Raw genomic sequence first — 72089 nt, forward strand, 5'->3', positions numbered from 1 at the left:
CTTTTTAACCATTCAATCATTCTCCCGCAAGCAAGTGGAGTGAGACCAAGCACAAGTAAGATCAAGATCAATTGAATCCAGACCTACATTGAAGGTATTTTCCAGAAATTTTGAACTCTTCGATTCTCTCAAATTCTTGCTCAATTCCATTGATTCTTTGGTTGTCTGAAGTCCTACCAATGTAGGCAAGAAGTTTGAGTTGCTTTGAGGTCAAATCGAAGTAACTCAGTTCATGTACCTCAAATTTCAACTCCATATATCTCTCAATATACTTGGAGTTGGAGTGAATGGAGGTCAGATTCGAGCTCAGTGCCATTTTTTCTTTAAGATCATGTCCTTGTTTTTCATTTTGATGATGGTTCATGGTGGACCAGTCCGGTGAGGTCCACCAGAGAAGATGACCGGAGCTCTGGCTCCGGCGAGGAGTTGGCAAAGCTCTGAACCACATGATCCGTTCCTTTTGTTTTAATCTTGATCGTTGGTTTTAATTACAACCTATGCAGCGCTGTTGACTAATGACATGTGGAACGCGCTAGGGACCATCTGATCTGCCACCTCAATTAATGAGGGAGATCAGATGGTCCACGTTATTTTGATTTTTTGAATTTTTATTTTAATTGCATTATTTTCAATAATTCATATTAAATTCAATATTGATCCAAAAATATGGGACTTTCACCAAAAAAAATCAAATACTTTTCTCTTTCATATTCTGAATTAAAAGTATTTTTTGGATCATTATTAATATTTTTCATGAATTAATTGATTTTGAATTTGTTTTTAATTGTTTAAAAATATTTTTAAATGTCCAAAAATTATGAAATTTTTTCTCCAAGGTCCTTTGACCTTGTTTGACCTATGATAAATCTCATGGCCATTTCTTTGGTGTTTTGATGAGATTTTAGGAATTGGACAAAACATATTTGATTTAAATGCACTTTTTATTATTTTTTTAATTAAATAAATGTCAATTATTTGTGTTGACCATTTGTGTTGACTTGTTTGAGTTTGCTTATTGTTGTTGGGCCTTGGTCAATGTTGATTTGACTTTGTCAAGTTAATATCATTGGATTTAGGGGATTGATGGAATGTATATTCTATCTCCCAAAATGAATGAATGATATTAATTTGGTAAAAGTCCTCCTTTAATCAATTTGTGATTTCATTCATCCCCTTCCCACTTCATCTTATTCCTCTTCTTAATTCATTCATTCCATTTGGCCTATGACATCTCAAAGTCCTAATGCTAGTTGATTGAAAAATTGACATGAGTATGGATGAGATTAGGCCACACCTTTTGCATATTATTTTTTGTGTGTGGTATGTTTCATGAGCATAGTCCATTATACTATGTCTCTAACATGCATTAACACCAAAATTATATTGCCCGACCTCAAATAGTTGTGACTTCTACATAAGTCCAATTACGATTGCTTAACATAGTGCTAAATTTGTGACATAAAAGGCATAAGCATTCTAGTTAGTGAGATTGTAAGTCTCCCCTCTTTCATGATATTTTATGGAAACTTGGCCTTCTTTCCTTCCTTTGGAAGATGTTTTAGTTCAAGGATTCATGCTTGTGATAAATGGGTTGAGTGTTCTCCAAAGAATGTCTTGAAAAGCAAGAGCAAAACAAAACTAACTTTTAACCTACTAACTACTAACTTTTAACTTCAAGCATTTACTTTAATGCAATTTAATTTTAGCCCTCTATTTCATTTGCCATTGTTCATATCATTCTAATTGTTTATGTTAATGCAATTTTCACTTTGTCCATTTGGACCATATTGTGTGATATATTTTGTTTGTGTATACTTTGCTTGTTTGTGTGGTCTTTGACCATTAATGTACATAATAATAACAAAAACCCTAAAAAAATTGAGTGGACTGTTGGCTTGATCTTGGACAAATGGACTTAAAATCTAGGCAACCTTCTTGTGCTAATGGACTTGGCCAATGCCAACTTGTTGAAGAACCAAGTGCTTGCAATTTGAAATTCATATGATACATCTTTGAAGACCTCTCTAAGATTCATCTGCCACATAATCATGGTGTAGTTGTTATTTTAAACCTGTGACTTGTGGAATTCATCTGTTGCATAGGCTATTTTGAAGAAGATCATGGAATGGATAAGCTTGGATAAGGCCATCTTTATTTGATGTCTTGCTCTTCAAGATAATATAATTGTGCATTTTTGTGTTGCTTGATTCTAAAAGTCCAAGGGAATTCTGGGTTTCTATTGACATTTTTGTCTATTGGATTGCTACCCATTTGGTAAGATATTTTCAACTTTAAACTTTTAATTTTGTACATAGGGTAGTCTCTTCATCTTCTCCTCATTTCTTTAATTTCAAAATCTCTCCCTTCATTTTCAAAATCTTCTTTGTGTGAACTATTTTTGTTCTAAACTTAGACCACTTTTGCAAAAAGATAGAAACTTTGGCCTTATGCCATTGCATTTTCAAACTTATTTTCTTAAATCAAACTTGTAAATAAACTTAATTATACTTGACTTAAACTTTCAAAAAGCCAAAAAGAACTAACTCATTCAAATCATTTTAGGCCTTTGTGCCTTTCAAACTTAAATTTTATTAAAATCAATGCATCCACTTTGAAATTTGTATCACGAACTACGAGGTTTTGATCCCTCATTTTTATGTTGGTACGTAGGCACAAGTCTGAAGGTCTTGTCAAACCCAAAAATATAATTAATGAATTCTTTTCTCATCCCCCCATTCTATTTGTTTGTAAACATCACTTTGTACAAAGTACATATGCATACAAAAAGGGCTCCCTAGGAGTACCTATGACACTTTTGGTGATAACACCTTCCCTCTGTGTAACCAACCCCCTTACCTGTGATCTCTGACTTTTATTAGTTTTTATTTGAAAACTTCTTACTTTCTGGGTTTTGTTCGTGTTTTTCCCCTTTTCCCTTGGAAACAATAAAAGCGCGGTGGCGACTCTTGTTAATTGATCTCTAGCTTGTCAATAGCTTGATGATCATGAATTTCCCGCTACATGTACGATTATTGATTCGTTAATGTTATTTGTATTGTTGTCTGCTTCTCCATTTACAACATCATTAATTTATTACTTTTTTTGTATTACACGATACAGGGCATACGCGATACTTGTGATGGTGCAGCATGGTGAGGTACAACATGGTGACGCAGTGGAATGCATCATATTGGAAATGCCCCTTCCTTTTGCTCTTTGTATTTTAAATGAAATTGTGAATTGTGACATGGTGCTAATGTAATTTGATCAAACATGTAACAAATTTTAAGTAAACTCTATAATGCTGAACTTCAATTTTTAGTTCCCCTTTTTTGAATGTGAGTATACTGATGCTAGTAGAAACAAATGACATGGTTAATGCAAATGATCTTAAAACTTGGTTTTTAAAAATTCAACTTGGCTTTCATTATTTTCTTTAAGACCTTATACTTTGACTTGAATTATCTTAACAGATCAAATATTTTTAAATCTAAAACATCAACTCTTCTTAAAAAGGCTTACAAGTTGAATTGAAGCTCAAAACGAAAACAAATTACCTACAGAATTTCAAAACAAAACAACCAAATAACCAAGGTTTTTGACCATGAATTTTAAAGTAAGGTTGACTCGGGCTACCCTTTTTGGATTTTGAAATGTAAGTAAAAGCATGAAATGATGCATTAGAGATGATAAAAAATGAGGACCAAAACGATGTAACAGTTGATTTTCTTCTAAACGATGTATGTCGACCTAAAGTGTAGGATATGGACATGAGTGTTGGTAACAAGATAAACAAACTTGATCCTAAAGACTGTGCCTTTTATTATTTGATATATGCATATGAAAATTGAGAGGATATATAAATGAACTTAATGTAAAGGATATGAAAATGAATGATGATGATCTTTTTTTATAAAAAAAAACTAAGGAAGGAAAAACATGACCAAAGGGAATGGTCATGTTAATGCAGGTGAGAATGAAATGAAATAGATAAAGAAATACACATTAAAGGCAGGATGATAAGCGATGGACGTGTTTGTCGGATTATAACTGCAAGCGCACAGCCTATCGTGTAGTTTTAAAAGATTATCGAATCCACTGGAACTAACGGTAAAACTAATGATATTTATTATTCCAGCGCAAAGCTAAGGCTAAAGATTATAAGGGTAGGAACGAAAACAAATATACTAATTTCTAACGGTTTAAAAGTTATAATAACAAACAAATCAAGAATATGGATTCCGCGTACCTAAGGGATTAGGTAAAATTGGGCACTAAATACGATTCTATTGCATTATGTAGAAAATACCGACTCAAAGATCCTGTCTCACACTCTCGCGCTATTGACAAAGACCACACCTCCTAACCACATGATTTTGCTCTCGCTCACCAGTTCTAATTAGAAAGCGCATTTTGAAAGTAAATGAGATCCTAAACGATGCCTAAAGCGTTCTCGCTGTTTTTAGGATCGATGCCTAGTTTCCACTATCTGGTTCCTTCCTCACACTCTCTCGCTATCGGATTGAACCTTAACTTGTCTCACAATCTCGTGCAAAAACAGTAAAACATACAATTGGAAAGTAAAGCCATAACATAGTTAAATCATAAATCCGCACCTATTATTTCTACTGAGTCTCGTCGGTAACGACGGTCCTCATACGCCAAACTCATAATAAATTAGCAAGACGTGATATTATTTGGGAACAGCATAATTAAAACATTCAAAATTAATAGCAACATAGCATACAAGTAATTGAAGCAATAAAACATGCAATTATCAAAAGCAGTAAAAAGAACCTGAAATTGCTTAAAATAAACTGGAATTAACTTGAACTTGAACTTTAATTAACTTGAAAATAAAATAACGACAGGCTGGTTCTTTGATCCAAGAGTCCAATGAGAAATAAAATATAACAGGTGTGACAATTCCTCGATGTGAGTTATTGTCACTTTTATAGGTAATTTATGCTTAATTCTAAAATGCGATTTCGGCAGCGCTCCCGCACTACTTGGATACCTTTAAAAGTCTCCCACAATCCTATTTATAGAGGTTTTGTGACCTGGTAACTTCCTTGGATCGTGCATGGAGAGTGGAGGGAAAATAGAGGATAAAAATGGTCCAGAACTGCCCACTAGCGTAGTTCTATTACTGCGTGATAATGGCGAACGCCATTAGGGGAATGGCGAAGGACATTCCTTCCATGTTTTAAATGACGTGGCAGCGAAGTAAATGGCGAACGACATTCCTTCCATTTTCTTAATGATGGAAAAAGAAATAGGAATAGAATGCTATGGTATTTGGAGAAGAGAAGAGTGAATGGAAAGGATTGTGAGGTGGTTGTGAATTTATAATGATTGGGAAGAAGTGGAGTGGTTGAGAGATGAAAAGTTTGAGTTAATAGTGTGTAGAGTAGGAAGTTCAAGGGTTTAAGGGTTTGAAAAACACGCAGGAGGGAGAAGAAAAGGGAGGAAAATTCTCTGTTTTTCTGATATGGTGATCGCCATTAGGCTTATGGCAAACGCCATCTGCCTAAAATGCTGGGACTTTTAAATTCGAAGCGAATGGCGAACGCCATTAACCTAAAATTCGCAATTTTGGCAATTTTAAAGATTAAAGCAGGTAAATCATATTAAGGTTACAAAACAGTTAATTAAAATCATTAGCTATAATTAAGAAGCAATGAAATATGTAAGAATAAACATAATAAGCGATAAAATAAGATAAGTGACTGAAATGAAAAGTGCATTAAACAAAGGTAGAAGTAACACATGTTCGAGTCGACATATCGACTGTAAATTCAACACAAACTGAACATTGTCAACAAAGGAAAAAAAACAGCGATGATAATTAAAATACTAAACTAGAGAATACTAAAACTCTATAACAATCAGTTAATACTAGTTATCACTTCGGCCCACGGGAATTCTCCATAGAATGAATTTGCTGGAATACATGATTGAACTGTTCGTTAACGACATCCATAAATCCTAGGAGATCCACTCGGAGAGAAGTCACTTCTCCTCTGATGAAAAAAATAAAAATGAAAACAACTAAAAAGAAAATAAAAAGATTAAAGGTCATGGATTGCCTTCCACTCAGCGCTTCGTTTAACGTCGGGAGCTCGACTACCGAATTTGTAAATTGGTTAAATCATTAGTTTTCCAATGCCATTTGTCGAACCATCTTTCATATCCCTCACTTTTCCTTTTCTTTCCATTATAGAGAGGTTTGTACCTTAGGTAAAGTGGGGGTGATTTCGGCTCTTTTTTAGGCATTGGTTGTTCTAACTTATCGTTGGTTTTTTTCTTCGACCCGGGATCCTCAAACACAGGTGCATTGGTGTGGGTATTTTCCAATAGCTCCTCATACCCTTCGGATTTGGAGTCTACCTTAACTTCCACAGACCTTCGCGAGAGGAATCAGTGATTCATAGGGAGGAGGAACAACACAGAGTGCTTCCTTCTCTACCTCTTTGACAACCTCCCTTTTGGGTGGTGTCGGTGGATCTTTCTCAATCTATACTCTTTTCTCACCTGAACCCTTCTCATTATCACTCTCCTTAGGATTTTTGATAGATTTTTTGCTGGTGGTTATTACAACATCTGCATGTTTCTTAGGGAAGGGTCCTAGAGGTGTATGTGCAAGCAGGGAGATTTGAGTCTCCAATGTCTCGTTGTGAGTGGCGAGGGACTCGGCCACAATGTTCAACTGACTAAGGGTTTCATTGATATAGAGACTTTATTTTCTAAACTCTTCATTCTGAAGAGTTTGTGTAGCCACAAAGTGTTCCATCATAGATTCTATCCTAGAGCAAGTTTCCGTCGCAATGAAATCCTCCATTAATATTTCGAGGTCGGATTTATGGAAATATTATGGTTCCTCAAAATACTGGGAGTGGTAATCATAGAGAAAATTTGGATGATACATAGTAATAGAGAAGAGAGTGCCTTAGTCTATACGGTGCAACAATGGAGTCACAATATTGACTAAATTAGTCCTCGACAACAGTGCCAAAAACTTGATGAGCGACGGGCGTGTCTGTCGGATTATGACTGCAAGCACACAGCCTATCTTGTAGTTTTAAAAGATTATCTAACCCACAGGGACTAATGGTCAAACTAATGTTATCTATTGTTGTAGTTTAAAGCTAAGGCTAAAGATTATAAGGGTAGGAACGACAATGAATATACTAATCTCTAACGGTTTAAAAGTTAAAATAACAAACGAGTCCGGAATATGGATTTCGTGTACCTAAGGGATTAGGTAGAATTGGGCACTAAATACGATTCTATTGCGTTATGTAGAAAATACCGACTTAAAGATCTCGTCTCACACTCTCGCGCTATTGACAAAGATCACACCTCATAACCACATGATTTTGCTCTCGCTCGCCCATTGTAATTAGAAAGCGCATTTTGAAAGTAAATGAGATCCTAAACGATGCCTAAAGCGCTCTGGCTATTTTTAGGATCGATGTCTAGTTTCCACTATCTGGTTCCTTCCTCACACTCTCGCGCTATCGGATTGAACCTTAACTTGTCTCACACTCTCATGCCAAAACAGTAAAATATACAATTGGAAACTAAAGTCATAACGTAGTTAAATCATAAATTCGCACCTACTATTTCTACCGAGTCCCGTCGGTAACGACGGTCCTCATACGCCAGACTCATAATAAATTAGCAAGACATGATATTATTTGGGAACAGCATAATTAAAACATTCAAAATTAAGAGCAACATGGCATACAAGTAATTTAAGCAGTAAAACATGCAAATATCAAAAGCAGTAAAAAGAACCTGAAATTGCTTAAATAAACTGGAATTGACTTGAACTTGAACTTGAATTAACTTGAAAATAAAATAACGGCAGGCTTGTTCTTTGATCCAAGAGTACAGTGAGAAATAAAATAGAACAGGTGTGGCAATCCCTCGATGTAAGTTATTGTCACCTTTACAGGTAATTTATGCTTAATTCTAAAAGGCGATTTCGGCAGCGCTCCCACACTACTTGGATACCTTCAAAAGTCTCTCACAATCCTATTTATAGAGGTTTTGAGACCTGATAACTTCCTTGGATCGTGCATGGAGAGTGGAGGGAAAATAGAGGATAAAAATGGTCCAAAACTGCCCACTAGTGCAGTTCTGTTACTGTGTGATAATGGCGAACGCCATTAGGGGAATGGCGAACTTCATTCCTTCCATGTTTTAAATGACGTGGCAGCGAAGTAAATGGCAAACGCTGTCTGGACAAAATGCATAAAAGTGGCTCTTTTTCTCCTTTTTAGCTCCTATTTCGCTCTTTTTCCGTGAGGCTTCCAAAACTTCAATGATATCGGATAATAACTGCAAAAAAAAACGGAAGTAAAAGACGATAAAATACATAAAAACATAAACGAATATCATGTGAAATGAGCCTAAAAACACGATATGATTTCTCGTTATCATAAGACAATTTTGGGGTATGACAATAAGTAACAAAATAATTGATACCTGAAATAGATTCATATAACCGGAAAGCTTCCCAGTCTCAAAGACAATCGCCTCTCCAAATGCAGCATATAAATCAGTCAGTGCAACACACCCTCATGCCTATTTGACATTGGGAAGGTTACTAAACAGGCATATGTACTTCACATCAATATATACATGACACTTATATATCTACTAAGATAGTATATCCTACAAGATGTAACGTGTGTACCATATTGGTTGCCTCATACATAGACTGTTGCACCAGCTCTGCATACATATCTCATAGCCAAGATAGGCAAAAGTGAGCACCCATGTTAAACCCAAACTTCTCTAACACATCCTCCTCGGTAACCCCCAATTCTTGTATAGCAGTAATACATGCTAGTTGTTGGCTAATGAGAGGAGCAGTGAAGAAATTACCTGCTAGGGGAAGATGGAACATAGATAGGACATCATCGAAGGTAATCGGCATCTTACCAAATTTAAGATGGAAGGAAGATGTCTCATTATGCCATCACTCAAAAAAGGTTGCCAATAGTTGATCATCGAGCATCATTAGCGAATAGTTCACCAGTGAAAGGAGACAACACTCTTCGACAATCTCCCCAGCCTTTTGCAGCATCGGGGCATCTAAAGCTTTTTCAGCTTCCCCCCATGGGTGGGCACCTTCAGCGGTTATTGATCTTGTAACAAACCGAGTAAAGAGAATTAGTTATTTGCAGTGTATCAATTATAAATAAGTTCATGCTCAACATAACATATACATACCTCTCCCTGCCATAATTTGAATGCCACGTGATTGATATATTCAACTAGCACATAATAGTCACTAGGCTCTCCAAGAAACCGTGCATTTGTGTGTACAGACGGCTTTGTCGAAGTCGAAGTAGTAACCTTAGTTTCAACCGGAGGAGTAACCTCCATATCACCCGTAACAGGCGTCTCAGTAGTGGTTTGTGGAGTAACTTATGTAATAGTCAGAGCCTTCATCTCAGAATGATGGGGAACCTCTGTCTCGACCAATATCTTCATGTCATCATCGGTTGTTGCCTGACCATCCTCAACAACTGGCTCATCATCAAGATCTTTGGTCCATCTAACGGTAGGTCTAGATCCTTTATGCCGGATACCGTGGGGTGTACGAAATTGCCCGTCCGCCATCCGCCTCTGGTGAGAACCGATCGGGGCTACTCTTCCCGCTCAAATATACGATTCTTCAACGCCATCTCCCCTCGCACGAGCCCCCGCTGCAGCAGTTGCAACTCTGTTATGCTACCTAGAGGCAATCATGTTGTTTGATTCTCTTATCCTCACTGAAAAAAACTATGCAATTTAAACTACCTGATTTTTTAAATATCCGCAAAAATTCATGCTTTTTTCGAATTTTGTGAAAATTCTGATTAACCAAAAAATAATTTTTAACTACCAGTTTTTTCAAACTCACTGGTATAAATGCATGCATTTTTATCAATTTTTTCAAAAAAATTCAGTAAAACTCATGCACTTTTACCGATTATTTCAAAATATCCAATAGAAATCATGCATTTCTACCGGGTTTTTCAAAATATCCGAAAGAAATCATGCATTTTTATCGGATTTTTCAAAAAAAAACAGAAGAATATACACATTTTTATTGGTTTTTTTCAAAATATCCGGTAAAAATGCATGAAAAACATTAGGTTTTACCAAGCATTTCTAAAAAAACCAGTAAAATGCATGTAATTTTTTAAATAAAGAAACAACAAATTCATAAAAATTTAGAAAAATTAGATACTAACTCATTATAAAAGCGATAGTTTGAATGAAAAATCTGGTATTCACAGGAGCTTTTGAAAATTCTCGAAATGTTATAATTGAATAATGAAATGATTTTTTTTTATTTCACAAGGTTAATATGGTCATTGCATGACAGCTGGGGTGTCAGGTCAAATATGGGGTGACGGGATGAATTCTCTCCATTTTTCTTGTGTGGCACTAGCAAATAAAAAATTAAAGGTTTGTATTAAAAATTAACATTCTTTTTTTATTCCTTTTTTTTCCAGCCAAATCATTCATTCTTCAAATCTCTTTACTTTGTTTATATGCATATGAATATTAATGAAGAGTACAAGGATACTCAATCCATCATACAAAAGAATAACAAATCATTCATAATAAGGGATTACAAATACAACTCAAAATCTAATGGCTCCTACTACCAAATCAAAAAAAAATCACTACTTTGAGATGCACTCTATTGAACTAGCATATCATTTCAACCAACCATACTATTTAAGCTCTCTAAATCTTGTAGCAAACCACTCATATGATGTTATTTTTGTTAACCATACCATTTCTTCCACGCTTTTGCATCTCCCCTTAAATAATTTATCATTCCTACGAGTCCAAATAGACCAACATATTTCCAATCATATCAGAGGTCACAACTTCTTCTTGTCTCTTCCCTTGAGATTAAATTTAAATCACTTTGTATTGTCTATTAATTTTTTTACTCTGATATCAAAGAAAAGGCAGTCTATCTATACACCTTCTTCGATATTTGAGTTGCAACAGGACATTTCAGAAAAAGATGTGGAGTTGTTTCTTCATGACCAAAGCACATATGACATACAATGTTATGACTTCCACTTATGACCTCTCTGATAGCTAAAGTTTCTCTGGTTAGCAGCCTATTCAGGATTACTCTTCAACCATCATATGGACTTTACCTAGGACATTGGCATTCCATAATATGTCCAACTCTTTAAGAGTACTTTCCTCCAATTGTGTTCCTTCATTACATATTCCATCCAGTATCTTGTAGCTACCTTTTGCAGAGAAACCATTACTATTTCACCACAAAACAAGACAACCCTCAATTTCCCTTCTATATTAGACCACCTGCAGAATATTAAACACCTGTTATAGTTCCCTATTTTCTTCTTCGGATAGTTGAATACCATCCAATATCAAGTCCCATACCCAATCTTCACCCTCGATCTTTACATCGATATTTTCAAGATCAAGAATCAACTTATTGAACATATCCAACTGCAGCCAGAACTTTGTCTTCACTCATCTTGAATGGATACAGAGCTTGCTTCAGGTAGAGGCGATTGACCAATGATTTGGTCATGTACAAACTTTCGAGTTTCTCCCAAAGACCCGACGTCGACGTCTCCTTTAAAACCTGTCGAAGAACCTTATCACCAAGGCTCAATAAGATGGCGTTGTGGGCTTTCTCTACCATAGTCTTTTTGTTTATCTTTTAACGCATCGTCCATGGTTGTGGCTCCCTTCAATGCTTCTAAGTAACCCTGCTGAACCAGTAGGACTTTCATCTTCAAGCACCACATACCAAAATCGTTCACTCCAGTGAACTTTTCAATCTCATACCTTGTTGACGACATCTTCTATATGCTCACCGCACCAATTTGTTGTGAAAACGATGCTGGAATTGTAAAGTATAATTGGTTTCTTGATCGGTAAGAAATCCACAAGGATGGAAAAGAAGAAAACAATAAGAACATAATGAAATTGGTTATAAATTGTTATTATTTACTTTCTCTTTGAAAAAAGATTACAAGTGTTATATAATAGCAAATAACCTCTCTCACCCTAATTAGGATTTGCATTATTCAATGATGAGAGACAAGTATGTTATTTATAAGAAAACTAACACACTAAACAAATGTAATTTTACACACAGGTTCATTACACGGGTTAACTTAGAGGACAGACTAACTTAAACAATTGGGCATAATAAGCAGGCCCAATTCGACATGCTAGCAAGCATACTTCGACTACAGCATGTGAATAGAATTTGAAGGCATGCTAAGGTCATATTGAATTGTCGAATCAAGAAGCTACCTTTTGACCATACTAGAGTTTGATCCAATATCTCACAAATATTATGGACCATATCGGTAATATACCAAGTAAGAGTTCTCAAGTAAGTGGTTTGTGAATGTGATAGTCGTCCCAAACCCTCTAGGTAGGTATTTATAGTCTTTTAGACCTAACAAAAACCATAACTGCCTTCAGGATTCAATCAACCTAACTCCTTTGCTTTCGGCATTGTGGCAAGTGGCCATTTTTCAAAGACCTCTCTTGATATCCCTACTTTACCCATGTGCTAAGCACGTGATCAACTTGCCTCTTCTTATTTTAAAATCTCTCGCAAACCAGAGGTCATTATGTTTTATGGGGCTTGGGATTAAATACTTATGAGAGTCCACACTCTCCCAAGCACGAGGCCAGTAGTTTCCACCGATCAAATGATGCGATTACAATTTTTTTGACCGAGAGTTGCCAAAATGCTTCTCGATATTTCTAAACTTTTACTAATTTCTACTTTACTAGTTCTAATATGTTACTTTCTTTCCACATATTTAAACAACTTTAGAAAATTTGCACTCACATTTCTAAACGTACAGCGTAGTCATAATATTATTCCGAAGATTCAACTACAACTTTCCATGTGCTCATAATAGTCTCAAATGCTTTGTTCAATTTTACATCTTTTGATTTCACATTCTTAGGCTTTCACATTCTTGGGCATGAGATCTTTCACTTAAATATTTAATTAACATCTAACTTTGACATTTTTTAATATAAGATACCGACACAGTAAAGAAGTAGAAGTTGTGAAAAATTTCACAACAATAATCTTCATTGTGGTATCATCAACATATTATTTAGATCATTCAACAAACTGCAACATATCTCTAAAGTCAAATAACATTTCTCTCCTTTTCACACTCCATATAAACAAATACAGTTAAATACGTCATATCACTAGAAGTAACACCAACAAACGTCAATATAGATGAATTTTTGATGTACTCCAAAACTCTATAGAACTGTTTTAGATCATATGGGGGAGGATTTTGTATTTAAAAAAAAACTATGGGATGGACCTTTTCTTAATTGTTTTTCCATGGGGAGGCTTTTTCTGATATTCTAAAAACTTGTCACCACATACTTGTCAACTTAACACATGAAACTGATGTCACTTTAGTGTAAGCAGCTCAAGTTTCATAAATATGTGGTCAGAAAATTGAGCTTTGGCTCATATGTATTAAAATTTTCTCAATTATAAAAAAATAATGCCCCAACTACAATGCACCATTGCTCTAGTGGAACTGCTAATCAAAAATCTAAACCACATTTTGTGACCAAAACATTATATGCTATAGAGTTGGTAAGAGATTTGCCTCTGCATGTCAACATCTTCCTAAACCTTTTGCAGATTGTATTTTCAAAAACCATCATGATTCATGTTCCTTTAGAGTACTAAACCACACTCAATTCTTAACCACATAATAATGTTAACAAGATTTGATATGATTTCTTGCTAATCAAACAACCTTGATAACATCCCTTTGATTAGGTAGTCCATGTGAACATGACATTGTTTGTACCTTTTATGGTATGACTTCATAACATGGTTCCCACGAGGTGGGGTTTTAATGCAGCCTATTGGTGCCACCATAACAAACAAACATTACTTTGCTATAACCCCACTTTCATGTTTTGCACACAATTTATTCATCAAAGATAATTCCTTTGCTAAATGCTTATTTGCACAATGTGTTGTTCTTTCTGGTCCCTTTGCTTCAAATGCAAATTATGCTCATTGGTATCTACAAACTTTCTATCAAAAAAGATTTATGATTAGTAGAAAAACAAACTCGCACCCTCACATCAAATGTATGTTTGATGTCAGACGTGTATCAGGATCAGTGTGAGACAGTGATGTTCGTATCTGTATCAATGTTTCATAGTTTATAAATATGAAGTCAAATGTTTTGTCTCTAGTATCCGTGTCTACTGTTGAGTAGAAAATCGGTTGGAAGAGGTCAATAATTTAAACGACTCTGCATTTTGAGGGGTTAGCCTCGATTTCGGACAACGGATACTTGGATTCATTCAAAACAGCTTTTGAGGATTTACCCTATCCTAGAGTAAAAGTTCTGTTTGGCTGCAGAGTTTCTGTATTGTACCTCAAGCAAGTGGGTTTAGCTCTCCCATCAATTATCTTTTGGAAAGATTCTGGTGAGATATTCATAAGGGACCAGTACTTAGATAATGGCCATCTTTCACATGCTAAATGAACTAATGAGAAAGATCTAAAGGAATTCTCATTCAAAATTTGTATTTTTATACTAACTTTATTAATACTTCATGACTTGGAATTTCTCCAATCAAAAGTCAGAATTTTTTTCTTGTGCTTTATTCCTTTCAATCAAATTCTTCAAACATGGGACAAGCTATTTATAATTCCTTTCTATCAACATGTGGCTTCAAGGCAAAAGAGAGTGACTTGATAGAATAGAAAGAAAATTCCTGATTACACACTGTTATCTTAATCATATGCAGGCCACCAGGCCGGCGGCCGGCCCTGTTAAGAGCCTCACATCGAATCTGATTCGAACATATGTTTATAAATAAGAGCAATCTTCACCATGGCTGATGAGACAAAAACATGAATGATTTCAGAGATTAAGATAATCAGAAGTTTAATAATTGTGATTTTTTTGTTAGTGGCTTTTAGACAAGTGATAGTGTGTTACAACTCTTGAAAAAAATTCTCATTGGTCCACATGTGATACTTGCCAATAACCCATACTAATTCTGCTATGGTTGTCTGGTCTATCTTTAGATAGATTTCAAATGTAAATACAAACCAATATGTCTCAAATTGAATCTGTTCCTTCAAAACTAGGGTCCATATTTCAATTTTATATATATATATATAATCTTCATCTCCATTTCATTGATGTAATGGAACAACCACCATTAGACCAACCTATATAGAAGAAGAAACACCATTTACATCTTCATTGTAGCCTCTCTTAGACATACAAAATTGTCTGCAACTTCATATATCAGAAAATCTTGTGTCTGCCACTAGCAGGACTTTACCATATACCTTGTTTTCTTCAAAGGCTTTATTTTGTTGAGACAAAGTGGAGGATTTTCCCTACACGTTTTTACCAATCTTGTATAAACTTTATTTGTCATTAGATTAGATGCATAAGCTTCATGATTATTGCTTTATTTCAGCAACAGTGGAAAAAGCATGACAGTGGTTAAAAGCATGGCTATAAATATGGCCTAGTCCATAGGATTCAACCTCATGAATTGAAAAACCGAAATACTATATATACCTCTTTTGTAGCCTTGAGGATTCAAATTCAAAACTCATAACATGCCATTTTCGAGAGTGAAAGCCTTCTTCCAGAGGTTCTGGTTGGACGAAATGGAAATGGGAAGTTATACACATAGCAGCTTTTTGTCTAGTGATCTTTTACCGTCTCTCGGCGCACAAATAAACCAGGAAACTATACTCCGAAAATACATAATCTATCCGTTCAATCCTAAGTATAGGTGATGATGAACTTTTACATTGTCACAATATAACATAACTCATGAATATTGTGCTCGCATCTTCTCAAGTTTTCATGAATATTTTATGACAGGGTTTGGGAGTTGTTGCTGGTTGTTTTAGTCATATACTCAGCTTGGATATGCCCCTTTGAGTTCGCCTTTCTGACTTATAAGCGAGATCGACTATTCATCATAGACAACATTGTCAATGGCTTCTTCGCCATCGACATTGTGCTTACATTCTTCGTTGCATACCACGATAGCCATTCGTATCTTCTCATTGATGATCCAAAGAAAATTGCAATCAGGTGATATATACATATATAGATATAAAACTTTTCTTCCTTAAAAACTAAAATGAATGTCGAAAAACCTTACTTATTTCATACTTCTACATGAAACATGCAGTTACTTATCCACCTGGTTTGCTTTGGATATCTGCTCCACGGCGCCACTCGAGACCATTAGCCTCCTCTTCACTAATTATAACAGTGAGCTTGGTTTCAAACTTCTTAACATGTTGCGATTATGGCGCCTGAGACGAGTCAGTTCTCTGTTTGCAAGGTTTGCCAGCATAACATATTTAACTTCATTGTTCTGGTTTCATCGATTCTTTATTTGCTAGAATATGCCGGTGCTTGTTCACTTACACGTTTGCTTTCATTTCAGACTCGAAAAGGACATTCGCTTCAACTACTTCTGGGTTAGGTGCACAAAGCTCACTGCTGTAAGCTACTAAACCTCGTAAATTCCTTTCTTCCTTTAGAACTTCAAGGAACATCCAAGAACTGAATTTACGACTTTCGAAAAATTTCAGGTAACCTTGTTTGCAGTGCACTGTGCAGGATGCGTTAACTATCTCATTGCAGATAGGTACCCTGATTCCAAGAGAACTTGGATAGGTGCTATGTTCCCGAATTTTAAACAAGAGAGTCTTTGGGACCGATATGTAACTTCGATATACTGGTCCATTGTCACACTTACTACGACTGGCTATGGAGACTTACACGCAGAGAACACCATAGAGATGCTGTTTGATATCACTTATATGTTGTTCAACCTGGGTTTAACATCATACATAATTGGAAACATGACTAACCTTGTAGTTCACTGGACCAGTCGCACCCGAAATTTTGTAAGTACTTTCAATCTTAAGCTTCTTCTACTGCTGCTCAGTTTTCCTGCGCCAACCACCTGTTACGACGGTTTTAATTTATATTATACATATTTTGGAGTAAACTGTTATTATCATTCAACAATGCCCTTCAAAGTCATTATCCAAACCAATGTTCAAAAAGCTAATTGTGTCTTTTCAAAAACAAAAATCGTTCAGATAAGAGGAAATTTATTTCTTCTGTAAAAATAAGAGAGGATTCATTTTGGTCACAGAGAGATACCGTCAAAGCAGCTTCGGAGTTTGCTTCGAGAAACCATTTGCCACATCGCGTACACAATCAAATGTTGGCACACATATGTTTGCGGTTTAAAACAGAAGGACTGAAGCAGCAAGAAGCGTTAAATGATCTTCCAAAGGCAATTCGTTCAAGCATAGCACACCATCTGTATTTTCCTGCCATGCAGAAGGTTTACCTCTTCCAAGGAGTCTCTCATGATTTCCTTTTCCAACTGGTAAAAATATCCCGCATCTCTTGATTTTTCTTTCACTTTTCGCTTTTTCTAACTTTTCCTTCTGTGCTCTCCTCTCCTTCCTGCAATAACACAGGTTTCAGAAATGGAAGCGGAATATTTTCCACCGACCGAAGATGTGATACTGCAAAACGAGTCTCCAACGGACCTTTATATACTGGTTACAGGAGCAGTGGTGAGTTTACTAAAGCATCGATAGTCTAGTAACGATACATTTATCTTAAAGAATGTCTACTAATTCTGAAAAAACCTTTTCAATGATTACTTTTTGCAGAATTTCGTTCACTACAATGATGGGAATGATCAAGTATGTCATCATAATAATAAAACAGAATGTGTTTTTTTTCCTCTTCAAATTAAACAATCGAACAACTGATTATAACTTCTTATCTCAATATTAACAATTCAGGTGGTTCTTGGCAAGGCAAGTGCAGTAGATACATTCGGAGAGTTCGGAGTTTTGTATCATGTACTCCAGCCTTTCACCGTTCGTACCACGGAACTTTCTCAGATTTTAAGAGTCAACAAAACATCCTTAATGAATGTTTTACAAGCAAATCCAGGAGATGCACAGATTATAATGGATAACCTTTTAACGGTAATTAGGATACTCAAAGCGTTAACTCGAAACACGGAGAATAAGCTGTATAAATTATATTTATCACTCATATACCCCTCTGATCATTTCTGATATACATTTGACAGAGATTAAAGGGGCATGAAGGATTCGGCTTTGAATATCCACATACAGATCATGGACTGGTTCTACATGAACTGCTTCATGGAGGTAACACAGTAGAATGCGCTTCTCACGGGTGTACAAATAATTCATATGGCTGTTCATTAATGCACGAAGGAGAGCACATAAATATCAGAGACTCACAGAATAATAACATGATACCTGAGGATGGCAAAAGTGATCTCCATGCTGCTGTGCTGCCTCTGCATAAGGGGAAACTAGACATTGTTGAAATTCTGCTTGAAAGAGATGCAAAAGCAAAGAACCCGAATAACATAGGGTGGACACAGAAAGCTCTAGTACAACAGTTAAAAAACAAGAGCGTTTCTGATCATACGATGAATTGTGAAAGTGGGAAGAAATTGGATGAACATAGAATAGAGATTATTGAGCCACAAATTCTTAAACTGGGCGGGAATGGCTCAACCAGAAACAGTAAACAGGATGGTATTAGAACTATTAACTCCCCATTGGAGAAAGTATACACAAACTCCAATTCAAGAAATTCCAATTGTCAGGGAGAAATAGAAATGGCAAGGTTCACCAAGAAGAGGGTAACAATCCATTCACCAAGTGGATGGAGAAGTAGCTCGCATGAACAACACGGAAAACTGATAATCTTACCTGATTCATTAGAAGAGTTGCTCAAAATTGCTGGTAAGCTTCGATCGCAAGTCCCAAAAAAGATTAATTGATCATGATTTATGAACCAGACACTGAGGAGCAGTAATTATACAAACACACACACACACACACGCAAACAGGAGAGAATGGAGAGACTGATATCTGTTTTTTTCCTTTGTTTCAAATGCAATATTCTGAACACAGAAAGTAGAACTTTGTACTGCTCTTACTTTTTACTTCTAACTATTAACTTGCAAACTTGCAGGTGAAAAATTTGGCGGCTTCAAAGCCATAAAAGTAATTAATAAAGAGAATGCAGAGATAGACGACATTGATGTCATTCGAGATGGTGACCATCTCTTTCTTCTAGGCGGCGATAGTGACAATTTGAGTACATGACGACGTTAACAATGTATATAGCAAGATAAGTAGTACCTTTAGGAACAAACATAATGACAATGGTATAATCAACTTTTGAAAATGCCAAGTATTCCGGCAAGATATTGGAAAATCATACAAATCAATTACAAAAGGTGCTCTTGGTTTATGATTGTTGAAACAAAATTTACATTCTCATCAAGAAGTCTAGTTGTAAACCCAAGAAGAAGAAGAAGAAAAGAGTCATATAATTGAGTGACAGCCTCTGCAGCATGTTTGCTGATGTAATGTATGTTTTAAACAATATTGGATAGTTTCTATTTTCCTTGCGATCCAAGCTATTTAACTCCTTTACAACCAGAAGCACTCTTGCTCAGAGTCAAAGAGATGCCATAGTAACTTCAAAGAAGCATTTCACATTGTGCCAACGCGATCTGGATTTCTAAAAAACTGTCTATTGAAAGCATTTGATGAATAAAACTCATTTCTTCAAATTGATTGGTATAGGATGTGCTTCTGTGTTAAAAACAAACTTGTCCAATGGAATATGGGAGCTTTCCCCAAAAAGCAAGTATAAATACTTAAGTGTTTCTCCTAGAAAGAAAGTCTCCATTTTATCTCTTTTAGGAGGAGGAATAATAGTTACGTCGTCCAAAGAACTATATCCACCGGTATCGATCTTCGTGTACTTTTCAAAGGCTTCAAAGATTTGCCAACCCCATTCACGATATCTGTAAAACAATATATACACATATGATTATTTCAGAAAAATATCAAAATGAAAATTTAAGCCCATATTTGCTGTTTCTTGTGTAACAAGAAATAAAAACATTGAAGTAATCTTATACATAAGAGAAGGAAAGCTTACTTTAGATCCTCTGTAATACGGTACAAAACAAATAATGACTCCACAGTCTCGGGTCTCAAGAGATTATGACGGTCGGCAGGTCTTATTATGATGTCATTAGTATATTCTGAGCTCGTATTTCCTCCTTCATGACCTTGTTCAGAAAATTCCTGGGTTTCAAAAGCATACACCAGAGGCTACATGTTAGGTCTCCATTTTCACTATATATAATGCAGCACTAGAAAATAAAATCACCGGCAGCATCATTGAGAAGAGGACATGAGTAGATAATGAAATTCGATGCTGATTTTGAGTGTGATCTATTATAATTTAACGAGTCCAAAATGTCATAGAAGTCCTACTAACCTTGGTACGAAAGTAAGCAATTTCGGGAGCTAGACCGGTTGAAGTCACTGAGTACATCTCAAAGCATGTTTTAGCTAAATCTTCCGCAAGCTTCAAGTTTTCTAGGTCTTCAAAGTTAAGCATATTATTTTCCATTGCTTGTTTCTTTGTAAGGCCTTTAGTGGCACCAAGTGCAAGAGTTCCAGATAAGAAACACACCTGAGTAGACAGCATCAAAGGAGAAGAGAAAGATAAAGACTTATGTGACAAAACGCCATGCGAGTTGGTGCTTAATTTGTAAATAACCAAAACGCTTTCCCATAACTATAAAATCCAGTTCTTCACATGTAAAATATATTATTGACACATTTCAAGTGTTTAAGGAATGAAGTTTAAACCATGGACGTAATGGAGCACGAGAGAGCATTATGTGGGCATATGATAAACTACAGTACAGTGACAGAAGTAAGTCTCTGCTATGTCCGTGGCTTAAAAGTCATCCCGTAGGTTGAAAATATCATGATATTAGACGCAAAAACAAAACTGAAACTGATACTTCATGAACATAAATACAAATCGATAACTTCTAAAGAAAAAAAAGAACATCACAGTTCAGGATAACCAGATAAATACATAAGTGTGTTATACTACATACAGAGCAATAACTCTGTCAGTTCTTTGCACTATTTCTACTCAATTATATGTTCAATCAACTAAAGCACTAAATAAATTTCATGCAATAACAAACTTCAAAATTGGTAAATACCTACCAGGTGATCCATTTTCGGGCTGAACCCACCATTTGGTCCAGAAGGCAATTCTCCAACAAAAACTAGTTCATTTGGAACAGATTTCTGAACAAGACGATGCCTAACACCGTTCATTGCTTCCTTATACATGTCGTATAAATATGATGTACTGTTATTATCTCTACTAGTTCCACTCTGAAGCCATACTTTAAGTAAATACTCATAGTAACTGTCACCACGCGATCCCAGTCTAATATTCTCTCCACTAAACTCGCCAGAATGAGGGCTGCATTTAGTGAATCGAAGTATCTAAATGTTAGTAGAAATATAATGAGAAAGAAAAGGAAGATCCACACCTGAAAGCGACAAAATAAACTAGAGCAATAAAAGAAGCTATTGAACACAAACAAAATGAAAAATTTATCGAGAATTATTTCAAGTGAGAACTAATTCAGAGATACATTAATTAAAATATATGTAATTACATACCTAATGTAGATAGGAACTAGTCCTTCAACCTTTGGAAGAGTCTTTATGTGTTCCATGACTTTCATTGCCTCCAAACCATATTTCTGATCACCAGATACATAACTGAGATAATTGAACTCGAGCTGCAACGTGGACACTTCAGACGTGCTACTCAGTCCACCAGGAGCTGGATGTGCGGAAGAATCATGCAGAATAACGTCACTAAATGGAATGGGAGTCGGACTTGATGTGAAGGCAGTTAGCAGACGGTCACCCAAACTCTTAGCCGTTTCTAGATAAACAGCCGGTTTAGGTCCGGCATGAGTTACGTTTATTCCTTTTTCCCCTCCACTTAGATGATATGCGCTTAAAAGCCCGCCCAAAACCCTTATTGTAGTCTCAAATAAATTTACTTGACCTTTATTGCTAATTCTCTCAGAAAGGTTTTCTTCAACCCAGGATCCCGCTTCAGCAACGACTTCATCAATACCCATTATCATAGCTGTATCAAGAGCATCCACTACTGTTGCCCCTAATCCCCCCAACCCATCGATCCCCTTTTGGCTAACTGGCATAAGCTCATCATAACCCATTGCATATTTTTTGTAGCCCGACCACGCATGAGTAAAAGCTTCTTTGACTGTCTGTTGCCTAGTAATCCATAATGCTTTGACATCTAGAGGTGAAGCTACATGATCAATACCATTATTACTCCTTTTAGTATCGGGTGGTAACTGAGGAGGAAGCCTCGGCGCCCGTCTCCAGAACTTCTTTAATCTTTCGACACCATTAGTACTGCCGTTATTTTCTTCATTCTTTCCAATTCCAAATACTTGATCTCGAGAAACCACACGACTTGGAATTGGGTTATGTGTCAGGCCAACGTATACTACACCAAAGATCAATATCAAGAACAGAAACTTCCCAGTACTACAGCTAATACAATCACGCTTTCGGTTACTGGTGAGGAAGGTCTGAGTAATAACCTGTAAAAATAAAGAAGTTTTAAAACCGGTGGATTTCGATAAGCTGAAAGAGACTCGTCTCATCTTATATCACAAGAACCCTAATGAGTTATACAAGAGAAATCAAAACGGTGTTGAATGAATTGAAGAGTGAAGATTGAAGCAAACCTTGAAGAAAGAACGGTGACGAAACTTGGCGTTATCGTAGTCAACATCTTTTCTGGAGTAGGGAAGAGACTTGGACATGCTGGATCCGCCAATCCGATCCGATCCGATCCAAATCCGAATCGACACACAACAACAACAACAACAATTTAGGTGAATATGAAAATTCGATTGCGGAGGAGCATGAAGACGATGTAACTCTATAGCATAATCGAATGTAACGTGACAACGAGAATCAGTGTCTGAGATCACCGTTTGCGAGGTGCTTTCAGATTATATCTTCTCGGTTTTTATTTTTCTTTAACATTGCATTGACTAACGTTATAATTTTCCTTTTCTTTTTTTTCTTTCTATCTGTTATTACGTGTATCTCGTCTTTGTACTTTGGCAATCTGGATAAAATTATGGCAGTAAAAAATGTAAGAAAGTGGTTTCAGATATTAAAATTAGTAGACTTTTATTTATAAAATTTACCTATAAATAAATTAATGCAATAAAGTTGTTAAAAAATATCACTCATTTATTAAAATAAATTTATTAACTATTTTGATAATTTAGGCATATAATATTCAAGATAGGTAATGAATTTTCAAATATTTAAAGAGTTTCTTTTTTAAGTCTTTTTTGAGTGTTATATATATAAACTTTCATTAGGATTTATATATCCTAACCCAAATGAAATGAAATTGAAACTAAGTATCTTGAATTTGAATTACATTTAACCTTGTCCATTAATTCATATTCAAGATTTAAAAATCAACAACATCAATTTCATCCCTTAAATTGATAAAGTGTTCAGTTTTAATTGTCTTTGTTAGCACATCTGCAAGTTACTTTTGAGTGTTGGCATAAATAACCTCAAACACTCCATTTTAAACTCGATTGCGCAGAAAATGATACTTAGTATAAATGTGTTAGCTTCTTCCATGCAGTACTGAATTCTTAAAAAGACTTATGATTGATTTGTTGTCTATCGTCAACCTGACTGGTTTTCTCACCTTGAACTTCAGCTCATGCAACAAATTTAACAACCAAACAGCCTGACATGCTGACAAAGCACCAACTACGTATTCTACTTCACAATTTGACAACGCAATCACTGGTTTCTTCTTGGAGTTCCATGAAATGTGAGCTCCTAGATACATAAACATGTACTCTATATTGCTTATTATGTCTACTCTATCCCCACACCATTATGAGTCTAAATAACATATCAGCTCAACATCAATTGACACTCCAGATGGAAACAAAATTCCATACCTCAAAGTCCCTTTTACGTACCTTAATATCCTGACTGCAGCTTGGTAACTTGACCACTTTGGCTTACTCATAAACATGCTTACAATTCCAACTGCATAACATATGTCAGGTCTGGTGTTACACATATATCTCAGAGAGCGAACCATCTGTTTGAAGGTTATAGCATCTACATCCTCACCATCAACATCAAAATTCATTTTATGTGTTTGTTACTTGTGTAGAGATGACTTCCGATGAGTTCTGGCACAATAGTACCGGAACAACAAGTTGACCCCAACTTTGAGAAGAGTGTGGGACAAAATAAAGGATGAAATAGAGGTTACAAATAGTGTACATTCATAGTTGTAGGACTTACGTAACACCAACTGCATAATGGAGTGCATTTGAATCAAATGGCAAAGAGATAAGATCGAGGTGCTAGAGGATAAAAATATGCACAATAATACTTCAACTACTGCGTCTAGCTTGTCTTCCTGCTGCAAAGGACTGTCGGAAGACAATGGCGCCTAAATAAATGTGTCACTAGTCTGCCACGAGACACTTTATCTCCTACATGTTATTTGTACTTGGCTCTACAATAGTACGAAAAGGAAGAATTGGAGGGAAACTTATTGATTCCTTTGGGCCATAATTCAAGAATACCCAAAAGCTCGTGATCCAAGGCAACAAAAAACCCTAGAAGGAAGTGATTATAAAAGGACCTCTTAGAGGAAATGCAAGGAGGTTCAGCAACTCGTAGAAAGAAACACTTAGTGAAAATCAGTGAGTATAGCGAGTTGAACAAAATGGAGAGGTTCCTCGTCTCATCACCTCAAGTGTATGCTACCAGTATCTGGTATGAGATAGGTTTTCTCTTGCTGATTGAAGATTGCAAGAAGACGAAGAAGTTACTCTTAGATTTTCATTTCTTTTTCATTATGTGTTAAGAATGTTTAGATTAGGTTCAAATAGTGATGTATGTACTAATTTCACCATAAGTTAAACCTTTTATTGTTGATCAATATGAAGTTAATAAGAAATTTTTGTTTGTGTTAGATGATGTTTTGTTAGTGCTTTATTTTACCATGTGCTAAATTGTCATAAATCTGCTCCTTTGAATGATTAACTCGGAAAAAGATATAAGCTTGTTATTGTGAGAGATCCAACCACAAGCCGACTTCATGATAAAAGTGATTAGAAATAGTATGATAAAGATATTCACTAGATTGGCTACTTTAGACATAGAGATCTAAAATTATTGAGGATATTTAGAATAAAACCAGACATGCATTAATGTTACAAGCGAGACTTATATATTTGTCCCCTTGCTTTACTATATATATTTCTGATTATGTAGAGATACACCACGAGATCACTTTCTGACCTCTTCTGGCACGACATAGCACATCATGCACACACAATAGACAATTTTATATTAACAGATCATTACCCAACATAATCTCCATTATTGACTTCATTCTACTCTTATTAACTGTTTTTTTGTCATTATTTACTCCAAAACTGAACATGTGACAACCATTAATTATTTTTATTCTTGCTCATGGTCATTTACAAAAGAAAGTTTTACAAATCAATCTAAGTTATTTTCCACTCTCTGTGAGTTCAACATCCTTACGAATCTATCACTTGATACTTTAAACATACATGTATAATTGCATGTGCCATCACACAATTTTAAACAACACTTGATCACCACCATTTTGAGGATGAGGCGGTGGATCTCTTGCGGCTTGAGCAACTACGGCAGTCTCACCTAGCGGAAAGATCTGGAAATCAGATATCTGAGAACCTGCGAATCGAAGTTGATCTACAATTGGAATATATCAAGAATATATATCTAATATTCAAATTAAGGAGTTTTGAACGTCTGGGTTGAAGAAGCTCTTTGGATGAGTAAATCATGAATTGAATGTTTAAACATGGAAGACACGAGAATCAAATGTTGTTTCTCACATACGATGACATTGTTTCGTGGGAAACAATTAATCGAAGATCGAAGATTATGGATTGCAACTGTGGACTTGAGCTTCCGGTACGGTGGAAAAGGGGTTGACTTGTAAGGTTAACACTCAAAAACTCAAGTCAGTATGAGAATACGATAAGTGAATGAAGTTTGAATTTGAAATGTGCCTGAAAAATGACACACTTGCTCTTTATATAGTAGAATTGTTATAACATCTTGCTGATCTTCAAGCGTAGAATACGGGGATCCGTTGGATGAATCTTGGATTTAGTTCTTCTGCACTCTAATCCAGGATAACACTCTTGTTCCACAAGTGACTTGGTGGATTGGCGCATTCTCTGGGTTGCGGCTATTGGACTTTATGACTGACACAAAACATTTGAGATTCGAAGTGTGTCTCTGAAAGATTTTTGTTATTATTATTGGATAAATAAATTGCGAGATGAATATCATTCCCCAACCATCATTTTTTTAGGTGAAATTCACCCAATAAAATTATCCAATTAATATTATTTTTTCTTATAGGGCATGTCCCTGAAAGATTTTTTCCATTGGTTGTCAGCCCAATCGATAAAATAAATGATTTATTTTTTTATTTAAATTTTTTTGTCAATTTAAATAAATTAGACATGGCCTGATGTTCAAAGATGAAAAATCGTTAAAAAAAATCTATATTTTAGAAAACGTATTAAAATAAATTTATATTAGTACGGTATATTAACACTTTAATATCATTTGCAAAATATATAACGAACTAGAGTACAAGAATACTCTACTCTTATCTTCATTTGAATTCAAATCTAAAACCTCGAATTTTAACTAGTTTAACACTTAGTGATACCGATATAAAAAATACAAAGTGTTAATGTTAATCTTCTTAAGTGTACTCTCGAGCAATCAGCATTAACCTTCTTAAGTCCAATTAACCAATTCCATTGAATAGAAACCACCAATAAAAATATTCAACTTTTGATATTGATCAAGATCGCACAAGTTGACCATTTCTTTCAACAATCTTAAACGTGTTTCCTTTTACTTTTTTTCATCTAAAAAGCCACACCAACCCATTGGAATTCCCATAAATCCTCAATCTTAGTGCAACCTCACTTCCATAACTCTTCTTTCCTTTACCACACAATTGCACCACAAAACACACTTTCCTATACCCTCTTCTTTCCCACATGGCAAATCTCACTCTACCCTTCAAATGCTTCATCTTCTTCTTCTTCCTCCTCATGATCTCTCACACGCCATCATCATCATCATCCTCTTCACATTCCTCTAACAACAACCAACAGATTCAACCTCAAGACCCTTCTTCAACCATCTCTCAAATATCTCACTACCATCAAGTGTTCTACCTCAAGAACGCCAACCCTAACGCCGACCCTCCGACGTTTTTGAGCAGACAAGAAAGAATCAAGAAGAGGAGGATGAACAGAAACAAGAACAAGAACAAGATGCATAGGAAACACAGGAAGAAGATAGTCAAGAACATGATGAAGTCACCACCAAGACCTTTCTCTGTGATGCTTCCAAAGGGTTTTGTCCCTCCTTCCGGTTCCTCACCGTGTCACAACGATCAACCTAATTCTATGTCATTCCACTGCCATCTATCTTCATCAGAACCTTGAGGAACTATATACCTAAAAGGTGTCATCTTCACTATATTTATTATATACAGATATATATTAATTATACACATTCAACGCAAGCAAGTTACACTGAAAGAATGTTGTGGAAAGAAAGTTCCACGTTGATATTGTATCACTTCTGTATTAATATGTATTAATCTTCTACGTTGATGCATGCACCTTCAGAAAAGTGTGTATTTTTCATTGTTAACTTAATTGATAAGGATGAACTCATATTCCATAATGAATGATGACTTAATATATTAACTTGTTAATGTATTTAACATGAGGCAGATCAGAGAAGAGATGTCTGTTAGGGAAGGTATAGTTTGACAGAATAGTTGGCGGAAAGGTGGGTGAAAGTGTTGGCAATATATGCGGAAGGTGTATGAGTTTGCATTGTAGGAATGTTTAAAGTCTTTTTATTTTAAGTTTCGTGGCGTTTACTTTTTGTTTCTAAGGACGGCGCTCTAGACGATGTGCCACACAAGTCGGATCCCTGTCACCATATTATTTCATATCTTCTATAAATAAAATTATATTTTTGTTAAAAAGTTTATTACTATGCATTAGGGTTGAAAATAAATCGAGTTGTTTAGCTAAGCACAATTCGATAAGATTTGATTCGGTTTGGTACTTGACTCGAGTTCGTCGTAAATTATTTTTAGTTCGAATTTGATTGAGTAAAAATTCGTGAATAACTCGGATAAACTTGATAACTCAAACTTATTCTGGATTGATGATTTAAAACTAGACCGAAAAATAAATAAATTGAAATTAAAATTTTGATTAAGAGTCAAATAATTTACGTTAAGCTCAAAGAACTGGCTCATCAAGTCCTTGTATTGGTCATGAGATCAACTGAACTCACTTTTCACTAGTTTCTTAGTTATCTCGTTCTTTTCGATGTCATCCATATTTGGCCTATGTTTATATATCTCAAAGCTCGACCATCTGATAGCCAAGAAATTCCACACTACTACAAAATAGACCTTTGATAACACCAATTTTACAATGGTCATCGTGTTAACCGTGGTAATAGTTTATTTTTTGGCGTTTTTTTTTTGTATTTGCTAAAGGACATGTCACAGCGGTCATATAGAATAACCTTAGTGAAATGTATATGGAGTGAAATGGTTTGAACCTCAATACCAACAATTTGGTCATTTATCATGATAATAATGTGATTGACCTTATATATCACCACAATTTTTATTTTCAACCGTGGCGAAAAGTGCTACTTATTTATATATAAGCGAAATTATCTCTTGTTTCAGTACATAGTCGTTTCTCTCAAAACAAAACCCTAACAACTATTTCACTCATCTCTCTCAAAATAAAACCCTAACAACTATGTTAGTCGTCTCTCTCATATGGAAACCCCAAAACGAAACCATAACATCAAATCTTAGCCAATGAGTATTTACAGGTTCGTTTCCACTATAGTTTTTTTCAAAATATGTTTCAATAGCTTATAATTTCATAATGTTTGGACTTTCTTCTTATTTTGACTTATAGGTAGGGATGCTTGTTTCAATAAAGAATATGAAGTTAAAGTTAGCGTAACAAACTTGTGTGGAAGATCCAGAATGACAATCATTCAAGATAAACACAAGTTTGTGACTCTAACTTTAACTTCATCCTTATTTCATTGTGGACACGCCATTATGGGACATGTATGGTACATTTCTGAAGCGTTCTATGACTTGATATGTTTGTTGTATCGTGTTAGTTGTTTATGGTTTATTGTTGATGAATGTTGTTGTGTTAATGTTTGTTTAAAATATGAGTTTATTATATATTATGTGGTTTGAGTATTTTTCTAATCCCTTACCGAATATATAACTTTTTAAGCCGGTTTAGAAAATTATAATATGATATATAAAGTTGTATTAGAAAATAAGTACACGTTCAATTCTTGACAAGAATTCTTCACATTGTTATCTACATGTTGTTCTTTGACAATTAGAACTTGGTTTAGTGATTGTAGTTCTTCAACCATCCATCTCTCCACCTCTAATTTTATTTGCAAAATATCATTTGCTTTGCAAACAAAATTAGAGGTGGAAAGATGGGTGGTTGAAGAACTACAATCATTAAACCAAGTTCTACTTGTTAAAGATCAAAATATGGATAAGGAGTTGAAGAACTCTTGTCAAGCATTGAACATAAACTTGTCCATCTAATATAACTTAATTTGTCATATTATAATGTTCTAGTGCAGATTGAAAGGTTATATCTTTAGTGAACATTGGTGAAATAAGGATTCCATATAATTTATAATAAACTCAGATGTATATATCACAACGGTTGTTTAGTACAAACGTTGTTAAATATTATGCATTAAAGAATATAACAACAGGTTTTTAAAGTAACAACTATGGTAGGTAACACGCTAAATAGATACAATCACCGTGGTGGAAAACATCATACATACAATTACACCTTACCTCACAACGCTTGGTTCAACATGGTAGTATCCAATCGTTGTGATAGGTGTTTTCCATAGTAATGCCAAAAGGGAAATTCGACAAAGGAATTAGCTGTAATTTATGCAAAGACTTTGGAAGAAGAGACAACAAAATTCAACATTGAAGGATCTGGTCTTGTACTTAGTGGTATTTTCAATAGAGTTGGTCATTAAATTTGACAAATTGAAGGAGTTCAACTAGAAGCAGATTCAAATTTCAAACTAAAATAATTGTTTGATCTTATCCAAAAACACCAAGGACACATGGAGGTCAATCGAATGATAGTTAAGCATGCAGAGATGACGTGTCGGACGGAAGGGTATTTGAACATTGGAAAATCATTAGTTTTATAACATTATAAATATGAATTCTAGTGTTAGGATTCAGGGTGACAAAAATAATTGTAAACTTCAATATACACTCAAAGTACCCATACACAAGCGAGAAACGAGTTTTCTGAAGAAATGTACTTGCCTACCACTTTCTCACTTATGCAAATAAAGTTTTGTTTCATTTAATTTACTTCACTTTTACTTGATTTTATTTACCATTCATGTAACTAATTTCAACCCAATCGAAATCAACAATTTCACTTACTTTCAAAACTTAACTACTTTTATGAAATAATCAACATTAAATGCACACTTTCTTTCCCCAGCAATTTAGCACAAACTTGCCCCAGGATTTTCTAGTTTGGTCCTTCCTGCAATAAATTTAAAACTAAGTGATTGTTTACTAAAAACACTGGTGAACAAATTGGCACGCCTAGTGGGACCTGTTTGTGCAATTTTTTGAGTTATTTATTTAAAAGTGTTTGCATTGTTTTTGTTATGTTGTGATTTTTTCCTGCATTGAATGGCGTTTTCTACATCTGAATTTATATGCGCTTGAGGAGCGGTAAAACTTTAGTCGAAATGGTGTGTCCTAAGAATATGCCACTTCCCCAAAATAACACTTCAGATACTTAATAACCTATCTCACTGACAGTTGAGAAGACAAAGAATGCAAATCCCATAGGGACTAGTGAACATATCCTCAACCCAATGGCGAGTGCAACGTCGATGCCAGAATTAGTGGTTTCTTTTCATGTGGCAACAAGTATTCCAATGACTCTCTGGCCAACACACGCTCATTTAGTATACCCTAAGCCTTTTTATATGCCAAGTTTCACAATGCTACTAGTGTCGAGGGATTTCCCTTATGGTATGCCAATTGCAATGATGGAAGAATTACAGAGCAACGCTTCAACATATGTAGATAATAATGCAATAATAGCGTCTCCTTGAAATCCATATGTGGTGTTGGGGTTTTCCATTAGCAACCCTGATCGAGTGACACAACATGGAGGGACTGCATTTGCTCCCCTAAACGCGTCTGCTCTAACGATAAATTCCATGTTGTTCATAAGACAATAAATGGATGAAAGTAACCACGAGATAGTTAATATGATTACTCAGCAAATCAATATAGTGTTTAACCCCCTAATTCAGAAGACTAACTAGAGTTACCAATTACTGTCTAATCAAATGGGCTGAATAACCTATTTTTTTGGTGCCCTTTAAGCCTTGGCACAACCAATTCCTCAAATTGTATCAGCCAGGCCAACAGGGATACCTGACAATAGGGTTGCCCTTTTTTTACCAAGGCAACAACAACAAGAGGGACCTCGACCTGTCAGACCCCCTATAATTGTGAGAGGAGAAGAACGAGTAGGCCAAGTTAACCCATGGGTATTTATGGCGGGTAGGAACCAAGATGCTGAAGAAGTAGTCATGAATGTTCGATGAGATAACCTAAGGGGGAATAATAATATGGCCTACATAGTCAAAAATATCCCTGCCCAGAATGGCCTTAATGTAGGTTTACATAGGACAAATTTTGTGTCTCCTTTGACTGAATATGTTCTGCAAACAGAACTTACTAGGGGGTGGAAAGTCTCTAAGTTCACCAAGTTTGCTGGAGACACAAGTGAGTCGATTGTCGAACACATCACTTAATACCAAACGAAAGCAGGCGATATAACAAATAATAAGAATTTGAAAATGAGATTTTCCCCAAATTCTCTAACAAAAAAATGTTTTTACATGGTTCACGACACTCCATCATCCTTCCATAATGTTGACCTGGGATTTTCTACCTAGTAGGGAAAGTCAAGCCAATGCTGCATTTTGTGAAGTGTTAAGTGTTGGCATTGATGGACAAAAGCCGACAGTGATGACACATCGACTGAAACTTCCCGACTAACATCGTGAGATGTAGTTTGGAGGAATCTCAAGAGGATATCTTGAGAATTAGTTAAAGGAGTATTAGGAACACACCTGAGTAACTACTTGACACCATGTCGATAAAGGATCTTCCGACAGACTCTGAATACTTAGAAGATTGAGGAAACCAAGGATGAAGGAGACTTTATTGCATTCAATAACTACTTTCGACGAGCAAGCAATTACTAGTCTCTAAGCAATTAGAGAACATGGGATAATGGTTTCAGCAGTTCCAAATCCTTGACGGTGTGGCACGATGTTGAAACAGGAGTTGTATTTATTCAAATGACGTATCAATTTATGTATATGTAAACTGTCAAAGGCAGTTATTCTTAGTTTAATATATATATATATATATATATATATATATATATATATATATATATATATATATATATATATATATATATATATATATATATATATATATATATATATATCAGACTCATGTGTTGTAATAATGGTTCACAAATTTTCACATACATTCTCTATAGACTTGGAGTATCCGAGTCAAAGAGAAAAATAGTTTGTGAGCAATTATGTGAGTCTGCATGCCTTTTTCTTTGTACTTTTATATGTTTCATTAATCGAAACACCTTTTTATTTTTGTCATTTACTTCATCTCATTTAATGTTTTTTATTTCAAGTTCTTTTTACTATAATTTAAATTTTATTATCTTTAAAGTCTACTTTCATACTGTCTGCAACCAGACATTTTTAGTTACATCTAACATTTACGCCATAGTAAAAGTTTTCGCATAAAACCGATCCCAAAATTTTGGAGTTAATCTCAAAGACTTTTAAACTCGTAATTGTTCGCTAAAAACACCTACGAAAAAGTAGCGCTCCCAATGGAACACGCATGTTTTTGTGTGAAAAATCATTTTTCTCTTGAAGAAACCATCACAGTATTTACTCCGTTATCATTTCCAATGTCTGTTAACATATGCATTTGAGAAGTGGTAAGATTTTTAATGTCCTGGGTCACACTCGTTTAAAGAGTGGTAGAATTTTGATAGTAATGGCAAACCCAAAGAACACTTTTCGAGCCCGAAATGATACTTCAGACTTTGAACCACCAGTTACTACAATCGTTAGTATGATAAGGACAATTAACACTAACGGAGTCACATGCCCTATTTTAACTCAGGTCTCGACTTCAGTATCGATGCCAGGGGTGGTAGTTACTTTCCCATAGGTAACAAGCATACCAACCTCCCCCATGTCCGTTGCAACAGTTATTAGGGACAATAACCCCCAATATGTCCCAAGTTTTACTATGCCTTTAGTTATGAGGGACTACCCTTATGGCATGCCAAGTGTCATGATGGTGGGCTTATACAACCACACTTTGACGTTTGTAGAAAATGTTGCTGCAATAACATCACCCCTAAATCTACATTTGGCGTCAGGATCTACCATAAGCAACCCTAGTCACATATGGAAACCATAGGGGAGACTCTGATATGCCCATCCCATAATGCCAACTTTTACTCCCGCTTCTTTAGCAACCATAAGGCAATAAATGGACGAAAGTAACCATAAAATGGTAAATATTTGACACAACAAATAAGTATAGTGTTTAACCCTTTGATCCAGAACACCATCCAAAGTTACCAGTAGTTAGCCCATCAGATATGCAAGATTGTTGACTTTTGGGGGCACCCCCGACGCCAGTTGTGCCACCACTTATTAACCAAGTTCTAGTCAAGCAACCTCCATCGAAGATAGTCGAAAGGAATCAAGCCCTTAATGGTCTTAAGATATTTATGGTGCCCAGAAACCATGATGCCAACCAAGTACTTAGAAATGTCCAACAGAATAACTTGGGGGGGGGGGGGGGGGGGCAGAACAATATAACAAACGTGGTCGAATAGATTCTGGCCCAAAATGGCCTGAATATTGGCCTTCATAAACCTAATTACATATTCCCTTGTCGGAATATGTTCGACAAACCGAACTCCCCAGAGGTTGGAAAGTCCCCGAATTCACTAAGTTTTTTGGTGAGACTAACAAATAAATAGTCGAGCATGTTGCGAGATGCCAGACTGAGGCAGAGGATATAGCTAATAATGAGAATTTAAAGATGAACTATTTTCCAAATTCTCTAACAAAAACTGCTTTTATGTGGTTCACAACACTCCCTCCTAATTCCACACATACTTGGAATTAATTAGAGAGAGTGTTTCATGAACTATTTTGCATGGGTCAGTCGAAAATTAACCTTAAGGAATTGGTCAGCGTTAAGCGTAAAATGCCTAAATCAATCAATGATTATTTGAACACGTTTAGACTTCTTAATGCAAGATGATTTACGCAAGTCAATGAACATGAGTTGGTTGAAATGGCTACTGGAGGTCTAGACTATTCCATTAGGAAGAAACTAGATATTCAACACCTAAGGGATATAGCCAACTAGTTGATAGGGTATGACAGGTTGATTGCTTGAAGGCTGAAAATGCTAGATCAAGTAAGTACCATAAAAAAGAAAAAGCAGCTTATATTGAGATAGATGAAATAAATATTTATCTGACACAAACAACGATTGTTTTAAAGAGAATAGGGTTAATGTGGAAGAATTAAAGCCAATACCTCTTTATATATATATATATATATATATATATATATATATATATATATATATATATATATATATATATATATATATATATATATATATATATATATATATATATATATATATATAATCCAAAGAAGAGTACTAACTAGCTCTCATGAAAGCTATTCCCTTTATACTTCTCTTTGCTTTAGTTAATGAACTTTTTTACTTCTGTTGTTTCTTTTAGATTTAAATTTGCTACCTTGTCAATGTCGTCTTGAAAAATAAAATAAATGTCACCAGAAAAAGAATGAATGAAAGAGATCAATAGTGAAGTTCTTTTGAAGATTGAAAGTTGATGAAGAAAAAAATTGACTACTTGTACTCAAGCTTCAAATACCTCAGCTTGTAAGGTTTGAGTTAACAAATTTCCACTTATTAATTTTCCTTCTTATGAGAGTATCCATGCATTAGTCCTTTTCTGGAATTTACACTTTTTCTGATTTTGAGTCTATTGGTCTGATAAATACACACTGAGGCGGTTGTTTATGAAAACTCTGAGCCTTTTAAGATACCTTGCTTCAATGTGATAATATCCTTTGTTTAACCTTTTAGCCTAATCCTATCTTTCAATTACATAGCCTTATTATATAGCCATTTAGTTGAAGGATAAATTCTTTCCATCCTCTTTGGAGTTAGATAGAAATAATTGTTTTACTTGTCAAATGCAAAAGAATAAGTTTGGGGCTGCTGTTAGAAGTTAGCAACGAATAAGTTTGGGGTTAGGGTGCTATATAAATTGGTCAAAAAAAGAAAAAGAAAAAGAAAGAAAAAAATAAGAAGTTAAAATAGCTTATTCAATCCTTTTTTGTGTGAAAAATAGGACCAACTAAAAGAGTTCTCTAGTGCCAAGTGAATTACAAAAGAGTGATATGGAAGGAATTAGATAACACCAAGAAAATTAGGTACCTAAACCCAAATATTTAAGCCTATTATCCTAAATTATCCCACCCTGACATAAGCCACATTTCAACCTTAAAAGTACCTAAAAAGTGTGTGTTTAAATATGACTTTGATTGATTCAATTATAAATTTTCCAAATTCATTGTTAAATACTTTTTGTATGTTGATTGAGTGATTACCCTGTCAAATTTAGGGCATAACTGTGTGATGAGACATAACTTGAGTACTTGTATGTCGGAAGAACTTTTCCGAGTTTATGGGATATAAGCAGGGAACCTAAGTGTTGATTAGAAAAATGTGACATTTATTGGTAAGGGTAAGCATTTTAATTTTGACGAAATGTTTAGTGTGTATATAGGTTACCTGAGGAAAAACAACATGTTAAGTTTGGGGTTATGATGACAGTCGTCATTACGCATTTTTTATGAGAAAACTTAGACAAATTCGGAAGAATAATGACTTAAAGTAAAGCCAAAGTGTGAAAAAATAAGCAAAAATCCAAGACAAGGAAGATATAAATAGTTAGTGAAATATTGAAGACATGAAGAAGAAAACAAGCATTCAGCCACTGGATTTCTTGCGCCCGCGAAACATTCCATTGGCACGACGAGGCTTGCATTGCGGCGCGATGCTGATATATCGCGGCACAGTGACAAGCATTTGGCTTACACAAAATTTTCTATTTAAGGGGGACTTTGGCTACTTTTTTAGGGTTATGAAATTGGGAGATAAAGTGACAACTATGAATACTCCATATTGAAATTTTGAAAGCATTGGGATTATTGGAGAGTCATTCTTCCATAGATTTTGGTGATGAATACTTATCAACTCATGGTATTTGTTAATTTATCAATGAGTATCTAAGTTTCTTTAGTTTAGGCCTTTTTGAGATGAACCTTATTTTTACTTTGTTGGAACATATGTCTATTTGAGATTTATTGAGACTTTTATTGTTATTATTTTTATTTAAGTTGTTCTTGAGTTTAATGTTTTTTTTTATTACGGGTGTATAAATAAATTTAGATTCATATGGATTTCTAACTGCTAGTCTACTTATCTAATATAAAGCAATTTATTCGACTTTGTAATTAGCTAGGGATAGTTAATTAGAAGTCATTGCTTTTGTATTAACGCACTTAGAGCATCTATAATTTGACTTTGAATTGGCCTAAGGAATTAGGGAATTATCGTATAAATTAGTGAGCTTCACACCAATGAATTGAGTGCAGTGGTCTTGTTAATTCACAATGTGATAATAATATAATTGAAACTCAAGAAATACATAATTTTATCAACATGTAAAAATCAGGGGATTTGATAAAACACATGATCGTTTTTCTCGGCTTTAAGTTAATTCTTTTTATTTTTGTCGTTCGTGTTTCCGAAGCAATTTTTTAATGAAAATTCCCCATTTAATTACTTGAATTCACACATAATTATCTTGTTAAATTACAATCCTTGTGGAGACGATCTTTTTATTATTACTTCGACACTATTAGTATATTTGCGAGAAGTCATCAAGTAGTAGTTGCCATGATTGGACATGAATGTCGTCTTGGGCGCATCTACAAGATTCATCTTGATCTAATTGTAGCTAGATTAGGCATCCATAAAACTAAAAGTTTTGTATCATGAGGACCAAACAATCAGGTGGTCTATATTGGCTAGAAGTAATGGATCTTTAGGGCACACGATGTTAAGGTGAGTGAAGTCGATGCACATTCAACATTTTTTTGATTACTTCCATACCAAGACTACGTTAGCCAATCATTTCCTTTTCGAGTCAATTTTTTCCTATAGAAAGGCGGCTTCTCCTCATTTCGTTTTACACCTAATTTATGATTAGAAAATCTTATATTATTCTTCTACTCTTTTTTTTCATATTTTATTTTCACAAAGATTGCCTTAGTGCCAAAAGATTGAAAAGCCCTTGTGGGAATTTCATTCTAATTAGTGTTTTTCTTTTCATGAAGTGTGATTCTCTTGTAGATTATATTTGTAAAAGACTTAAAGAATACAAGATAAACTTGAAAAAAACTTGGGTGAAGGTTCTTAAGCTCAGTCTGTGTTAAAATCTCTGTTTGATTGTTGAAGATCTGTTGGCTGATTCTTTGAAAGATCAAATATGATATTAATGGAACTCTCAAGAGGAAATTTTTGGAGATAGAAGTAGGCCAAATGGTTATGAAAAGCCTATATAAATCTATGGTGCATTATTTCTAAACTCTTATCTCTTTAATTTGTGTTAATTATTTTATTTCGGTTGCATTTCTCTTTTCATCTCATTCGTTCTTATTAACCTCTAACATAAATGTTTTAAAAAGTAAAAAGGTTTTATAAATTAACCACGAGTTTTAAATATTATAATTCACCTCCATCTTGTGTTTGGAGTCACTTGGTCAATATATCTCTAAATTAATCTTAAAAGATATTTATAATATTCTAACATTAATGAACGGATCCACGAACCGAAACGACCAAACCTGATCCCCGCATACCGCTATAGTCACCCATATGACAATTGAATCGTTGACCAGTCAATCCATTGACCATTGACCGAGTCAAACATTGACCAATTCAATAGTTGACCGAGCCAAATAGTGACCGTTGATCGTGCATTGACTTTTTAAAACTAAAAGTCAACAATATCAGAATATGTATTTTCTTTCTCTTCCTCACTTGAGTTTTAAGGTATACTTTAACAATCTCCGCCTTGATTTGAAACTGCAGCGATGATATTTTATCCATTAACTACCTTCTTGTTATCTACCATGTTGAATCATTATTCAACAATTTTGATCAAGTTCAAAGCACACTTGAACCTTGATTTTGCCACTTGTATCCACTTGCTTTTAAATCACCTTATCTTGCTTAGGTAATATAACAAGCCCGCAAATACTATTCTTATACCATATTTGAATCTCCTTGCTTTCAAATGCCTCCGTAAATCATGTTTTTGAATTTTGTAACCTTTTAGCCACATTTAAAGATAACACCCAAGACCAACATGAATGACCCTTTGAGATGGTACAATCTCCCTTCTTACTGTATCATGAGTCCAATGATAATCAAATTCCTCTGTAATCATTCCCTCACTACTACTAGTATCTATAGTAGGAACCTCTACCTCAAACCGATTCTTCTCCACCATAGTTTCCAAAAGCTCCACCCTAGGTTTTTACTCTTCTTTCCTTGGCGAGACTCCCTAAAAGTAATACATATGTGATTGATGAACTTCAATTTTTCAGGATCCATTCTCAGAAGCTCATAAATCTACCTTGACCTCAAATCACATAGCTTGTTCTTGTCACGAAAGTATTCACTAGCTGATGATGAATGAACAACAAAATTGGAACCTTCTAAAATATATAAGCCATATATTTTAGACCATTTAGCTATGCTCACTTCACCATGTGAAATCTTCAACATCACATGTTCAACTCTTATGTAATAGCCTAAATCATTGAACATGCTTATGGATTATAAATTCGCTTGAGCCCTGAAGTATATCTCATGTTGTGGAGAAGAAACTCATAATCATCAAACATTTTAAGCATGATCGTACCAATACCATAAACCTTGCAAGCCTTATTGTCATAAAGGAAAACTACTCCACATTGCTCTAGCTTTAAATTTTTAAAGTATTCTTTTCTTGGATTCATATGATAAGAGAAACTTAAGTACATGATCGAACTCTTTCCAGTCTACAAACTCGACACCAGTAGTACATTATCACTCTCATAAATATCCTTATTTGAGGTGACTGCACTTTGAAGAATCATCATTGCCTATCAACTCGGGATAATCCCTCATGATTTTCTAAAACTTTACTTTGTCTTGTTAAATTAGTTTAATTGATAATTATATAGAGGCATTCGATTGCAGAGTTCTAGATTCAAACACACAAGATTCCACTTATCTATGTTTAAGGGGTGGAAATCTAGCCTTTTTTTTCTTTTTCTTTTCTCTCATTGTAGTTCTCAAAACCAAACAAAGTATAAGTGCATTTTTTATCCCTCCATCACAAACCCAATAAACCCCTACAAAACAATTCCCCCGCTAGCACAGTGTTAAGTATTTCTCCACCTCCCAAACCCAAACAACCAGAAAATGTAAAAAACAAAACATGTCATTGAGGAAATTCATCAAACACCTTCAGCCCCTCCACATCTCCCCCAACAAACTCTCACCATTTCACCCTCTCTTCACCCGTTCCCTTCAAACCTCAACCCAAACCCTCCATCAAGACCAACACCAAGATCCACAATCTCTTCTCAAACAAGACCCAATCGAAATATGCACTTCTCTATGGCTCAAAACCTTTTCTTCCCCCAAAACCACTTCATTCCCAAACCTCACCGGTTACCTCTCCAATTTCGATCTCTGGGTCTTCGCTTATCAACGCTCATGTGCTCACGTCACCGGGACTTTCCCTCCCCGTAACGCCATTCACCCAAATCTCCTCCGTGAAATTCTTTCCCTTCGTAATGTCGTTATTCGCGGTCGTTTTTCATGGAATGATAAAACCAACCAATTGCTTAAAACCCCATACGACAAAACCTTTTCAAAGCCACTATCAAAACGGAAACTTCAAGCTTTTCTGGATTCCAATGAGCCTTGTTTTCAAGACAGGGTTGTTCAGGAGGTTCTTTTGACTATTCTGGAACCGGTTTTTGAGCCGAAGTTTTCTTTGAAATCACACGCTTTTCGACCAGGCAGAAATGCACACACTGTTATTCGAACAATTCGGAGTAATTTCGCGGGTTATTTGTGGTTTTTGAAGGGTGATTTGAGTGAGATTTTTGATAGAGTTGATACTGATGTTGTGATGGGTTGTGTTGAAAAGGGTACTAGAGATAAGAAAGTTTTGAGTTTGATAAAGTCTGCGCTAATGGGACGAGTGACGCGGAGAGTAGAAGAAGGTGAAGTGTTGAGGAAAGATAAGAAGAGGAAAGCGACAAAGAAGAGGATTCTTAAAGAGAATGAACCAAAACCGGATCCTTATTGGTTAAGAACATTCTTCAGTTTTGCTCCTGAGGAGGCTGCTAAGGTACCTTCTTATGGTCATTGTGGGATATTAAGTCCATTGCTTGCTAATGTTTGTCTTAATGAATTGGATCATATGATAGAAGAAATGATTGTTGAGTTTTTTAGGCCTTGTAAGTTTGATTCAATATGGAAACATTCAATTGATGATGGATGTCATAACCCGGCTTGGCCCGAGTTTGTTCCGTCGAGTGGTAATGAGAAAACTAGGAAGATGGATTACATAAGATATGGTGGTCATTTTTTGATAGGGATTAGGGGTCCTAGAGAAGATGCTGTTGAAATTAGGAAGAAAGTTGTTGAATTTTGTGAGAGTACTTTTGGGTTAAGGTTAGATAATTCCAAGTTGGAGATTGAACATATTGCAAGAGGTATTCAATTCTTGGATCATATAATATGCAGAAGAGTGATACATCCAACTTTGAGGTATACAGGCTCTGGAGGTAACATAGTGAGTGAGAAGGGTGTTGGAACTTTACTTTCGGTTACTGCTAGCTTACAACAATGCATTCGGCAGTTTAGGCAGCTAGAGCTTGTTAAGGGTGATAAGGACCCCGAGCCGCTTCCGTGTAACCCTATGTTGTATTCAGGTCAAGCTCATACAAACTCACAAATGAATAAGTTTCTTGAGACCATGGCTGATTGGTATAAATACGCTGATAATCGCAAAAAAGTTGTTGGCTTTTGTGCCTATGTAGTTCGCAGCTCTTTGGCTAAATTGTATGCTGCTAGGTATAGGCTGAAGTCTCGAGCCAAAGTATACGGAATAGCTTCACGAAACCTCAGCCGGCCACTGAGGGAGAGTACCAACAATTCTGCACCTGAGTATTCAGATCTTTTGAGGATGGGACTGGTTGATGCAATTGAAGGTGTTCAGTTTTCGCATATGTCCTTGATTCCATCTTGTGATTATACTCCGTTCCCGAGAAACTGGATACCTGACCACGAGAGGGTGTTGCATGAGTACATAAAACTTGATAATCCTAAATTTTTCTGTGATCTGCTCAGATATATTAAGCAAAAAGGCTTAAATATTCCCCAAGATGAAATTTCTCAAATGGTATGGGACTACAAAACTCTTGGGGTTGGTTATTTTCGATCTGACAGGGATAAAGAAGTAAAAGCTGATTTAAAGGCGATACCTGAGTAAGTTCGGCATTGATAGAAAATTAGCGGAATCTTCTCAATATGAATGTCCTGCTCAAATTGACGATCTCAAAGAAAAATGATTTCCTGCATTTTTGAACAATTTTTGATGTTAAGTGTAGAAGTCCTTTAAATTGTATTCTCACAAGAAGTGTTAGTTCATGCTGACATTATCTATATGAAAGGTAGAATATTTTCTTTGGAAGGGTGAAACTCAGGTGACAATGTTGTATGTAACTTGTAATTAACTACTGACAATATAAACATGACAACATGTACAAACAAAGTTTTCTTCATTGTCCAATTGTGCTTACAAACAAAGTTTTCTAGATTGATATTCATTCCTTTCTATATTGTTTTCTTTTTTCGGCTATTGAATATTTTACATTGTTCATATAATTTCTATACTCAATTTCTTATGATGGATTTCAGAGTTCCACCAGTTTAGAATTTAGTTAGGCTTTAACACAGGGTTAGCCCCTCTCACTTTGTTTTTTAGTCCTAGTAAATTTTTGGTATTGTCTCTTCAAAACCATAAGAACTGCACTCTGCCTCTCAAATATTATTTTGGAAAAAGGTGATAGAGAGAATTTGTGTGTATGAGTTGGTATAATTGGTGAAAAGTTGTATGAGTGAGGTGAGATTTAATATCATCCTTCAAAGTTAAGGAATTATCATTGTGGGAAAATGTGATGGAGGGAATTAAGACCCTCCATCTTAAAGTACGCAACCAAACTGTGCCTAACACAACATCAACACCCTCAATTGTTAGCAAGTAAAAAGGAAGGGTGAAATGTTGGTCTTGTAAAATAATTTGAACATTATTACAAATTCCTTCTCATTGTAAATGAGAGTCATTACCAATCATAATTGAAAATTGGGTAAATGATGTGCAATTTGTGATTGTAAGATGTTCTGAATGCCTCATGTATTAAAAAAGAACTATCACAAGAAGTCCACCAACTTGTCCCTAAAATTTTAGTGTTTCAGGAGAAAATTGACCGGTCAACGTTTGAGGTGATAGTTGAAAATAAATATTATTAGGATTAACTTTTAAATCTTCTTATGAATTATGTAGGTTTGCTAGTGAAAATTGCAGTCATTGTCGGTATCGTTTTAGTTTTGATTGTTTATCAATTTACGTGTATAATGCATTATATGATTTATCACGTGTGTGTATTTTATCCAACATAGGAATTTATTTGAATTGTTGTTGTAACATTGTCATTGCAATTCATTTCGAATAATAATTTGTATTTGTATTCGTCCGCTTCAGCTATATTTAATCTTTGTTCCATTGAGAAACCACTTGATTCATTGGATTAATTGCTGTGTCCATGTTGTTGTCTCCTTTTCGAGCCTAGTAATTGATTTTGTATCAATACATTGAGTATTGTTTGAATCACAAGCTATAACACTTGAAGCAAGGATGTAAGTGTGTAAGATTTGAATCATACAAAGTGCGATTCAAATCATGAAGTCTCTTGAAAGTTGAGTTTTGGCTCTGCTTCATTTGATTTGAATCAAAGAACAGTGTGATTCGAATCACAACTCCTCTTAACACAAATCATGAGGTACACATGACTCGAATCATGTTCTCCTACTGTTCTTTCGAATCATTGATTCAAGTTGATTGTTTCTTTGATTCAAATCATTACTTTATGATTTGATAAAAACCCATTGTCTTAGTAGTTTTGAAAAATAGCATCTTGCGAGTGTGTGTCATCTATTGCACCAATTATTCACTTTTCTCCTTTTTGTCAATGAAGAATTATGTGTCACCCAAGAGAAAATATCTCAAAAAAGGTGTGAGGAATCACATCTTTTGACTGATTGTTGTGTTTTCTTGTTGTTGAACAAGAAGCCTAAAGAAAGTGTTATGATTGATTAATCAAGTCATATAATAGATCAATCTATCACCAAGAACCAAAACAATTAACTTTTCTACCAAAATCCTTAAGAGCACTTAATGTGTGTTTTTCATTCACCAATTATATCAAGGCCGTTTGGTTTCTTACATACCAACTATATCAAGCTCATTGGAAAAACACGGAACGAAAACATAATTGGATGTCTTATGTCCATTCTTAACCGAAATTAGAGCTCCTAAAAGAATTTAAAAAACTTGAAATAACAATAAGTAACGGGGAGATTGGAAATGAAAAATGAAGTGAGAAGGGTTCACATTAGGGGTGTTCAGATCCAATCCAATCAAAAAAAAAAACCAAAAACCGAACCGAAAAAACCGAAATCCAAAAAAACCGATTTTTTTTGGATGTATTTGGATCACCATGTTGCATAACCGATCGGTTCGGTTCGGTTTACGGTTGGCTTCATGAAAACCGAACCGGTCCAAACCGAACCGGTATTACTTCCATTTACTCATCCTATTAAATTAATTATATTCACTTTAATGCAGCTTTGGTATGTTACTGTCATATATATTTGTCATATATTTAATTTATATTACAAGTCTCCCTATAAGCACTAAGTAAGCAGGTCTCCATATAAAATATTTATTACAGCAATGTCTATTTCGTTGGGATAGATATTGTCCATATATTATAATGAATCTTTGCAACAATGACATCAAATAGCCATATAATATGAAAATTAGATATTGTCTTAGTAGACGTTGGAGGCATAATTGTAACTGGTATTGAAATATATTCGTTTTAAATTTCACAGTGTTGATTTAAAAACCGAATAAAACCGATTCAACCGAACCGAAATAAACCGTATAAATTGGATTGGATTGGATTGGATTTTTCTTGTTGTCATCCAAAAACCGAACCAAACCGTATGCTTTATATATTTTGGATCGGATGATATTTTGTCTCAAAACCGATCCAAACCGGACCGTGAACACCCCTAGTTCACATACACTTAATTATGAGTCATTTATGTTTCTTTTTATTTAAAAATATAATAACAATATAATAAAGACTTAAAGACTTATATATAATGTTGAATTTTATTTAATTTTAGTCCTTCAAGTTAAAATCAGCAGAAATTCTGCAGATTTCTTGCGGATTTTATCTTTAAACACTAAAACCATTTTTTCTAACATTCAAAGATTATTTTCAAACAAAAAAAGATATAAGAAAGAAAAATAAAAATACGTCAACTTATAGAAATCAATTAATTATTTAAGTCCATAATATATTATATAATCAAAGTTGATTATCAAATTTATAAGTTAGAAAATTCAAACCTAAAGACTGAACCATTCATTTATTTGTTCTAATAGGTTGAGCAGAATATTACACGTACTTGAACGGATTCAAATATATAGTAGATTAATTAGTTCAACTTTTTTGTCAAATAATTAGTGGTTAAAATTTTACTATTTAAAGATGCAAAAATTGGAATGTTGCGGGTTCGAACCATCGTCTTTAAATCTAATATTTATGCACCAGCTTGCCCCTAAAATTTTAGTGTCTGAGGGGAAAATTGGTCCGTCAACAGTTAAGGTAATAGTTGAAAATAAATATCACTAGGATTAACTTCAATTCTTCTGAATCGCGTAAGTTTTCCAGTAAAATTGTAGTCGTCGCCGATATCGTTTTAGTTTTGATTGTTTGTCAATTTGCATGTATGATGTATTATTTGATTTATCATGTGTTTGTATTTTATCCATCATATAAGTTTATTTGAATTATTGTCGTAACATTGTTGTTGTAATTCATTTAGAATAATAATTTGCATTTGTATTCGTCCGCTTCGGCTATATTTAATCTTTGTTCCATTAAGAAACCTCTTGATTCATTGGATTAATTGTTGTGCCCGTGTTTTTGTCTCTTTTTCGAGCCTAATAATTGGTTTTATATCAATACATTGAGTATTGATTAAATCACAAGTTATAACACTTGAGTCAGGGATGTAAGTGTGTATGATTCGAATCATACAAGGTGTGACTCGAATCATGAAGTCTCTTGAAAAAGTTGGGTTTTGGCTCTGCTTCATTTGATTAGGATCAAAGAAGAGTGTAATTCATATCACAACTCCTCTTGACATAAATCATTTGATTATGATCAAAGAAGAGTGTAATTTGAATCACAACTCCTCTTGACACAAATCACGAGGTACACCTGGCTCGAATCATGGCCTCCCACCCTTCTTTTGAATAATTGATTCAAGTGGATTGTTTCTTTGATTAGAAGCATTACTTTATAATTTGATAAAAATCAATTGTCCTAGTAGTTTTAAAAAAGTAGGATCTTGCGAGAGTGTGTCTATCTCTTGCACCAATTATTCACTTTTCTCATTTTTATCAATGAGGAATTGTGTGTCACCCAAGAGAGAATATCTTAGAAAGGTGTGAGGAATCAAATCTCTTGACTATTTTTTTTGTTTTCTTGTTGTTGAACAAGAAGCCTAAAGAAAGTGATAAGATTGATTAATCAAGTCATATAATTGATAGATCTATCATCAAGAAATAAAACAACTAATTTTTCTACCAAAATTCTTGAGAGAACCTAGTGTTTGTTCTTCATTCATCAACTATATCAAGATCGTTTGGTTTCTCACATACCAACTTTATCAAGGTCATTGAAAAAACATGGAACAAAAACATAATTGGATGTCTTACGTTTATTCTAAACCAAAATTAAAACTTCTAAAAAAAAGTTAAAAAACATGGAATAACAATAAGTAGCGGGGGTATGCAATTATGCAATTAAAATTAATGTGAGAAGGGTTCACATACATTTAATTATGAGTCATTTATGTTTCTTTTTATTTAAAAATATAATATAGACTTAAATAGTCAATTGGTCTATGTAATTTGATATGTTTTTTGTTTTTCGTATATATATATATATATATATATATATATATATATATATATATATATATATATATATATATATATATATATATATATATATATATATATATTTGAATAATATTGAATTTTATTTGATTTTAGTCCTTAAAGTTAAAATCAGCTGGAAAATCTGCAAATTTCTTATGAATTTTATCTTTAAGGACTAAAATCAAAAAGATTTTAATATTCAGAGATTATTTTCAAACAAAAAAGATATAAAGAAGAAAAACCAAAACAGGCCAACTTACAGAAATCAATTAACTATTTAAGTCCATAATATATTATATAATCCATATTACTTAACGAATTTATAAGTTAAAAAATTCAAACCTAAAGACTGAACTATTTATTTATTTGTTCTAATAGGTTGAGTCAAATATTACACGTACTTGAACATATTCAAATATATAGTAGATTAATTGGTTCAATTTTTTTGTCTAGTAATTAGTGGTTAAAATTTTACTATTTAAAGATGAAAAATTAAAATATCGCAAGTTCGAACCAACGTCTCTGAATCTAATATTTATCCACCAGCTTGTCCTACAATTTTAATGTTTGAGGGGAAAATTGGTCAGTAAACGCTTGAGGTGATAGTTGAAAATAAATATCACTAGGATTAACTTCTAAAACTTCTTCTAAATTACGTAGGTTTTCCAGTGAAATTGCAGTCATCGCCGATATCGTTTTAGTTTTGATTGTTTGTCAATTTGTGCTTATAATGCATTATTTAATTTATCACGTGTTTGTATTTTATCCATCATATGAATTTATTTGAATTGTTTTTGTAGCATTATCGTTGTAATTCATTTTGAATAATAATATGTATTTGTATTCATCTGCTTCGACTATATTTAATCTTTGCTCCATTGAGAAACCTCTTGATTCATTGGATTAGTTGTTGTGTCCATGTTTTTGTCTCCTTTTCGGGCCTAGTAATTGGTTTTATATCAATACATTGAGTATTGTTTGAATCATAAGTTATAACACTTCAGTCAAGGATGTAAGTGTGTATGATTTGAATCATACAAAGTGTGACTCGAATCATGAAGTCTTTTGAAAGTTGCATTTTGGCTCTGCTTCATTTGATTCGAATCAAAGAAGAGTATGATTCAAACCACAACTCCTCTTGACAAAAATCATGAGGTACACTTGACTCGAATCATGGTCCCCCACCCTTCTTTTGAACCATTGATTCAAGTTGATTGTTTCTTTGATTCGAATAATTACTTTATGATTTGATAAAAACCCATTGTCTTAGTAGTTTTGAAAAAGTAGCATCTTGCGAGGGTGTGTCTACCTCTTGCACCAATTATTCACTTTTCTCCTTTTTGTCAATGAGGAATTGTGTGTCACCCAAGAGAGAATATCTCAGAAAAAGTGTGAGGAATCAAATCTTTTGACTGATTTTTTTCTTCTTGTTGTTGAACAAGAAACCTAAAGAAAGTGATATAATTGATCAATTAAGTCATATAATTGATCGGTCTATCATCAAGAACTAAAATAACTAATTTTTCTATCAAAATTCTTGAGAGAGCCTAGTGTGTGTTTTTCATTCACCAACTATATCAAGGTCGTATGGTTTCTCAAATACCAATTATATTAAGGTGATTGAAAAAACATAGAACAAAAACATAATTAGATGTCTTACGTTCATTCTAAACCAAAATTAAAGCTTCTAAAAGAAAGTTAAAAAACTTGGAATAACAATAAGTAGTCGAGTAATACACTTAAATATGAGTCACTTATGTTTCTTTTTATTTAAAAATATAATAACAATGTAATATAGACTTAAATAGTCAAGTGGTCCGTGTAATTTGACATGTTCTTGTTTTTCATATATATATATATATATATATATATATATATATATATATATATATATATATATATATATATATATATAATTTTAGTCCTTAAAATTAAAATCAGTAGAAAAATCTGTAGTTTTTTGCGGATTTTATCTTTAAAGATTAAAATAATTTTTTTTTTTATAATTTCAGAGATTATTTTCAAACAAAAAAAATAAAAACATGTCAATTTATAAAAATTAATTAACTATTTAAGTCCATAATATATTATATAAACAATGTTGGTTAACCAATTTATAAGTTAGAAAATTCTAACCAATTAACTATTTAAGTCCATAATATATTATATAAAGCATGTTGATTAACCAATTTATAAGTTAGAAAATTCTAACCTAAAGAAGGAATCATTCATTTATTTGTTTTAATAGGTTTAGTTGAATATTACACGGTTTAGTTGAATATTACACGTATTTGAACGAATTCAAATACATTAAATAATTAATGGTTAAAATTTTACTATTTAAAGATGAAAAAATTGGAATGTAATATTTTTGCGCAATTATAAATTGGTTCAATTTAAATTGTTACATTTGCGGATCAACATGCAGTTATAAAAATCCCTACACATTAGTGTCGTTCTTGAGACTAGGAAGCAATAAAGATTTATGAATTTAATGTTTGCTTCTTGCACTTGTTGCCAAACCATTCTTAGATTTGTTTAGAGGAAAACCATATTCTTAGATTATGAAAATATATTACAACTATTTTAATTAAATATATCCAAACTAAAATGACAAACACTGGATTAGTAATTCATTCTTTCATTCTAATAACGCATCCTAAATAAATCAATAAAAGTTTGTTGATGAAATTTTATGTTAATTTTGTTGCGGTGTATGTTCTTCTTGGAGAGCAAATGCTGATAGAGGAAACGATCTAGCAATTCCAGAAGAATTTGCGAACGAGATCACATTAGAAGAAGGTTCATTGATGAAGATATCTGTCACAGGAAGCCATATAAACAACTCTTTGGTCTTAACACCGGTGACCCTTCGCATCAGGTGTTCCTCCACGAAGGCAGTAACCTCCGTGTCAAAAGAAACCTTGCGACCGATGTCATTGTACCGGTGCACCTTCCTTTCCCTTTGCTTGAGCCACACGTAACCCGTGAGACGATTGTAACCCATTTCCACTATGTTGTCCAAAGGAAGCAAACCCCTTGGAAGGAAAAATTGATCAAGGAGAAAGTTTGTTTTTTGTTTGCATATTGCTTCTCCTTTGTATATCTCTGTCTCATCCCTTGGTTGTTCTATTATTTTATGTTGTTGACATGCCATGGTTCTTCGTTGTTGCTAATTGATGTATCTTATTTTCTTGTTTACATAGAAATTTAGTTTAAGATTTGATAAGAGAGATTTTATTGGAAGTACCTAGATTTAGGGACAATGACACTTTTTGGGATTGAATCCTATCACATTATATTGATGAAAAAACCGTTCAAAATTTGGCATGATTTTTGTGACAATGCACAATCCTCATCATTTCTTTAGCCATTCATTCAGGTATACCCATGATGCGATCTTTTGATGAAATTGTTTAATTTAAGCATGTTAAAAATTAGTGTCATCTCGGATTTGGATATGGTGGAGTAGTGGGATATGTGGCCTATAATGTATTTTATATATTATAGGGGTGGGTGGTTACAAATTAATCGGTTTATATTACTCCATCATAACAATAAAAATTCCATCTAATTCATCAATCATAACAATAAAATATTACTTTGGTCCATATTTGTATAATTAGTAATTCATATATTTATTTTTCTAAGCTCTCATTTGACCAATCATAAAATTTCTTTAAAAATATTTAAAAAATATAATTAAATAATTAATTAAGTAGTTCGGTAAGGTTAGAGACACTACATAAATTTCTAAAAATATTTTAAAGATTAAAGATAATATAGATCGAAAAAATATCCTTTAACCTTTTCGATTTTGTATCGTGGATGTGGGAGAACCGAGTGTTTTTAAATATTTTTTTATTGTTTTTTTATTGAACGTGTTTGTTGTGAAATTTTAGTGTGAGTAATACTTTTATATTTGTTTTAAGGTTATTAATGTTCTCATTTTTAATGGTCAAGAGACTTCCTTTAAAAATTTGAAAATGTTTCTCTTAATTTAATTTCGGAAGTATATTTAATGGCGCACTTATTTCACACCAAAGTATGTTCTAAATGATAAACATCCTTATTTTTCTAATAACTAGTTCGGAAGTGTACTCCGGAGTCACCCCTAAGATGATTTTGTTAATTTTACAACTCAATGACAGATATGAAAGTGCAGTTCCAAATTTGTTAAGCAGAAATTTGAAAAAAAACCACCATCTTGTATGGATTTCACAACTCATTGAATATTACAGAAGTGCATATAGGTAGAATTTTCAAGTGGGAAATTTAATAAAACAACACCTTGCATGTTTGCTTTACTCATGAGCATATCATCATTTCTTCTTCAAGCCCTACCAAAACCTCATTCCACACTCAATCAACTTTTCTACTTCAAAACAACATTTCTTTGTTTTTTCACATCAAAATGAGTTAAAGAAGAAGATATTTAAGGTAATGTACATGTATTTCCTTTCTTAGTACTTTCATTAATCTGATTTTTTGTTTGAAAAACGAACGTTGCATCCGAAAATACATCACCACATTATTCTTGAATGTCATACGAAATTGTATTTTCGGATTAGTTCAGAGTTGAATTTGGTCAGTTTAAGATTATTTCCTATTATGATTGACCTTAGATATGGTGCACTATGATGTTTTCCCCAAAGTTGTTGTGTCTACGGAGGCCAAACTGGTTCATTTTAAGGTAGATGTTGGTAAACAATTTACAAATGGACAAGAGTTTGTTGTCCGTGATCATATGCTCCAATGAATCCGCACGAAGGCTTCCAAATTGGAGTTCAATGTTATAATCGAGAGGTCAGAAAATGGGTTTGATATAAGACAAGCATTTGTGACACTGGGATGCAAAATAAGTTACAAGTACACAAATCCTACCCGGAATTTGAAATAGGATGACACCGGTTTGAAGAGACGTGGATGTCCTTTTAAGTTGCGCGGGTGTCTTATGGGGAATAATGCATGGAGATTTAATGTGATTATTTGTATACATAATCATGACATGTATCACAAGTTAGTAGGTCATCTCATTGTGTTTCGCCTTAAACTTGAAGAGAAGGAACTTGTTTCTGACATGTCATAGAACGTGGTGTAGCCCACAAACATACTTGCAACTTTGAAACAGAAAGACCTAAAAGTGGCTGCTCTTAAGAAGGTCAAACCAACACATAATGATAATTCAACAATGCGGTCTTTGTCCTATTTCAAACATGTTGACAAACTTTTTCTGGATTCTCCAACTTCAAAATCTAAAAAAAAATAGTATTTTCAAAGGTGCCTTGCATTAAAAAACTGTCTCCTTCACCACCTTTACCAAAAATGATATACATTAGAGATGTGGATTTTCAAGGACAAATACATTAAACGCATAATAAATGTTAAGGGTGATTGTAATTGCGATTATTGTGTTGTTTCGACTTTGCTCAATAAAGGAGAAGTGAATCACACATTTGTCCACCAATAATTTATCAAAGAGTTAAAGGTGCATAAAGAATCATACACAATGTGTCATATCCTAATTTTTAACCATAATATCCCACATACCATTGGCATCCTTGCATACAAACAAGGTTACCTTTTCGTCCCCCTCCCTCTCATATTTGGGTTTTACTTTTGCAGGGATAATCGAGCACCTATTTGTTGGTGTTTTACCTTTGTGTTCATATATTCATTGCTTAACCACTAATCAAATAACAAAATATTTTTTTTTCTTTAAGTTTATTGTGCAGGGTAGGGCTTTTCATCAATAGTATAAAGCATGATTCCTCCGCTAGGTTTTCTTTGATTCCTCAGTAAATTATGGCAAGTCATTGATTCTCAAAGGGGCTATCTTTCAATGCATGATCTCAAAGGTTCTAAAACACCTTTCAATCTCATTTTGATCAAGAGTACATCAAAGTTTTGTTGCTTACTTCTCAAGAAAAGTCAAAGGTTCATGTGTTTATTTCTATGTCTTCTTCACCAAGTTACCTCAAGCTTTGAGCAATATAATCAAGATAAATTCAAGGATACCTTATTTTGAGTTCATATGATCATCCACATGCTTTGAAATGCAAGGAAAGTCCAAGTACACAAGTTTGTTCCAAGTGGTTTGACCAAAAAAGTCAACATTTGAAGTCAAAATTCCAAGGATCACAACTCCTTCAATTATCAACATATTTGAATGGTTCTTTTTGCATATGAATCTTCTCAACATGCTCTACAACTTCTATTTACATGACAAGAGCCAATTATGCTTGGAGGATCATCAAACATTTGGAGACATTATAGATCATTTGTGGACTTAGTGAAATTTGACCTATTTTCAAGTGACCTTTTCTCAACTTTCAAGGTTTATAACTTCTTGAATTTTCAATATTTGAGGATGATTCTTTTTTAACAATGTCATTTGTGATGTCCTCTACATGTTTTCTTCAATTATCAAAGTCATATTATGCTTGGAAGACCATGGAATTCATTGAGATATTACAGGTTATTTTCAGCCATTGGATACTTAAATTTTTCTAAGTTACATGATCAATTTTTTATGCCAACTTCAACATGCCATAACTTTGTGCTCAAGCATCCAAATGCAACCTTTCTTGACACATTATATCATTTGTTATGATGTCAATACATTTCAAAAATAATGAGACCAAAAAGCCTCATGAGTAAGATGCCCCATTGAGTTGAACATGGTGACTTGGAACCGAAGAAATCACCATTGCCCAAAATTTGAACTTCACTAATCTCAACTCCAAGCCAAATTAGCATGTGTTTTGGACCTAAACATGCTTAACCAAGTCTCCATAAGTTAATTGACCCTTGAAACACATCATTTGGTTGAGTTTTGATGGATTGCAAGTCACACTTTTCTCACATTCTGATCAAATTCGTTTTGCATGAATTAAGCTTGATTCTACACATATTTGGATCCAAACACATTACCTATAAATAGAGGAAGCTATTGCATTCATTTCCAATCTTTTGATAGCCAAGAAACCCATGCTGCAATCTGAAGTTTTCCAGAAAAGTTCAACTATCGTGTTTTGAATTTCAGCTTATTTCAATCAAATTTCTTGATTCCATTAGCATCTCCGACATCCTCTGAAGCTTTTGAAAAAATTCCCAAGCTCTGAGACCTTCTGAAATGCTCTAACCAGATCGAGCTTCATCAACTTCTGATCACCATTTGAACAAGGTAGTTCTGAGCACCATTTGAACTCAAACAAGTTACCACAATATAGTCATTCACTTTCTGATGCTTTCCCCTGACTTATCTAATGTTGTTTGATCATGTTCATCATTTAATTTTTTTTCCATAGCTTGCTGTCGCAACCTGAAAAATACAGTGCGCGAAAAAAACAACCGACGAAAGAAGAAGACAGAAGAGTCGCCACCGTGCGTTATTCATCCCAAAGGAGGGAAAGGAAACGCTCGAAGTAAACCTGAAAAAGGAAAGGACAAGACGGGGTCTCGCAACCAAATCTTGGGTTCGGGAGTCGGTTATGCGAAGGGAAGGTATTAGCACCCCTACGCATCCATAGTACTCTATGGGATCCACTTTTGTGGTTTTTGTCTAAAGGGTGTGGGTTTACCTAATGTGTTTATTTACTAAAAAGGTTAAGAGAAATGACTCGCGCGGATGTCGCATCCACTGCATATGTATCTCATCGGAATATGAGAATCAGAGTCTTCGTAGCTCGGCTGACCTATGGGTTGGGGGATGTGTGCTCGCTAAGACATCGTGTCTTATGCCTACGTATCTCATCTGGAATGAGAATCAGAGCAAGCCGTAGTTCGGCTAACTACGGGGTTATGGATTGGGTTTTGGACGAACAACGTTACTACGCAATCTACCGGATGCTCGACCTTTGGAGACTTACTTGCCTGTAGTAGAAGGAGATAACATGTTGCTTTGGGTTTTAGGGTTTGGGATGCTCGAGGGCAAACAGGCAGTCCTTGACGAAGGAACTGCGCTACCTGTGGGGATATGAATACAAAACACAAAACATGTATCTCAAAGTAAAATGCCACCAAGGGGCTCAAACGTTGCCTCCTATCGAGGTCTTCCAGCTAAGAAAGCGATAAAGTACGAGAAAAGGAAAAAATTACCACACGGATAAAGATCCGAAGTTACAGCAATTAAAGGATTAGCAACCCTGAGATCTCTCCAGCTAGACCATCAAAGAAAATCAGTCAATACGATTAATCAGGATAAACCTCCGGATGGTATCCCTGCAAGAGTATGTGAGCCCTCACAAAAAAAACTCAACAAATAGGTTAGAGAAACAAAATAGGGTAACCAAGAGTTGCCCCAAATCAAAATGTAACCACATGAATAATTCCATCAAAATTCACAAAAAGCTCACAAAAAGCAACCAAGGGTAGGAGGCTTAAACCTCTTGTCAAACACATGCATCAAAAGGGTATCAAATTCACCCATAATACCTCATACATTTAGAGCATTCAAATTAAAGGCATAAAGATGATGGATATAGGGCAAACCTGATTGGAGAGCTTGATTGAAATTGAGTTGCACCCGTGAGGTTTACAAAACAATCTTTAGGGTTTATGTGAGGCAGAGGTGATTCTGTGCAGTTGAGTTCCCTTCAGGGTTTGGAGGCTGCTCTGAACTCTGTTAGTCCTTCTCTCACTATCTTTTTCCTCAGGGTTTTGTTCCAAGGAAACCTCAGAGTATTTTGCTTCTCTCCCTTTTTCTCAAGTGAATCTCCCAGTGTAACTCCAAGTGTGTTTTCCTCTACTGAAACTTCAGTATTTATAGACTGATTTTCGTGGGTAGTGGGCTCAAATGAGGGAGACCCAAGTCCAAAAAATTTTGTTATATTTTATTTATTTATTTAATTAATTTTATTTATTTATTTATTTTTAACTTTTTTTTTTTCGTTTTTTTTTTTTAGTTTCTTGGATCTAATTCTGATTGACATGATGAAATGCAATGTATCTAATGTTAAATGACCTAAAAATGAATGCATGCATGAGGTGTAAAGCGTATGCTTCTAGGAAAAATGAAGGGTAAATTTTGGGGTATTACACTTGCTTACTTCTGAAACTTCTCTGAAATTCCCCGTGCTCAATTTAGATAAATGAATTTGGAGCATGAGGTTGAATTCGTGATGAGGAGGCGATCACATTGGTGGTGGTAACATGTTATGAATTTCCCAAACGATGAAACTCCGGTGGAGGACCATCGAAGAAGACGACCGGAGTTTATCTTAGGTCATCTGAGTTTGAGACACGCTAGACAAATAAAATATTTTGATTGGTTTAATTTAAATGCAATTCCGTGTTTCATTTCAGCTAAATCCCATCGTACGCCATAACCTGAGGAGTGTTGGATCTGCCACGTCAATTAATGAAGCTTGATCCAACGCTCCGTGTTTTTCCTGATTTTAATTCTTTTTCTATTTTCATTTTTAATTGCATTTTCTTTTAAAATTCATAGAAAATTCATTTTACATCCAAAAAATCCCAAAATAATTTCTAAAATTCTCTTTTATTTTTCTCCGTCTGATTTTTATTTTTTCACATTTTATTTGACTGATTTTCTATTTCTCATGCAATTTCTCTTTTCTCCTTTGTTTTAGCTGGTTTTTAAAAAAATACTTTTCTGCATTTTAAAATTTTGAAAAAATTATTACATGCTTCTTATTTTACTTCCATCCTTCCATAATTTTCCTGGCCATTTATTTGGTATTTTGAAGGACTTTATGGATTTTTGACTTTATTTCTATTTTAAAATTCATTTAAAAATACTTTTGGTGCATTTTTATTTTATTTTATATTTGTTTGACCTTTGTGAACTTCTGTTGGCATTGGATCATGATAGTTTGGACCATAAGTCTCATCAAACTCAATGGATCTTGGGTGTTGACGGGGTAAAAACCCAAATCCACCAAAATGGATGATTGATTTTGATAATGACTTGATCAAACCTTTGATCCAATTTGGGTGTGATCTCTCTTGTCCCATTCTTCTTCATCTCTTTCTTTCCCCTTGATCAAATGGATGACTTGTGTCCATCTTATTCATGATGTATGGATTGGTACTTTATGAACTTTCATCATTTCAAACCTATCTCCTAATTGATCATGGATCATTTAGGGTACTTTGGATTGATGCATAAGTTTGTCCTAAGCACTATGAAGTATGGATTGAAGTAATGGACCATCCTCCTAGCCTTTGTACTTGATCATTTTTTTTGTGGCATGATTTTAAGAGAATGATATACATATCATTTCTCTAGCATGTATTAACACTAACATTATTATTGACCGACCTCAGATAGTTGTAACTTCTACATAAGTTCAATTACGATTGCCTAATATAGCGCTAAATTTGTCCCGAAAGTAAGTCATTTTCATAAGTGAGATATTAAGTCTCATACTCCTCATGATATTGTGTGGAAATATTGCTCCCTTTTTATTTATGAGAGCTAGTGGCATACTTGTTGATTTTATCCAAGTTGGAGTCCTTCTTATGGTGATGTATAAGTTCATATTTTCATGCTTGTGGGTGAATAGTTGAGTGTTATTTAAAAAAATAACCAAACCACCTGTCGCATTACGCGAAAAAACCGGCGGGAAAACAAGAACAACAGAGCCGCCACCGTGCGTTATTTATCCCAAAAGAGGGAAAGGAAACGCTCAGAGTAAACCTGGAAAGAACATGGTCTCGCGACCAAAGAGAATGGGATCGGGAGTCGGTTATGCGAAGGGAAGGTATTAGCACCCCTACGCATCCGTCGTACTCGACGGGATCCACGCACAATAGAAAGGGAAATGGTTGCTAAAACACTGCTCAAACACACACACACTGGCTGAAAGAGACACAAGAAAACAGACAAGGCTGACTCGGCAGGATATCGCATCCTGGGCCTACTTAGTCTATCAGGCATAGACATCAGAGTCGAAGTAGTTCGGACTGGGGAAACAACACATGCTCGCTAGGATGTCGCATCCTATGCATACGTATCTCCTTTGGACGAAGGAGAATCAGAGCATTCGTAGCTCGGCTAACACGCGCACAAACAAACACAGGCAAAGGCAAACGTGGAGCCTGAATGCCAATCACTGGGCTTACATCAGCATCCGAACCAAAACACACACAAGAAGGCTAACATGGAGCCTGAATGCCAATCACTGGGCTTACATCAGCATCCGAACCAAAACACACGCACACTGGAACCCGAATGCCACTCGATGGACTTACATCAGCTTCCAAGCACACAACAACACAAAACGAAGACACAGGCAGAAGAAGGGTCTCGATTGCAACCAAGGCAAGAGAAAGGGAAGGTCTCAATCGCAACGAGGGCGAGAGAAAAGAATTAGTGTTAGTTGTTAGTCAAACTCGACAAGACATCGCATCTCGTGCCTACGTATCTCATCTGGACATGAGAATCAGAGTTGCCGTAGTTCGGCTAAACTATTCCTGTTGGTTTGTGTTTTTTAAGTGGACAACGTCACTACGCGATCTACCGGATGCTCGACCTTTGGAGACTTACTCACCTGTAGTAGAAGGAGTTGACGTATCCTTAAGAGAGGATAATGTTTGTTTGTGTTTTAGGAAAGCTCAAGCAAGAAAGGAAGTCCTATACGAAGGAACCGTGCTACCTTAATTGACATGCAAACGAGACTACGCGGAGTCTAGCAAACCTAGGGGATACAATCACACCACACAAACATATACAGCATGAAATAAACACACCAACAAGGGGCTCAAACATCAGGGCTAGGCTTTAGTCGAGGGGTCATATCAACCTCAACAAACAAGCCTCTGTATCGGGGTAAGGTTAGCTCTTAACCTTGCCATTGAGGGGCTAAGGTGAAGCTGATGAAAGGTGAGTGAAGATTAGACTTCACAGCTCTTATCCCTGACCAGGGAGAGCTTCAGACAAAGGAGCGTGGGTCCAGAATGGAGGGACCCTTCTACGCTCAAGACTCTGACTCGATTGTGTAACAGCACAAGATCTTGGGTTTGTGTCCCAATGCATCAACACACAACCGTGTGAGCAGAGGGACGACTCACAGAATAGTGGGGGATAGATTGCATATCCCTTTGATCCACCAATTGCCTCATAGAGGTCTTCACCTGCTTGGCACAAATGTAAACAACCACAAACATCGCCTCTTAAGGAGGACTTCAGACAGTTGCCTGGCCAAGTAACAGGCCAGGTCTTCCAGACTACATGAAGATTAGAAGTCCTACCTCAAGTGGTTTAAAAACCAAGCAGCAGCAAGCAAGTTCTTAAAGAACTATAAGCGACTAAATGTACCTGAAATCAATCAAGTATCATCAGTACTCAGACAAACCAACAATAAACAGCAAAAGTCAATCTATACAGACAACACAAGTTAATGCACATAAGTGCAAGCTATAAGCTCAAGCTCAAGCTTCACAACCTACAAAACAAATTCAAATTAGTTTACAACAACCAACAATCTCAATTTAATTGACTTGAAGCATTCTCCTTGAGCATTATGCATTTCATCCTGAAAAGTCAAACCAAATGTGAGAAACTAGACCACTAGGCCAAGCCTAGGGTCCAAAAGGGAGAAAAAATTCTAAACAGCAAGCAATTCTCAACCAAAATCATCTTAAAGCAAATAGAAAGCAAATGCAATTGATCCCATACTCATATCATTCACCATATTCATTTCATGACCAAAACAAGTCAAACTAGGTCAAATGCAACATCCAATGTCCAAACAGAATGAATTCCATCAAAAGCATACCAAAATAATTCCAAAAATCCTCAAATAATTCACACCTAAACAGGACATATTCAAGGTATAGCATGTCAATTTTCAGCTCAATTGGACAAAAGGAACTAGGTCAATGAAAATCAAGAAGTCCAGACACAATTATTCAAGCCAATTCATAGCATCAACACAAGCATTCACTTCAAAAATTCATAAATCAATGAAATCAATTAAGAAATGAATGGGACCAAAACAGGGATGTCCTACAATGTGTCTATAACCAGCATACCAAATTTCACATTCATCCAAAACCATATGAGAATTTCACACAAGATTAACAAACATGTGTCACACAAGGTTGCATAATGAACCAACAGAGAAGAAAAATATCAATCAAATGGAAAATGCCATAGAAAAATCCAGAAAAATTCACATGACATCTCAACATATCAATAATCATCCATGCAAAATTTCAATCCAATCCAACATCTCTAGGTCATGCAAATAAATTCAGAAAGTTGACCTAGCTAGGTGTGACACAAATTCTCACACCTAGATTCAAAAAATCATATCTAAATAACCAGGTATCCAAAATTCACAAACTCTACATGGAAATCACCATCAACATGTCCAGAATAAGCATAAAAATTTTCAATCATTTCTTTTAATGTATGAGCATTTCACAATAAAAATGGCAAAACATGTAAAAAATGCACACAAGTCAAAGTTCTATAGTCCAAGTCAACAATTCACCATGCACAACTTGTGAAATCATGCTCATAAAAAACTAGAGAAAAAATAGGAGCTATCAAAAAATCCTCATAATTTTTGGATTAGCCAATAATTTTTTTATGAATTTTTAAAGTGTTAAATGAATTATTGGATAATTATTTAAGTTGTGTTAATTAATTAAATGAATTAATGGCAATATGGTAATTATGCGCTCAGGATGCCAAAACTCTGCGTTTCAATAATTCAGTGGCACGGCGTGATTGGTTGGAAGCGGAGGGAAACACAAATTCGAAATTGCACACGGAAACAATGGATCAAACACCTAATTTTCCAGAAAATTTGCTTCATCTTCATCGCGTTTTCCAGAAATGCTATGAACATCAAGAACAACAAAATTCAACTAAAATCATCATGCGAATATCCGTTGGAAAGGTCTGAGTGAGAGGATCACGAATATATGGATGATTTTAACTAATTCTTCCTAAATCTCCTGGATCGAGCATTTTAGGTTTTGTCATCAAAACTAAAATTCACAATAACTCACCCTACGTTTCATCCTAATCAAAACTAAGCACATCATGATAATCTATGTCAAACACACTACAAAACGCATACAACAACTAACAAAATCATGAGATTCGATTTGGCACCTTAATTCGAAGGCAGTGATGAATCTCGTGTTCTTGGAGCGCAATTCCTTGAAACAGATGGAGTATGAGCTTTAGCAAGGAGAATGCAACAGCTAGATCAATCCAACACGACTCCAATTGCAAGAAAAATCAAATCACCATTGTTAACCAACACTTGAACAGTCACGAATTTGGAGGTATTAGGTGATGAATCGATGAAATAGTCCAAGAAGAAGATCCAAGGAAGAGGCAGCAAAAAGAATTTTCGGATTTGATGAAGAATTGGAAGAGATTGATTCACTTTTGCTTGATGAGTGTTCTTGAGTTTTTGGAGAATTTGGAGGGAAAAGTAGTTGCAATTTCTTGTGAATTGTGATTCTCATCAAAAGTTAGTTACAATTAGGATTATATACTCCCAATTAATCACCTCTTAATCATCCATTTAACCAAATGTCATGTGATTAGCAAAATTCCACTTTTCTTAAGCAAGGGCAAAATGGTCTTTTCACTCAAGCCCTGTGACATCTCATTGACAGCTCACACACTCCCAAAATGACATGTGTGATGTGTTGCAACTTGTCCCATGGTCATTGGTTGTGTAATTTGGATTTCCACTATGCCATGGTAAATTGTATACTTTTCAAGTGCATTTCAAAAGTGAGTTGTTCAAATATGGCACCTTAACATGTTATAACCATCCAAACAATTTTCAAATTGCATTTGTGAGGTGTTGCAAAAATCCCCATTCCAAAATTCTCATTATTTCTCAAGTTGGACCATTTTGCCCCTGTCTTTTTTAACTGTACACTTGAAAATTGACTTTTTGTATTGACCACTTTTGATGAATTCCAATTATGCACCATGGAAGTACATGTCAAATGGAGTTTGCACATAAAAATATCACTCAATTTGGACACTCCATGTGGAAGTTATGCCACTTTGATTATGGGTCATTTTTGAAATTGAATGGACCATATCTTGCTAACCACACATGGGAATTTCAAGTTCTTGGACTTTTTGGAATGGTGAGATCAAGATCTTCAACTTTCATGTTGGACAAAATTCCATTTGAAGCTTGTATGATGAAGTAATTTTGAGGAGAAAAAGTTTCCATTTTGGGCAGCTGAAATTACAGGTCACCTGCCATTTTAGGAAACTTCTTGTCTGACCTCCAATTCTTCAACCTTGGTCTTTGATATGTTAAATGAGACTTGTATGGACATGAATGAGGCCTTTCAAACCATCTCACACCTTCCAATCCATAAAATCAGGCACAGTTGACCACAGTTGACCATAGTTGACTTTCTAGGGTTTCTGAAGAAATTCAGCTTGACTGTTGAGCTTTGATCATCCAATCTTTGGCCAAATCACTTCAAAATGATCCTTAGACCATATGAGCTTGATAAATCAACCATAGGGCTTTGTCTCAATGAAAATGGCACTTGCTTGCTTGATTGACTGATTCTCCTGATCAGTTTGACCCAATTGGTCAGCTGAGCTTGCACTTGGGCAAATGGACAATGCAATGTTATGCAGTGGCCTATGTTATGCTATGACCTAATATGAAAATGAATGTACAAAAGGTAGGGTGCAAATTTGAGGTGCTACAGCTGCCCCTATTCAATCAACTGGGAACCCGAATGGATGAGAGCAACGGCTGTCAGACTTTCAGGGTAAACAGGGATTGAATACCAAGAACCGTAGAAATTTGCACACTGTTGGAATCTGTCTTTCTTGTTTTTGTTGTTTTTTTTCCAGAGGTACAAGCACATCCAAACATCGACACACGATGAATGGGAACAGAAATCATCTCAACTAGATGCCAACGGACAACTAGGAAAAACTCAACGTTTACCAAGACCAACGGAGAGGTAAATCAACTCTACTGGGGATAACCAGGAAAGGATACAACCATACGTCAGCGGACGTAATGGGGAAAAACTCAACGTTTACCAAGACCAACGGAGAGGTAACCAATCATTAATGAATGACTGGAAGGATAGTGATACAACCATACGTCAGCGGACGAAATGGGAAAAACTCAACGTTTACCAAGACCAACGGAGAGGTAAAAAACTCAACCAGACGTCATAGGACGAAAGGGAGACTCAACGTTTATCGACACCAACGGAGAAGAAGAAAACTCAGCCAGACGTCATAGGACGAAAGGGAGACTCAACGTTTATCGACACCAACAGAGAAGGAGAAAACTCAGCCAGACGTCATAGGACGAAAGGGAGACTCAACGTTTATCGACACCAACGGAGAAGGAGAAAACTCAGCCAGACGTCATAGGACGAAAGGGAGACCACAACCGGACACCAAATAGGACGTCTACTGGGGATTCTGGCTGGGAAATCAACCAGACATTAATGAATGACTGGGAATAGGGTATACAATCAGACGTCATCGGACGAATGAGAAAAACACAACGTTTATCGAAACCAACGGGGAGGTAAATCCACTTGGGGAAGGGTACAACTAGACGTCATAGGACGAATAGGAAAAACTCGACGTTTATCGACACCAACGGAGAGGAGGAATATTCTGAGGGGAATCATCTGGTATTACCAAATGATCTGCGGAGAATAAGCAACTAGACGTCATCGGACGCATAGGAAAAACTCGACGTTTATCGACACCAACGGAGAGGAGGTTCAACTGGGGAAGACCCTGTGGGGAAAGATATCAACTATACGCCAACGGACGCATAGGAAAAACTCGACGTTTATCGACACCAACGGAGAGGAGGAAATTTTCACTAGGGAAGGAAGACGACGTTACGAACATCGAAAGATGATGTTTACCGACACCAAAAGCAGACCAGACACTACGCATGACTGGGAAAGCACTGAAAGATGATGTTTACCGACACCAAAGAAATAACACACGCGGGTGCTGACAGGATACTGACATCTACATGCCTGGGCAAGGCTACACACTTGCAGGGGATCTCACTGGGGAACAAGGTCACGACAGTGAGCAAACAGGAAGGAACACCACGGATACCGGGTCGTAGGTATGAAACGGGTGACCGACCAAAGCGTGAATTGGCTTGTGTTCCAAAACACTCAACATCCTGAAGAGGGCTAGAAAAGCAGTCTTGTTAAAGGATGGACATTCGATTCCACAGGGAATACGAATCTTACTCTGCTGGAGAAAGCAATCAAAAGACTGACCAGAGAGTGCATGAGATATATCATCTATAGCCGTCGAAACGTAGATAACATACTCGCATGGAAGATTATCCATAACCGGATTGGAGGTTGTTAGATGGATAGATCGACCGACATCATCCTGAAGAGAGCAAAGGCAAACTTGTTAAAGGATGGACATTCGATTCCGAACAAAGGAATACGAATCTTACTCAACTGGGGAGGACGACTTCGACCCAAGAGCGCATGAGACGTATTATCTATAGCCGTCAAAACGTAGATAATACACTCGCATGGAAGATTATCCATAACCGGGTTGAGGTTGTTAAATGGATAGATCGACCGACAAGAAAGGCATCAGGGTACCAGGAATAGGAATGCAAAGATGACCAATCAAAAGGGGATGAAGTTGCTTACTCGGAGCAAATATCCGAAATGAAGGGGGAAAACCCACTGGGGACAATACTGCTTGATCAAGGCAAGTATCCAGATGGGACAAGACTATCAATACCGCAAACCGGGCATTGATAACTGCAAAGAGGGGATTACATCTACCGGTTAGTAGGTAGAAAACCACGGGAAAGTAACCAGTCATCGATAAGATGAGCACACAGGGTTAACTCCACCAAGGGGATGAAAGTGGGATTTTACAACTACCGATTAGTAGGTAGAAAACCACGACGATAGGACTTACAACTACCGGTTTGTAGGTAGAGGCCCATAAATTCCGCTGAGGATAAGACGAATGAGTGCCGATTAGTGAGCAACTATTCATTTATGCCCCAGGGAAAAACATGAGACAGCCACAAGGAAGCCAATTCAGGATCGATCCAAAAAGGCAAACTGAACCAAGACATCCTAATGAGGAAAGAACTCACTAGGGAAAACCCATCCCATTATGTGTGGGAGGGAACGGAAACAACCGTCATCCATGAGGATCTAACTCAGTGGGGAGCGCAGAAGGAAATGATCGACACTTTCTGCCTAAGGGGTCGACTCTATATGGAGAGATCAGACACACCCACATCTGCTGGGGGAATGGATCCAAGCATGCCAAATGCTACCAATTGGGGAGGAACAATGCTGGGGATACCCACTCGACTAAAGAGTCACTTGTTGGGGAAACACTTCTCTCGACCCTGCTGGGGAACCCAATTCTGAAATTGCTCCAAGCGATGCTAAACTCTTTCCAACAACCCAATCTCGGCTGGTCACCACGGCCTAGGGCTAATGGACATGTTTGCAATGTTGATGCATGAGTTTTTTTTTTTTTTACACAATGCCCCATGATCACGGAAATGCTATGCACTAATGATGCAATATGCTATGCTTGTCTAAATGATGGATGCATAAACACACGTCTCCTCCAGAGACAACACCGGGGAACTCCAGGAACCCTGCTAAAGATTTCGATACCATATCCACTTCCACCCTGCTGGGGAAAGACAAACTTTGCTGGGGATGAACTCCATCGAACCCGAACTGCATGAAGATTACTCTGCTAGAAGAGGCAACCAACCCTTACCTCTACTGGGGATGATTTCACCGGACTCGATCCGCTTGAGGACCTCTCTGAGGGAAAACCATCAACACAAACTCTGTTGGGAAGACCGCTTCAGATTTGGAAAACAATCACAACTCCGCTGGGGATACGGTAACCTTCAGGCTTGCTGAGGAGGCACCGATCTCGAATCTGCTAGGGAGATGACACTCTCAAACCCATTGGGGAAATACAGCTTATTGGACATGGAACACCTGTCGAGTCGCCGAACACTGGTGTTCACCATTCTACCACAATGTTGACTTTCCTCTTTTGAGAACTCCCAAGCTCATCTGGACTTTTCCGATTCATCCCACGAGGATCGAATTCCTGGGATTCCTACAAGTCTTTCCAGTCCTCAGACTTTGAAGAGTCTTCTTGATTACTTTCTAGGATCGTCGTCCTTCTTTCACCGTCCTTTCATTATTTGCCTAACCCTTTGCCCCTGGTTGGACTCTGTGGGGATCTCTTTTTTCAAAAGGCTTCATATCACTACCTGTCAGCGAATGAAGATATCTAACAGCACCTGCACAAGAGATTGTTAGATAAAAGCGTGCCCCAGGCGTGCCAACGCTTCAACATCTTGGTCACTCAAACTTCCGAATAAGATTTCCAGATTTCAATCTTATAAGCATGCATCGGAAGGGACCTCTATGTTTCAAAATGCAAATATTCTTATCAAAACGAACGGATGTTTTTGCAATCAAAGCGGTAATGAAAACAAAAACAAAACTATTTGACTGAACACGCATTTATTGACTGAAACAAAAAGGATGGCTCAGAACTGAGCAATACACAGGAGGCAAACCCTGGAAAGAGGTGATTGCGCACAAAAGGAAAAATCTATGCTAATGGCAATGTGAAACCGTGATCTCATCGGGTTCCAACTCGGTTAAACCTCATATGTCCTCAAGACTTTCCGCACTTTCGGCCTTCTGAACAAGACGCTTCCGATCGATCTCTGTCGGAGATTAGCCGAGTCATCTAAAGCTCAAACGATCATGCTAGACGCAGTTGTTCGTTTCATTCCCTCTTTTGCCTGGACCGTCCTTTCGGGTTTCAGTCCACCGGGATACCCATTTTTGCCCAAGTCGCCCTTGTGGGGTTTTCGACTTGCCGGGTGTACAGCTTTTTATTATCCCTAACTTTTGCCCGAACCTTTTCTCTTTTTTTCTTGGTTCGCCGGGATGCCCCTTTTTTGCCTGGACTCTTTTATTCCTTTTGTCCAGCGGATCTCTTTTTTTTTCACGAAGTATCTTTTAACTGCGTCCGAATTCCCAGGGTGTGGCAAATCCTCACCATCCGTGGTCGTCAACAACAAGGTTCTGTCAGAGGAGACCTTTTTGACCACGAATGGACATTCATAACTGGTTATCCATTTGCCCCACGATCGTCTTGAGGAGGAAGGATCCTTTTCAACACCATATCTCTCATGACACCCACGAGGTCGCACTTCTTAGTTAACAACACGCTTCATTTACTGGGTACAACTGCCCCATGACAAGTAACCGTCAGCCCTTTTCTCATCGGTCAGGCTCAACGTGTCATACTGAGTCCTTATCCACTCATCCTTTTTCAAGTTTACGTCCAACGGGACCCCATGACGAAACCTGAGTCTCAAATGGTAGTACAACCTTCATCTCATACCGGAGTGAGAAAGACGTTGCCCCAGTAGATGCACGTACCGAAGTACGACACTCAGGATACCAACCTCGTATTCAGCCACCATCGTTGGTGCATTCAAATGTTATCGGGGAAGCACTAACTCATTCACTTTAAACTCTCCCCATCAGACATCAGAACCCGTTCGGATTCAGGGTCAGGCCCCTCCTCCGGGATCGGTTACTCTCAATCTTTCGATTTGAGTACCTCGAGATATCCTCATCAGGGACTTCAAACTTCCTTGGTTGAGAATCATCGATGGGTTGTTGGGCGAGATAACCATACAATACCCTCTTCTCGATTGCTTTCTGGGAGGTATACTGAATATCGTATTCAGTTGACGCCATTTGCCCTCTCGCAACCCGTCCGTTCAACGCTATCTCCTCAAGCACATACTTGATCAGATCCATTTTGGACATCCACAAGGTGGTATGAACCAGCATACTGTCTCAGTCGGCGAGCAGCCTATGCCAAAGTACATCAAGTTTTCTCGAGCAGTGAGTGTATTGTTTCACGGTCGATAAACTTTTTGCTTAGGTAAATTGCATGTTCTTTTCGACAAGACTCGTCATGCTGACACATACACACCTCGTAGACCCCTTGAGGGCTGTCAAGTACCAGATTAACAGTTGTTTCTTCCAAGGAAGGCATCAGAATCAGAGGTTCCTGCTACTCATTTTTTCTTTCCATGCCCCTTGGCAGTCATCATTCCACCTGACCATTTGATTTCTTTTCTCTCTTTTTTTTGTTTGTTTTTGGTTCAGGCGTTTCTTGCACTGTTTTTTTTCTTCTTTTTTTTTTGCAGGAAAAACCTCGATTCCTCTTTCATTCACAACATGCCTCGGCAGCTTGCTGGACAACACTCCATAAGTGCACTGACTTAGACTCAACAGTATGAGTTATCTCCACCGGTCAAACAACTTGATCAAGTCCACCGGGTGCCCCTCTTCTGCTTGGGACTTTGTCATCATGTCATCAACATGGCATTCGCTTTCACGATGAGTCATATCATGAAACAAAGTCACCGTAGCCCTTTGATTCGTGGCACCGACCTTCTTCTTCACTAGAGGATAGTCTTCTCTCGATGGTAGCTCGTGCCCCATAACATGGGTATTCCACCCTGGTGTATCTGGATGCAACCAGGTGAAGATATCAACCTGCTCTTTCAACAGGGCTACCATTCTTCTCTTGACTTGCCTCTGAAGCGGCCTCAACTTTCATCTCCCTTCTGACCTCGGCGGTACTTGGGATTACCATCTTGACTAGCTCCTCGTGTGGTTGAATCACCTTCTCCTCTTATTTCAACAACCTAGCTAATTCCAGCAGATCACAATCTTCTTCGCCTTCTTCTTCGGCATGATAGCTTGGATTGTCGAAGTCATATAGAGGTGTAACCAAATTGTTATCGATGAGATCAGGAGGATAATCACTTTTGTGGTTGGAACGAGACAAGTTCAAAAGAAAAACGAAAAACATTGCCATTTTTATTTTTTAAAACTGCAAAAAATGAAAAACAGGGAACACCGCTTTTGATCACAAAAACATCCATTTATTACTGATGCAAAATGTTGCAAAATGAAACACATGAGATGACCCTTACAATAGACCATTACGTTTCGGGCAAAACGTATGGCTTTCATGCAAACAAAATTAAAACACAGAAATGCTACACTTCTGGATGAGCGACAGTGGTGATTTTGGAGGCCTTCCAATTGCCTGGTACGCACGACTTTATCCATAACTCGAGCTCGCGGTCGCGGTCGATCTCTTCACTCACTGAACAAGCATGATCAGAATCCAACATTCCTACACTGACGAAGATGTACGGTGGACGACGTCCTCTGTTTGGTCTAGACGACTCTTGATCTGGATAACCAATCCCGAACATGTCTGCCTTTACCGGTGTGGAGTGGATCCATCAGTTTGGATTTGTTGCCCCCTAGCAGGATGTCTGAGCAAACAAGCTATGCGCACCGGTTGACACCTACAAAACAGCAAACAGGTTAGTATGACTCACACATGCAGTGTCTATCTGTACTAGGAAAATTCTGTCCTTGGATTCCGGTTTCATCGAGACAGATAAAATTTCATCAACAACATTCTGACATTTGGTGTCTCTCAACCTGAGTCTCTGTTAAAATAATGGACCCTGAGTACGGACAGACATGAGTTGAATGCAGACGGATGCGAAATGAGACCAATGCAAATGCATGAATGCAGGTTACTGTGCCACCAAATCATCTGTAGACCCAATATCTGAACCAGTCACAGTCAACTGAGTCGCCATAAATCCGACTTGGGGAGTTCCGAAATAAACGGAACTGGAGATTACATCACTATCATCATAGGAACATCCACTGAACGGATGACAATCAGATCCTCTGAACCGGTACTCTCAATTCAACCCGGGGATCCGAAATAAACGGAACCCGCTGATAAACCACGGACAGAACTCCGGCGTCCCAGAAATAAATGTCCACAATTCACAGTCACCATCAGTACCAAGAGTCACCAACAAGTCACCAACAAGTCAGCAACAGTACCTGTAAAGATCATTCCCTCCCCACTCACGGGTGTCATCTAGGTCAGGGTAAGGTCGAAAGAAACGCAGCATAAATAACCTTTCGCAGAATACCATCATATACACACCTGAAGTATGCAACGATGATACCCCACCAGGGTCTGAACTGCTCGTGACGTCGATGTTCCGCTAAGTGGCGCATACCACCCGCTTCCCATGACTCACTCTATTCCTAGGTTTCCTAGATTGCACTCATAGCCTGGGTATTGGGCCTTTTACCTCGAGTAACACCCACCCCCAAACAGAGAAGTACAGCCAGCACAGCAGATGAATATGAATGGATGCAAACATTAATGCAAACAATACATGCAAACAATAAACAATGAATGCAATAAATAACACAACAAAAAGCAACCAAAGCCCTAACCTAGAGAGCGCTAGGAGAGACTCGCTCAGGGAAGATGGACCATCACAGGTCAACTTCTCTACATATCCCCAGCAGAGTCGCCAGCTGTCGCATTAAGCGAAAAAACCGGCGGGAAAACAAGAACAACAGAGCCGCCACCGTGCGTTATTTATCCCAAAAGAGGGAAAGGAAACTCTCAGAGTAAACCTGGAAAGAACATGGTCTCGCGACCAAAGAGAATGGGATCGGGAGTCGGTTATGCGAAGGGAAGGTATTAGCACCCCTACGCATCCGTCGTACTCGACGGGATCCACGCACAATAGAAAGGGAAATGGTTGCTAAAACACTGCTCAAACACACACACACTGGCTGAAAGAGACACAAGAAAACAGACAAGGCTGACTCGGCAGGATATCGCATCCTGGGCCTACTTAGTCTATCAGGCATAGACATCAGAGTCGAAGTAGTTCGGACTGGGGAAACAACACATGCTCGCTAGGATGTCGCATCCTATGCATACGTATCTCCTTTGGACGAAGGAGAATCAGAGCATTCATAGCTCGGCTAACACGCGCACAAACAAACACAGGCAAAGGCAAACGTGGAGCCTGAATGCCAATCACTGGGCTTACATCAGCATCCGAACCAAAACACACACAAGAAGGCTAACATGGAGCCTGAATGCCAATCACTGGGCTTACATCAGCATCCGAACCAAAACACACGCACACTGGAACCCGAATGCCACTCGATGGACTTACATCAGCTTCCAAGCACACAACAACACAAAACGAAGACACAGGCAGAAGAAGGGTCTCGATTGCAACCAAGGCAAGAGAAAGGGAAGGTCTCAATCGCAACGAGGGCGAGAGAAAAGAATTAGTGTTAGTTGTTAGTCAAACTCGACAAGACATCGCATCTCGTGCCTACGTATCTCATCTGGACATGAGAATCAGAGTTGCCGTAGTTCGGCTAAACTATTCCTGTTGGTTTGTGTTTTTTAAGTGGACAACGTCACTACGCGATCTACCGGATGCTCGACCTTTGGAGACTTACTCACCTGTAGTAGAAGGAGTTGACGTATCCTTAAGAGAGGATAATGTTTGTTTGTGTTTTAGGAAAGCTCAAGCAAGAAAGGAAGTCCTATACGAAGGAACCGTGCTACCTTAATTGACATGCAAACGAGACTACGCGGAGTCTAGCAAACCTAGGGGATACAATCACACCACACAAACATATACAACATGAAATAAACACACCAACAAGGGGCTCAAACATCAGGGCTAGGCTTTAGTCGAGGGGTCATATCAACCTCAACAAACAAGCCTCTGTATCGGGGTAAGGTTAGCTCTTAACCTTGCCATTGAGGGGCTAAGGTGAAGCTGATGAAAGGTGAGTGAAGATTAGACTTCACAGCTCTTATCCCTGACCAGGGAGAGCTTCAGACAAAGGAGCGTGGGTCCAGAATGGAGGGACCCTTCTACGCTCAAGACTCTGACTCGATTGTGTAACAGCACAAGATCTTGGGTTTGTGTCCCAATGCATCAACACACAACCGTGTGAGCAGAGGGACGACTCACAGAATAGTGGGGGATAGATTGCATATCCCTTTGATCCACCAATTGCCTCATAGAGGTCTTCACCTGCTTGGCACAAATGTAAACAACCACAAACATCGCCTCTTAAGGAGGACTTCAGACAGTTGCCTGGCCAAGTAACAGGCCAGGTCTTCCAGACTACATGAAGATTAGAAGTCCTACCTCAAGTGGTTTAAAAACCAAGCAGCAGCAAGCAAGTTCTTAAAGAACTATAAGCGACTAAATGTACCTGAAATCAAT

At 36.3% G+C, this 72089-nt stretch overlaps 4 protein-coding genes across 4 annotated transcripts; 2 read left to right on the top strand and 2 right to left on the bottom strand.

Annotated features, from left to right (window-relative positions):
• The first annotated feature begins 15062 nt into the window (after positions 1-15062).
• On the top strand, positions 15063-19583 carry LOC127079514 (potassium channel KAT3). The gene is made up of 11 exons (XM_051019900.1): positions 15063-15846; positions 15939-16154; positions 16255-16410; positions 16516-16573; positions 16664-16981; positions 17236-17475; positions 17570-17668; positions 17768-17800; positions 17903-18091; positions 18199-18889; positions 19122-19583. The coding sequence occupies exons 1-11, from the start codon at positions 15668-15670 to the stop codon at positions 19253-19255; spliced, it is 2313 nt and encodes a 770-aa protein (XP_050875857.1). The 5' UTR covers positions 15063-15667; the 3' UTR covers positions 19256-19583.
• On the bottom strand, positions 19307-23115 carry LOC127079524 (mannosyl-oligosaccharide 1,2-alpha-mannosidase MNS3). The gene is made up of 6 exons (XM_051019910.1): positions 22777-23115; positions 21665-22629; positions 21197-21461; positions 20448-20645; positions 20103-20251; positions 19307-19965 (listed from the first exon to the last, which is right to left on the bottom strand). Exons 1-6 carry the CDS (start codon positions 22852-22854, stop codon positions 19716-19718), a joined length of 1905 nt encoding a protein of 634 aa, XP_050875867.1. The 5' UTR covers positions 22855-23115; the 3' UTR covers positions 19307-19715.
• A 16785-nt stretch (positions 23116-39900) lies between these two features.
• On the top strand, positions 39901-42441 carry LOC127079531 (nuclear intron maturase 1, mitochondrial). Its single transcript, XM_051019921.1, has one exon. The coding sequence runs from the start codon at positions 40015-40017 to the stop codon at positions 42082-42084; it is 2070 nt and encodes a 689-aa protein (XP_050875878.1). The 5' UTR covers positions 39901-40014; the 3' UTR covers positions 42085-42441.
• Positions 42442-49561: 7120 nt separating this feature from the next.
• On the bottom strand, positions 49562-50140 carry LOC127079537 (uncharacterized). Its single transcript, XM_051019927.1, has one exon. It carries the CDS (start codon positions 50051-50053, stop codon positions 49595-49597), a length of 459 nt encoding a protein of 152 aa, XP_050875884.1. The 5' UTR covers positions 50054-50140; the 3' UTR covers positions 49562-49594.
• Positions 50141-72089: the final 21949 nt, after the last annotated feature.

Source organism: Lathyrus oleraceus, chromosome 1 (genome assembly GCF_024323335.1).
Source record: "Lathyrus oleraceus cultivar Zhongwan6 chromosome 1, CAAS_Psat_ZW6_1.0, whole genome shotgun sequence".
Classification (NCBI taxonomy): Eukaryota; Viridiplantae; Streptophyta; class Magnoliopsida; order Fabales; family Fabaceae; genus Lathyrus; species Lathyrus oleraceus.

Coding starts and splice junctions, on each gene's coding strand:
- LOC127079514 (XM_051019900.1), top strand. CDS start 15,668: ATGCCATTTTCGAGAGTGAAAGCCTTCTTCCAGAGGTTCTGGTTGGAC. Junction 15,847..15,938: donor CCGTTCAATCCTAAGTATAG/GTGATGATGAAC, acceptor ATTTTATGACAG/GGTTTGGGAGTTGTTGCTGG. Junction 16,982..17,235: donor CCAGTCGCACCCGAAATTTT/GTAAGTACTTTC, acceptor TTTTGGTCACAG/AGAGATACCGTCAAAGCAGC.
- LOC127079524 (XM_051019910.1), bottom strand. CDS start 22,854: ATGTCCAAGTCTCTTCCCTACTCCAGAAAAGATGTTGACTACGATAAC. Junction 21,462..21,664: donor CTAGTTCCTATCTACATTAG/GTATGTAATTAC, acceptor CACTAAATGCAG/CCCTCATTCTGGCGAGTTTA. Junction 19,966..20,102: donor CGTATTACAGAGGATCTAAA/GTAAGCTTTCCT, acceptor ATTGTTTTACAG/ATATCGTGAATGGGGTTGGC.
- LOC127079531 (XM_051019921.1), top strand. CDS start 40,015: ATGTCATTGAGGAAATTCATCAAACACCTTCAGCCCCTCCACATCTCC.
- LOC127079537 (XM_051019927.1), bottom strand. CDS start 50,053: ATGGCATGTCAACAACATAAAATAATAGAACAACCAAGGGATGAGACA.